The sequence below is a fragment of the Lepus europaeus genome, chromosome 9, assembly GCF_033115175.1.
Source record: "Lepus europaeus isolate LE1 chromosome 9, mLepTim1.pri, whole genome shotgun sequence".
NCBI classification, from domain to species: domain Eukaryota; kingdom Metazoa; phylum Chordata; class Mammalia; order Lagomorpha; family Leporidae; genus Lepus; species Lepus europaeus.
This window is the reverse complement of record NC_084835.1, coordinates 121,348,684-121,420,772: the sequence shown is the minus strand read 5'-3', so window position 1 is coordinate 121,420,772 and position 72,089 is coordinate 121,348,684. Positions and strand designations below refer to the sequence as shown.

At 39.7% G+C, this 72,089-nt stretch overlaps 2 protein-coding genes across 2 annotated transcripts; one reads left to right on the top strand and one right to left on the bottom strand.

The window, feature by feature from the left end:
- The first annotated feature begins 3,582 nt into the window (after positions 1-3,582).
- LOC133766656 (M-phase phosphoprotein 6-like) lies at positions 3,583-4,255 on the top strand. Its single transcript, XM_062200314.1, has one exon. It carries the CDS (start codon positions 3,605-3,607, stop codon positions 4,028-4,030), a length of 426 nt encoding a protein of 141 aa, XP_062056298.1. The 5' UTR covers positions 3,583-3,604; the 3' UTR covers positions 4,031-4,255.
- A 7,864-nt stretch (positions 4,256-12,119) lies between these two features.
- On the bottom strand, positions 12,120-54,385 carry C9H18orf63 (chromosome 9 C18orf63 homolog). The gene is made up of 12 exons (XM_062200313.1): positions 54,252-54,385; positions 51,562-51,640; positions 49,209-49,265; positions 45,894-46,005; positions 45,317-45,358; positions 42,681-42,757; positions 36,364-36,473; positions 28,809-28,905; positions 28,615-28,700; positions 27,266-27,449; positions 12,354-13,337; positions 12,120-12,176 (listed from the first exon to the last, which is right to left on the bottom strand). The coding sequence occupies exons 1-12, from the start codon at positions 54,383-54,385 to the stop codon at positions 12,120-12,122; spliced, it is 2,019 nt and encodes a 672-aa protein (XP_062056297.1).
- Between the last annotated feature and the right edge of the window lie 17,704 nt (positions 54,386-72,089).

The following is a 72,089-nucleotide window of genomic DNA, read 5'->3' as shown; positions in this document are numbered from 1 at the left end:
TTTGATTTTCTGACCGCTTTCACCAGAAGAGAGAAAGAAAGGATAGGAGGAAAGTTAGAAAACCTGTGGGGTGGCTCAACTTGGGTCGGTGGACATGCTGTGCACTGTCCAGCCCTCAAGGACAGACTCTGACTTACTGGGCTCAGGGGGTTAGCCTCCTTTTTTGTTGACTATCAACTTCCAGGAGTTTAGGAGCCATAGACATGTAAAAACTAAAACAACCAAACAAGAAACTAGCAGCCTACAGCCTAGGTTATATAGGCCAAGCATTGCCATTTACTTTTTTTTTTTTTTTTTTTGACAGGCAGAGTGGACAGTGAGAGAGAGAGAGACAGAGAGAAAGGTCTTCCTTTGCCTTTGGTTCACCCTCCAATGGCCACCGCGGCCAGCGTGCTGTGGCCGGCGCACCGCGCTGATCTGAAGCCAGGAGCCAGGTGCCCCCTCCTGGTCTCCCACGTGGGTGCAGGGCCCAAGCACTTGGGCCATCCTCCACTGTCCTCCCGGGCCACAGCAGAGAGCTGGCCTGGAAGAGGGGCAACCGGGACAGAATCCAGGACTAGAACCCGGGGTGCCAGCGCCACAGGCGGAGGATTAGCCTAGTGAGTCGCAGCGCCGGCCATGCCATTTACTTTGTATGATGCAAATTTCATAAACTCTCTGAACATCAGTTTTCTAAACCCAGAAACAAAAATAGCAATGTCATGATATCATGAGGAATAGTAAATGAAAATGGTTGTGGAAGTTCCCCTTAATAATACAATTTTGTAGGTATTTCATGTTTTATTATTATGTGTACTTTTTCAGAATTTGCTATAAATACACAAATTCAGTAAAAAGCTGTTGTTTTGTGAACAACTGTAGAGATTTGAAAACCTTTTAGATAATAAAAATATTCAGGGCCTACAACAGTGCCTGCAAATTGTATGAACTCTAGTTTCTAACCAAAATTCTCATAAAAATAAACCACATAAAGGCAGTGAATTTTGCTATATTTATTTATTTATTTTTAAAGATTTATTTATCTATTTGAAAGGCAGAGTTACAGAGCGGCAGAGGCAGAGAGAGAGAGAGAGGTCTTCTATCTGCTGGTTCACTCTCCAGTTGGCCACAATGGCCAGAGCTGCACAGATTTGAAGCCAGGAGCCAGGAGTTTCTTCCAGGCCTCCCACGCGAGTGCAGGGGCCCAAGGACTTGGGCCATCTTCCACTGCTTTCCCAGGCCATAGCGAGAGCTGGATCGGAAGTAGAGCAGCTGGGTTTTGAACTGGCGCCCATATGGGATGCTGGCACTGCAGGTGGCGGCTTTACCCACTAGGCCATAGTGTTGTTCCCTTGTGTTATTTTCAAAGTAAAAGGAATTGCAACGCACCTCAGTTGCTGACAGTTCACTAATTTGCCAGTATAATAAAACATGATTGGCTGAAGCAGTATCACTATCCCTTTTTGTTTTGTAAATACAGGAATTCACCTATTAAGGTTTTATAATCATTCCTCGACCTCCTCACCCTGTCAGCAGTAACAGATATGTTAGAAGGGTCAGGTGGAGAGAGTCACACACACACACACACACAGGGTGTGCTGCACTGCACTCCTGATGGCCGGCCCTCACGCCTGCGAACTGCTAGGACACCATGGAACCCTGTAGTTGAAAATGTTGACTAAATTTTTGCCAAAGGAGGAGTTGTCAAACTCCACAGCTGCCTAAAAAGAATCAGATAAAATACCACATTGTGGCCTATTCATCTGAAGAACATTTACATGTTTTTTCAAATGTTTCTGAAGCACATGTTGCAATATGGGAGTATAAAAAACAATGGTGACTGAACAAATTCAGGGTGCCAAGCAGGCAGTGTGTTTTCAATGTTGTAAGAATAAATCTAGGCATGTGCACATACGAAGAAGTTTCTGTAAGGAGAAATGCCCTGGGTGGTGGGGTTTGGGCTGATTTTACGTTTTCTTTACATTTTTCTGTATAAACTTTATAATTGGGGTGTGTACTGGTTATTTCTTGAGACACAGGGGCAAAAATAGTCCACCAAAACTGGCTTAAAACCAAAAGAAATTCCTCTGTCCCTGAGCCTGAAGAGCTGGCTTCCACGTGCCTCACTGGGATGTAGAGGCACGGGACCAGACCCTGTCTTTCTGTGTTGGCACCCCTCTCGGGCTGCGGGGTGGAGCCCGAGGCCCAAGCTCGGCAGAGAAGTGCTGCCTGCCTGCTGACAAAGGCCTCCTCGCTTCTCCCTGGCTCCGGAATGAGTTATGACCCCGCCCCCAAGCCTAATCCCTGAACATGATTTAGCTCTCCTTTTACTTTGATCCTTAACGCTCTTAAAGTAATGTTTAGAGTTCTCCTTAAGGGTTTTGGTATTTCTGGTACTATTTTAAGCTAAATTCTTGGGTGAGGTTTCTTGGATCACTTTGGGGATATGAATTTAGGCAGAAACCCACAGAGGGGCCCTTCTCGGGGATGCCCTCCCCCTACTCTATGCCCCCAGGGACCTCTGGAAGGGAAGGAATGCAAGGGTTGCCTCTGGCTTACCTTGACTCTTTGGGCAGCCCATCAGGGGCCCAGCAACCGCATGTGGTGTGTGCAGGCTATTGTGGGCAGCTCAAGGTAAAGCCCCACCTTGAGCAGGCCCTGGACTTCATTCTGGTCCCTTTACCTGTCATGTCATCACAACTACAGCTCAGTTCAGCATCTGGGTTATCGAGTCTCTTAAGAACAAAGGTGATTTTGAATTTTCTGCTTTCAGGTATCATTTTCTCTTAGGCTTTATTTGTTTTTAAATTTATTTTTGAAAAAATTGTTTTGAAAGGTACTGGTTCACTCCGCAAATGCCTCCAACAGCCTGGGTTGGGCCAGGCCAATGCCAGGAGCCCAGGACTCAATTCAGGTCTCCCTGGTGGGAGTAGTTGAGCCACCACCTGCTGTCTTCCAGGAAGTGCATGAACAAGAAGCTGGAACTGGGAGCAGAGCCAGGACTTGAACCCTGGCACTTCGGTATGGGATGCAGGTGACCCAAGAGGCGTCTTAACTGCTGCAGCAAATGTTCATCCCGCTGGGGGGTTTTAGGCTGGTAGCTCCTTACATCACTTGGTTCTCTGATGTTCTGTGAACTTCTGAACGTTGACCCAGCATTATCATTTGCTCTCTGTGAAAAGAAACAACTATTGTGTAGCCTGGCATTGAATGCCCTACCCTTCCAACAGCTCCATCAAGGAGTCTTCAGGTTCTGAACAGACCAATACGAGAGTTTACCGAGTTTAGAAGAGAAGAGGAAAGAAGGAAGTGAGCCTGCCTTTGCTTCATAAACGTTCTGCATTTATTTCAGCATGGCACTATAACTAAGGAGCAGAACTTGGAATGTACTTGGAAAAGAAAATGCATATACAATCCTTATTCTCAGAAATAAAACTATGGAGTCGTTTGTTCTGAAACATTCCCTCATATGATTCATTTAAGCTAAATGATTTTACTGACACATGTTCCCCCTAAGTACAGCCTGAGGTTTTATTTTAAAGCAGCTTGATCCATCTTCTTTAGATTTAAAGATGTATCACGACGTACGATGTCGCAGCACGCGCGGCGCCCCGCTGGAGCCAGCATGGCGGCCGAGCGCAAGACCAAGTTGTCCAAGAACTTGCTGCGCATGAAGTTCATGCAAAGGGGATTGGACTCGGAAACCAAGAAACAGCTCGAAGAGGAAGAGAAGAAAATCATTAGTGAAGAACACTGGTACTTGGATTTGCCAGAGCTGGGAGAGAAAGAGAGTTTGGTAACAGAAGAGCAGAGTTTCCTGTTGTGTGAAGATCTTCTCTGTGGAAGATTGTCATTCAGAGGATTTAATCCTGAGGTTGAGAAGTTAATGCTTCAGAAAGCAGAGGAGGTTGAAGAGGAAACAGTGGCGCTTGATGTGTCAGATGAAGAAATGGCTAGAAGATATGAGACTTTGGTGGGGACAATTGGAAAAAAGTTTGCCAAGAAGAGAGACCGTGCCAATTATGAAGAAGATGAGAATGGAGACATGTAGCCCATCAAAGCAAAGAAGACGTTCCTAAAGCCCCGAGAGTGAAGTGGACACCCCCGGTCACAGCGCAGGGAGCAGCTCGTGTTGGAGCTCATCCTGGTGGCATCTCTGACGTGGTTAATACTGTGGTGCTTATTCACGAAGGGATATGTCCAGGTTTTGAAAACGTGCTGTTTTGAGAACAGATGTGTGGTGGATGTTATACATCCTTTGCTTGGTGGTGGTCTTCAGGAGTGGGTTCCCAGCCCTCAACCTCGCAGTGTCCATAGGTTGCTTCCTAGAGGTTTTTTTTAACCTCCAATTTTTTATCATGGAGCTCTCTAGTCACTGACCTTGAACTGATTTCATAGAAATTACTGGCCATGTTTACATTTTACTTTCTGTTATTAATCAAGTCAAGCCAGTTCATATATACATTTTGGAATCAGCTTATTATCTGTAAATTCATCCAAAACAAACATACTTCTCCGTCCTGAGAAATTTGCATATGCCAGGTCATTAAAAAAAAAAAAAAAAAAAGGTGTATCGCAAAGTTATGTTGGCGGCGAGGTCAGTGGCCATGTAATAAACCGCAGAGGCAACTCTGCTTTGCCAGTTTCTCCTTTACTCTGACTGCAGATCTGTGCTTTTCATGCAGCAGGACAGGGTGCCAACTAAAACTGATTCCCCTGATGCTCTGGAAAGAAGCCAGTGGAACAAAATAAAAATACTATGTGTATTTTTAAACCCCTGAATGTAAATAGCAAACTATTCCCTGAATATTTTTAGATTCAAGAATTTTATAATATAATGAATACATAGTAGGAGAAAGATGATATTTGTGCGGTACAAGATACTAAAGAATTTTATTTTTTGGTGGAAGCTGGCAGAACACAAGAGGGGAAATACACATTTAATATTTAAAAACCAATCATATCACTCATCTTCAAAAAATGTGGTCAGTTCAGATGATTGACTGAATCTTTTTTCCTATTGATATTAAGTAGCAACAGTTTCTAGAAATTTAACAAACCAGAGAGGAAAAGCTTAAAGTGAAAAATCCTGTCCACTTGAAGCCTCACCAGGTGCTTGCTTACTTCCTGGTTTAATTTAAGTGTTCATCCTTTTTTTTTGACAGGCAGAGTGGACAGTGAGAGACAGAGAGACAGAGAGAAAGGTCTTCCTTTGCCGTTGGTTCACCCCCCAATGGCCGCTGTGGCCGGCGCACCGCGCTGATCTGAAGCTCAGAGCCAGGTGCTTCTCCTGGTCTCCCATGGGGTGCAGGGCCCAAGCACTTGGGCCATCCTCCACTGCACTCCCTGGCCACAGCAGAGAGCTGGCCTGGAAGAGGGGCAACCAGGACAGAATCCGGTGCCCCAACCGGGACTAGAACCCGGTGTGCCGGCGCCGCAGGCAGAGGATTAGCCTATTGAGCCGCGGCGCCAGCCATAAGTGTTCATCCTTTTGTGCCACATCACACGTAATCCTTTGATCTTGCGATCCCCTCAAACACTGTCAATCTGTCCTCCCACCAACATGACTCTGAAATTAGATGAATCAAGTCACAACTGCTCGTAGAAGAGCCCCGTGCTTTCTTCTTCCACACTTCCACACTCTCCTACTTCTTGGTGAGTGTTGGAATTGTGGTAGCCATTAGGAACCTTGGACTCCAGTTCTGTCTTTTCTAGGGCTCTTTTCCCTGGGCTAGAAGGACCTGTCCTTGGTAGTACTCACCTCTTTAGACCTCCTCTTCTTGGCTTCAGTGACCTGAACCCTCTGCTCTCCGATCTATCCTGTGGATCTTCTCCATCCATCCTTTCCCCACTCCCTAAATGATGCTATTGTTTCCTCAAGATTGTCATTTGAATTCTGTTAGCCCACACTTCTGGGCAGATGACTGCTGAAACTTACCATTTCCCATGTGAGATTCAATCTATCTCTTGGCTACCTTTACCTGAATCTTCTGCGGATGGTACCAACCCCGTTTATGACACACACACCAGTTACATTTTTCATGACACTCCCTCATTTTCCTGTGTCTTTGAAGGCAACACTCTCTTTGCAGGGGCTCAAGCCTGAAAGTCTAGCTTCATTTATGCTCTCACTTCTGCATGCTCCATGTGCAGTCAGTTTTCAGACCACACCATTTCTAAGTCTGTTAGAACTGTCTGATTTTTCCAGTCTCTGCCTCCAGATGGTTCACCACCCTGGCCCAGGACAACTTCCCAGCTTCATCTGTGGTCATTCTGGTTCCCACATAAGACACACGTTAGGGGGCCGGCACTGTGGTGCAGCGGGTCACCACCTGCAATGCTGGCATCCCATATGGGCACCAGTTCGAGTCCCGGCTGCTCTACTTCCAATCTACTTCTCTGCTATTGGCCCAAGTCCCAAGCACCCATGTGGAAGATCTGGAAGCAGCTCCTGGCTCCTGGCTTTGGATCAGTGCAGCTCTGGCTATTGTGGCCACCTCATGGGAGAAAAGAGTATCAATAAAGGGATAGTCAGAGGGCATTGTTATTTGGGTGAAAATGAAAGTAAGGGTTTTAGAAGAGCCCGCTGATGACTTGTGGTTTCCGATGCCCACCCTTCCCCACCTTGAATCCACTCCAGCTGGGCTTTCACCTCCATCGGTCCACAGAAACTGCGTGTACGGGTCGTCACTGGCCCTGTGCCGCGAAGTCTTTCTCCTACTCCTGCTCTTCTGCATTTCAGTTGATAATAGTTCCATCCTTCTAAGTGGTCATGTCCAAAGCCTTGCGGCCAACATACACACCTCTTTCTCTCAAATTCTTAAGCTGGTGGGCTCCACCCCTCAGAATATATCCAGACTCATCCCCTCTGCTGCCACAAGTGGGCCCAAGTGTTACCATCTTCTGCCTAGATTCTCACCTGGTCTCCCTTTTACTACTCATGTCTCCCAACCCTAACTCCAGTGCTCTTACAGCAGCAGCCAGGAGAATCCTGCTGAAACCTACGTCAGATCATCCCACTCCTTTGACCCCAACTCCACGTCAGTGAGTTCAGAGGAAATGCTCTAAACGTAGCACGGTCCAGACGCCCAGGGTGACTGGATCTTGGCTCCCCTCCTCTCCTCTGGCCCCTTACTCCAGAACTCTGATCTCCCTGACATCTCTGTAACATATAGGGTGTTCCCAAAGCCTGGAAAGCTAGTCCTTCCGCCATCCATGGCTCCCTTACCTGGAGCACATCTCTGCTCCGGCAGCCTACACTAACCACCTCCCTCACTTTGCTCCAGTTTTCCTCTTTTCATTTTACCTGCCACTTTATAATAGACATATAATTTGCTTATTTGTCATATTTATTGTTATGTCTTCCTGCTAGACTGTAAGTCTGGTGTTGACTGAAATATCCCAAGTTATTACACTATCTGTAATAGTTTTTGGCACACAGCATATGCATACAGTCCTAAATATCTGTTGAACGGGAGAACAAAGGACTTTGGGAATAAAAGTTCAGGAAAAGGCCAGGACCTAGGCCAGTTCATGTACATACAGCAGCAAACGCATGTGAGGAAATGGAGCCGCGAGGGAAAGGGATTTGTGATGTATCTAAGTCTTTCGATTCCAACATGAGGGGGCTTCAAAAAGCTCACAGAAGTGCACACTACTTCTAATTCCACTTTCCACAAACTTTCTGAAGTCCCCTTATATACAGGTACTCTGGTATGTGAAAGACGTCTATTTGAAACACTTTTATTGTTCATTTATTTAAAAGAAGACCCTAAGTAGTACACAACAGCATGAACGTTTGACTATGACCTTGTCTAAATAAGATCAGAGTTGGCGAACTCAAAAGGTTTCCATAGCCTTGGCAGCTCATGAAAGAGCCTAGGGTGATTACTGACGCCATAAACAAGAGTGTCAATTTGTTAAGTCAACAACAGGAGTCACTGTGCACTTACTCCCCATGTAGGATCTCTGTCCTTAATGTGTTGTACAATGTGAATTAATGTTATAACTAGTACTCAAACAGTACTTTACACTTTGTGTTTCTGTGTGGGCGCAAACTGTTGAAATCTTTACTTATCATATACTAAATTGATCTTCTGTATATAAAGACAATTGAAAATGAATCTTGATGTGAATGGAATGGGAGAGGGAGCAGGAGATGGGAGGGTTGTGGGTGGGAGGGAAGTTATGGGGGGGGAAAAGCCACTATAATCCAAGAGCTGTACTTTGGAAATTTATATTTATTAAATAAAAGTTTAAAAAAGCATCAATATTGAAAGACCATAATAACATTCGTGAATACTTATAAATACTGACCATTATTAAGTGTCAATAAATAATATATTGGCAGTGATAGAATAACACCAAATCATATGTAATTTGACAATAGATAGTAAAAACTGGTTAGGAAGCTAGTTGGTCAAATGAAAGCTTAAAACTGACAAGCCCAAATATCTTTCATCTTTTTTATATATTAAGCAACAAAGTACACAATTGATTATAACATGAAAATACAAATAAAAATTTACTAGTAAGCCACAAATACTGTGAAACTTAATATATGAGCAGTGCATGAGAAACATTTTTTACATTCTATAAATATAATTCTTAGCATTATTTTGGCACTTTGCCAAAGGCCTTTTAATGCAATGACTGATTTCTTAATAAGAGTGTCTGGATGTATGAAAACAAAATCACTTATTTATGGTTTCAAATCATAATGCTTCTAAAAATAATCTACATCTGGAATGTGAAGAATTTTTTTGAGGGGGGAAATGGATCTGTTCTGCATATAAATCATCAAATCTTAGACAACAAAGTAAAACTTAGCTTTCCTTAATTAGAATTATCTTGGCTTTCAAAATTGCAATTTTAAAATGAACCAATATCTTTACTGATTTATCTGGTAAATGTAAGCAGAGAAACCTGGACAAGAACCTCTTCTGAACATGGAATTTTTTAAGATTTATTTATTCAAAAGACAGAGTTACGTGAGGGAGAGGGATCCTCCATTCACTGGTTCACTCCCCAAATGGCCGCAGAAGTCAGGAGCCAGGAGCTTCATCTGGGTCTCCCACATGGGTGCAGGGGCCCAAGATCTTGGGCCATCTTCCGCTGCTTTCCCAGGTACATTAGTGGGGAGGTGGATCAGAAGTAGAGAAGCCAGGACTCAAATTGGTGCCCACACAGGATATTGGCCCTGCAGGTGGCAACTTAACCCATTATGCTACAACGCCAGCCCCTGAACATGAAATATTAAAATCAACAGTCAAGCTATATACCAATCTATATTAAATCACATAAACATATACACACATATATATACAGGCATACCTTAAAAAACTTTCATTAGGAAAGAAGATAAAGCTACGTAAGAAAATACGATGATATTAACACTTCAGGTTTTGTCATGCAGGTTAACTTTAAGTAAAATATATACTATAAATCCTAAATTTCAAACATTAATGGGTTGGAGGAGAGGCTATCAGGATTATCTAAAGCACTGAAAGAGAACGCACATTAACTTCAGCAGTGGGCTTATCTTTATTCTGCACAGTCCAGGACTAAGGTAAGTCCTCACCATGTAAGGCATACTGCCTGGGGACAGGCAGGCTGGTTTTCACATGCTCTGGGTGACCAGGTTGGCCACATATGCACACGTATTAGCATGGCTTTCACAAATATTTTCAGTATAGCCTCACAATGAAACACCATTCTCTATCAGACCAGCTTCAGGATGAGGACACACTCAACTGGTGAACACTTAAGTGTATGTCCCTGTGAGAATGGTGAAACAACTGTGAAGCTGAGATAATTCTGGAAACCAAAAATGCTTACAGTAAAGGAATACAACAAACTAATCAACAGGCACAAGTTCAGGAGCAAGATTACGTTTACAGTTTTGAAGTGGAGTCTGTTTCTTTTTATGCTTAGCTGCAATGTTTGGTGAAGTGGTAGAGACTGAAACCCAAATTAAAAATCAAAGTTCAGCTTATACTTGGTCCGCTATGGCTCTTTCATTTAATGAAGGATTGTTTCAGTGGAATCTTTAATGAAGATGTTTATTCTCTTTTAAACAGATTAGAAAATTACATCATATTTTATAAACTAAATATTTGAAAAAATAATACTTGTTAGGTAAGAAGCTCTATTTCTGTTTCTCTTTTTGTCAAATGTTCTCTATTTGTAATAAGGACCAGAAGATCACTCTGGACTTTTGCTTCAGTGAAAGAATATCCCTAAACCTGTGCTTGAACCCAGAACAGAAATGAGACCACCAGCCCTCAGGACTCAGGCCTGAGTGGACACGACACAGGCTAATGGCTATCACCAGACAGAGACACTTCCACTCCAGAAACATCGAGTGCTACTGTGAGACAGGTTTTATGTTTACTCAGGGCTTCCGTTAGTTTTCATGTGAAAACAAAAGAGAAATCAAGTAAGCCAACAAAGACAGACGCCTCCAGAACATGATGTGTGCACAGACTCTTTTCTTTACGGTATGGTGTGCCTTATGCTAGGGGATACACTGAAGTGTTATGGGTGAAATTATATGGTGTCTTGGTTTGCCTCAGATATTTCAGTAAAAACACTGTGTATGTGAGGAAGAGATGAAACATGGCAGAACCTGAACAACTGGTTTACCTGGGCAGTTGGTACTTAGAGGTTCTTTCTACTGTTATCTGTACTTTGGTTTGACAATAAACAATAATGAATTAAAGTAAATTTCAATAATAAAAATACTAAGGGAAAAATAAAGATATCTTCACCTGTAACACTACTGTTTAACTGGATATTTTGTAAAGATCTATACAAGACTATCTGACATTGTTAAAATAGTTAATAGTTGGGAACATCTTAATCGTTGATCAAGATGCAAATAGTGAAACACACCACAAGACTCCAGGCAAACATTAAAAAGAAAATTGTTGAGTGAAGGAGGTTCCACAGCAGCACAGAGAGACCCACAGCTGCTGAGAGAACCATTTGAGGGCTTTCATCCAGTGTTCAGATGGCGTCTCTACGAACAGGAAATGCAAGTGGTTTTCTAATTTTTCTTGAAACTAAAGTATTCAAACTTTTTGTAGGAGTAGATATTGATCTTATAACTTCGGAAACTATTTTCTACATCCTATAATTTTTCTCATTTTGTTATTCTTTCAACTGAAATGATTTTCTTTTACAAAAGTCATGCCATGTCTTAAGTAATTCAAAGTGAGAAAGTACTATACCTCTAAAATAATATGAAATCCAGGATATATTTCATTTATTTCTAAAAATGCAAATGATAGTTTTTAAGGCCATACATGATTTTCCTTGACTGCCTACTGAGTACACTAATATGTAAAATGTCAAAAGCTATATAAAACAAAATATTATAACATATACAAGAATAGACTTAAATATCTTTTGGTTAATTGAAATCAGGCTGAAAATTCTATTAGTTATAGAAAGCAATATCATTTGGAAGAGAAAAGAAGAACATGTTTTCTACTTGGTTCTTAAAGAATTTGAATTGAAAGTATCTCAACAGTTCTATGCAAAAATATATTTGTAGATATTTCAGCAGTATGTTTGTTCTTAGCATAGAACAGATAACAGAACAGAATAAAATGTAATTTCTAGATGCATGATTTTGTAAATTCAGTTCCATGAACTAAGCTTTATTCATTAAATTTCAAGTTTAAACTTAGCACAGCAGCACCTTTGGAGTAAATTTTAACTTAATAGTAAACCTTTGAAACATCATTTTAGGTTTATTACCTTGGGTAAGAGTACAAAAAATTAGATACTCTAGTAGCTGTCAGATTTCACACATCCAGGCAGTCTGCAGCTGCTGTGCCTCCCCAGTCATAAAAGCCTCTCCTTAGGACGGAGTGGGAAGAGAACCCAAGGTGGGACTTCTCTCCATGCCGGCCCTCTTGGGGATCTGTATGACACAGAATAGTTGCTGTGTCCACTCCTAAGTTGAGAGATGTACTGTTCCCACCACTTCTTACTTCCTTGCTGATTTTAAGGTTTCAGGGAACTTAAAAAGTTAAAAAGTTAAAAAGTGTGGCAATGTAAGGAAATTTGGAAAATGTAAGGAAAAACTAATCAACAGATACCTGGTAGAAAATTTCTTTCCTTATGTTCATGTTCTAAGCTTTAGGAATGATGAGAGATTTCTTAGGTTTTGATTTATCCAACTCATGCATCTGTAGCAAAATGAAGAGTAATATTTTATTGAAAATTAACTGTATTCATATATACTTATATTTATGCTAGGGTAGACATTCTGTTCTTTGTCATGTTTCTAGATGATCTTGAGCCAATCTCTTAAATTTTCTTATTTAAAATGTTTTAGTGGTTTAGCATATGGTTAAATTTTTTACCTGTTTCCTAGAAGAACTTGACTGCCCATATTGGGTAGCATTAGAGTGATGCTTCTTGGATGGTTTTGAAGATTGCAAACATAATTTCCTTTTAGACCTGTGGACTGGTCTGCTATCAACATCCTCAGGTTGATGTGCTGACTGTTGATGTAGCAGCTGTGAATCATCTGTTTCTGTGTCTGATTCAAAAATATGTGGTTGTCTGTTTATCTTCAGTGACTCATGGCCCTTCCCTAAGATGTGTGCTGTGTGTTTGCTTGTTACATTTTCTTTTCCGTTCAGTGGGAAGTTAATAGCACTTTTTACCACCCCTAAATTACTTGATATTTGAAATGCTGCATGACTAGGTGGCTGCTTACTTTGATTTAAATGAACACTTGATTTTCCATTAGAAAAAGAATACTTGGTCATCTTTAGGGACTTGGTGTCTTTCTCTTGAGGTGTGGAACTCTTCTGATTTACATTTCTTGCATGCATCTGAATGTTACTATTAGATCCTTTTTTAATAGCTGGACCTAAATTTAGTTTATTGTCCTGGATCATGGTAGTTTTAATTGAAAATGATTTATATTCTGTAACAGTGTGCTTTGCTTTCAGTTTGCCAAATGCTGAATTGTTTTTGTTTGTCTGTAACAATTTGGTTTTGAAAATTGGCACAAATTTAGGGGTGATTTTACTTGGGGAACTGAGATTGGTGTGATTAGCTTGAGCATTTTCTCTGCTGGGCTTTGACATTTCCAAATGTTCTTGTGGTACCTGGTTAGACCCAGGTATCCTTCTCCCAGAAACAGCCTCTGGCTGAGAATGTGAAGCTGGGAAAATGCCTGGCTTTGGCTGACTGCTCAAAAGTGCCCCCTTGTGGCCCACTGCTACCGAACATGGTGGAAGACTTGGAGCCAGGGCAGGTGTTCTGGAAGTGGCTTGAGTCATACAAGTCCTGAACAGTCTTTTAGTGGTCAAATTGGGTGGCTTGACTTTGTTTTCCTGAAAGGATAGAGATTAGGAAAATTTTAAAATGTAATAAATGTCCTTAATGGAAAGTAAAACATGAAATATTCATCACATTAAGAATGTAAAGTAATACTACCATCCACAGAACAGGTGAAGAAAAGCAAAACATAAATGGGCCTCCTGGTGGAAATGTGCACATTTTTTGTACACTACCTTCTCTTTGTAGTTTGGCCATCTTTTCAAGATAATGCTTTAAGATGAATGTATCTTCTAAGAGCAGTATCAATCAACAACAAACCTGTACACATAGCTTGCCCACTCGCCTCCAAAGTGTGGTTCTTGTGGCCATTTGGATAAATACTGCACCCTCTGGGGCTAGCACACAGAACTGGTCTCGTTGGAGTTGAGGAGGTTAGTGTGAGACTATGCCAACAGAGCTGATCAAGCTCTTCCCTCTGACAAAAATGAAAGAGAGTTTTCCCACACCCAACTTGGGTGTCACCTTGGAAACCCCTCTCCCTGGTGCACTGAACACAGCTCCCTGGCCACACCCAGCACATGCTTCTGAGTATTCACTGAAAGAGCACACATTCCACCAACCCACTGTGGCACAGTTCAAAGATAAAGTTGTCAGAGGGGGAAAAAACCAACAAGGATCTCCACAAATGACTAAAACTAAACACAGAAATGCAAGTAACAAGAATAAGAAAGACAGCATGGTGTCCCTAATGAACACAACACTTAAATACTTGAATTTGAGGATGAAGAGATTGAAGAAATGCCGGAAATGGAATTAAAAAATTGATTATAGGGGCCGGCGCCGTGGCTCAACAGGCTAATCCTCCGCCTTGCGGCGCCGGCACACCGGGTTCTAGTCCCGGTTGGGGCACCGATCCTGTCCCGGTTGCCCCTCTTCCAGGCCAGCTCTCTGCTGTGGCTAGGGAGTGCAGTGGAGGATGGCCCAAGTCCTTGGGTCCTGCACCCCATGGGAGACCAGGAGAAGCACCTGGCTCCTGCCATCGGAACAGCGCGGTGCGCCGGCCGCAGCGCGCTACCGCGGCGGCCATTGGAGGGTGAACCAACGGCAAAAGGAAGACCTTTCTCTCTGTCTCTCTCTCTTACTGTCCACTCTGCCTGTCAAAAAAAAAATTTGATTATAGGATTAATTAGAAGTAATCATAAACAAATCCACTAATTAAATATTCATACATGACATGAATGAAAATTTTCCCATGAAATTGAAATTTTAAAGCAAAAATCAAAATGAAATATTAGAAATGAAGAATTCAATAGATCAAATAAAAATTGCAGTGGAAGCCTTAACAACAGACTTGATGAGGCAGAAGAAAGAATATCTGAGTTAGAAGACAAATTTCCAGAAATTTTACAATCAGACTAAAAAAAATAAAGAAGAAGAAATTAGAAAACTTAAAAACAGTGTTGGAGATTTATGGATACTATCAAATGATCCAACATATGGGTCCTTAGGAGTTCCTGAAGGCGGGGAAAGAATGAATGGATTAGGTCTTTTTAGTGAAATAATTACAGAAAACTTCCCCAATTTGGAGAAAGAAAGGGAAGTCCAAGTACAGGAAGCACATAAAAATCCTAACAGAATGACCAGAAAAGATTTTCACCACGACACATTGTCAAACTTTCTACAGTAAGACATAAAGAAAAGATTCTAAAATGTGCACAAGAAAAACACCACATTAGTTTCAGAGGATCTCCAATTAGACTCACAACAGACTTCTCATCAGTAGTCCTATAAACTAGAAGAGAATGGCGAGATATATTCCAAGTCTTAAGAGAAAAAAAAATTGTAAACCTAGAATACTGTACCCTGCAAAGCTCTCACTTATGAATGAAGGTGAAATAAAGAGCTTCCATAACAGTAAGAAATTGAAAGAATTTGTCAGCACTTGTACAGCCTTGCAAAAGATGCTTAAGGATGTGCTACACACAGAAAAAAAGAAACATGGTCATCACTATGAAAGAAGGTAAACACAGGAAAACTCTCATTAAAGTACAAAGGAAATGCTAAGTAAACAATAGGGATATTTATGGGAAAATTGTAAGTCCAAGTCATTACTTATCAATAGTCAAATTGAACAGTAAATGGCTTCAGCTCTCCAGTTAAAAGATACAGACTGGATGAATGGATTAAAAAACAAGATCCATCTATTTGCTGCCTACAAGAAACACATCTCACCAAACAAAGATATACGCAGACTAAAACTGAAAGGATGGAAAAACATATTTCATGCTAACAGAAACCAAAAGAGAGCTGCTGTAGCCATTCTAATATCAGACAAATTGGTCTTTAACACAAAAACTGTTGAAAGAGACAAATAAGGGCACTATGTAATAATTGAAGGATCAATTCAACAGGAAGATGTGACTATAATAAATGCACATGCACCCAATTACAGGGCACCTGGCTATTTAAAAGAAACATTAATGGATCTAAAGGGAGACATAGACTCCAATACAATAGTAATGGGGGACTTCAATACCTCACTTTCAGCAATGAACAGATCAACAAGACACAAAATCAGCAAGGAAACAACAGAGTCAATTGACACTATAGAACAAATGGACCAAATGGATATCTACAGAGCTTTGCATCCTAAAGTTGCAGAATACACATTATTCTCACCAGTGCATAAAACTTTCCTTAGGATGACCACAGGGCAGACCATAAAGCAAATCTCAGCAAATTAAAAAAAAATCGAAATCATACCATGTATCTTCTCAGACCACAATGGAATGATGCTGGAAATCAAAAACTCAGGAATCTCTAGAACATATGCAAACCCATGGAAATTGAAAAACATACTCCTGAATGAATAATGGGTCATAGAAAAAAATCAAATGAGATTAAAAAATTTCTGGAAATGAATGAAGATGACAATATAACACATCAAAACTTATGGGATACATATAACAGATACCACAGAAATAAAAATAATAATCAGAAATTACCACAAAGAGCTGTATGCCAACAAACTGGGAAACCTAGAAGAAATGGAAAGATTGCTGGACACATACAGACCACCTAAATTGAGCCACGAAGACACAGAAAATCTAGACAGACCAATAACAAAGGTGAACGTTGAATCAGAATTAAAGACCCTCCCAACAAAGAAAAACCCATAACTGGATGGCTTTAGTGCTGAACTCTACCAGACATTTAAAGAAGAACTAACTCCAATTCTTCTCAAGCTATTCAAACAATCGAAAGGGAAGGAATTCTCCTAAACTCCTTCTATGAAGCCAGTATCACCTTAATTCCTAAACCTGAAAAAGATACAACAGAGAAAGAGAACTACAGACCAATTTCCCTGATGAAAATAGACACAAAAATCCTCAAACAAAATACTAGCCAATAGAATCCAACAAAACATCAGAAAGATCATTCACCTGGACCAAGTGAAATTTATCCTTGATATTCAAGGATGGTTCAACATTCACAAATCAATCAATGAGATACATCACATTCACAAACTGAAGAACAAAAACCACATGATTATCTCTACTTTGATAAAATACAACATCCTTTCATGATGAAAACTTTAAGCAAATTGGGCATAGAAGAAACATTCAAGTGCTTGGGCCCTGCAACCCATGGGAGACCAGAATAAGCACCTGGCTCCTGCCTTTGGATTGGCGCGGTGCGCTGGCCACAGCGCACCGGCTGCAGCAGCCATTGGAGGGTGAACCAAAGGCAAAGGAAGACCTTTCTCTCTGTCTCTCTCTCTGTCCACTCTGCCTGTCAAAAATAAATAAATAAAAATAAAAAAAAATCAATAGCCTTTGTATACACAATGCCATGACTGAGAAAGAACTTCTAAGAGCAATCCCATTCACTATAGCTATCAAAAATTAAATAACTCGGAATAAATTTAAGCAAGGACACCAAAGAGCTCTATGATGAGAATTACAAAATGTGAAAGAAAGAAAGAAAGAAAGAAAGAAAGAAAGAAAGAAAGAAAGAAAGAAAGAAAGAAAGAAAAGTAGACACAAAAAAAAATGGAAAAATCTTCCATGTTCATGGATTGGAAAAATCAATACCATCAAAATGTTCATACTACCAAAAGCAGTTTAAAGATTCAATGTGATACCAATCAACTACCAAGGACATTCTTCTCAGATATAGAAAAAAATGATGCTGAAATTCATATGAAAACACAGAAGACCTTGAATAGCCAAAGCAATCTTATACAATAAACAAAGCCAAAGGCATCACAATACCCAATATTAAGACCTATATAGGGCAGTTATATTCAAAACAGGCTGGTACTGGCACAAAAACAGATGGATACACCAATGTAACAGAATAGAAACTCTAGAAATCAACCCATGCATCTATAACCAATGCATCTTTGACAACAGAGCTAGAATCAATCCCTGGAGCAAGGACAGTCTCTTCAACAAATGGTGCTGGTAAAGCTAGATCTCTGCATGCAGAAGTATGAAGCAAGACCCCTACCTTACACCTTACTCAAAAATCCACTCAAAATTGTTCAAAGACCTAAATCTACAACCTGATACCATCAAATTATTAGAGAAAATTGGGGAAACCCTGCGAGACATTGGCATAGGCAAAGAGTTCTTGGAAAAGGCACCAGAAGCACATGCAATCAAAGCCAAAATTGACAATGGGATTACAATAATTAAGAAGCATCTGCACTGCAAAAGAAACACTCGGCAAAATGAAGAAGCAACTAACAAAATTGGAGAAATTATTTGCAAACTATGCAACTGATAAAGGATTAATATTCAGAACATATAAAAGAACTCAAGAAACTTAACAATTACAAAACAAACAACTAAGTTAAGAAATGGGCATTTTTCAAAAGAGGAAATCCAAATGGCCAACAAACACATGAAAAAGTGTTCAGGATCACTAGCCATCAGGGAAATGCAACTCAAAAACCACAATGAAGTTTCACCTCATCTCCATTAGAATGGCTTTCACACAGAAATCAACAAACAACAAATGCTGGTGAGGATGTGGGAAAAAGGTACCCTAATCCACTGTTGGTGGGAATGCAAACTGGTACAGCCACTGTGGAAGACAGTATGGAGCTATCTCAGAAATCTGAATATAGACCCAGGCATCCCACTCCTGGGAATGTACCCAAGGGAAATGAAATCAGCATATGAAAGAGTTATCTGTACCTCCATGTTATTGCAGCTCAATTCACAATAGCTAAGATATGGAATCAACCCAAATGTCCATCAACTGAAGACTGGATAATGAAATTATGGGGTATTTATACTGTGGAATACTACACAATAGTAAAATAAATGAAATCCTGTTGTTTACAACAAAATGGATGCAACTGAAAACATTATACTTAGTGAAATAAGCCAGTTCCCAAAGGACAAATACCATATGTTCTCCCTCATCTGTAGTAACTAATAGAGCACCTAAAAGGTAATGTATAGAAGCAAAATTGACACTTTTGAGATGTGATCACTTTGAACAGCCCTTGTCTCGACTGTTGAGGAAGAGTTTTATATATATATATATACATGTATATATATATATATATATATATACACACACACACACACATACATACATACATACATATACTATTTGTCGAACTCTTTACTAGGTATAAGGTTAATCTTATGTGTATAAAGTTAATTAAAATGGATTTTAATAAAAATAAGAATGGGACTAGGAGAGGGAGGAGGAAGAGTGTGGAAGAGCAGGTAGGGTGGGAAGAATCGCTGTGTTCCTAAATTTGTATTTATGAAATGCTTGATGTTTGTATTCCTTAAATAAAAGGTTTCTGGGTTACAAAAAAGTCAATGGGGGGCCGGCGCCATGGCTCACTTGTTTAATTCTCTGCCTGCGGTGCCGGCATTACATATGGGCACTGGGTTCTAGTCCCGGTTGCTCCTCTTCCAGTCCACTCTCTGCTGTGGCCCAGGAAGGCAGGGGAGGATGATCCAAGTGCTTGGGCCCCTGCACCCGCATGGGAGACCAGGAAGAAGCACCTGATTCCTGGCTTTGGACTGGCACGGTGCACCGGCCATAGCAGCCATTTGGGGAGTGAACCAATGGAAGGTAGACCTTTCTCTCTGTCTCTCTCTCTCACTATCTATAACTCTACCTGTCAAATAAATTTTTAAAAAGTCAATAGGACCTCAAAATATGAATTGGGGAGGGCATAATTCACATACCTCTAGAGACAGTAACAATGTGTTTGTGTGTTGTGTGTTGTAGCTATTTGTCTTAAGATTCTACAAGGGGCCTAGGATAAAACTAAAAGTTATCTTGTACAGTATCTGTCAAGATACAATGTGAGCAGAGACCACCAACCCCAGAACAACCCATGTTAGGAAGTGAAGGTTTTCCCTCCTTTCTCTTATCCTTCTGTGACTGGGGGTGATTGGTGTTCAACTTCCATTCCACTTTTCTGCTGTTTCTTTCTGGACTAGAACCTGGAAATATAAATTGTAATTTTCCCCTTTGCAGCCAGAGTCTGGATATGATTTAGGACCAGCTAATCAGACACAAATACAGTTTTTCAAATAAACAAGTAAGGAAAATTCATACTTCAGTTGGTTTTGAAAAAAAAAACAAGAAAAAATAAAAAAGCAAGAAAAAATAAGTAAACAAACCAAAGTTTAATTATCAATGCCTCTGATTTTCAGCTTCAGGGTTAGCAGAAGCTCAAGCCTCCGTTCATTAGCTTTGCAGTGTAGAGCATGGAACTTAGGGCATCTGCTTCTTTGCTGTAGACCATATTAGGCAAATGTTTCTATGTACTTCACCTTACTCTATAGCAGAAGCATAAGCACTTAAGGATACTGCTAGAAGAAGGATTTTGAAATTTGATTGAAATTCCACCTGAAAGATGTTTTGTCCAAAGTGTTGGAGTTATCCTAAAGTGCCAACACTGAATTTTTCCCATCTGATTAAAAAAGGATTTAAGAACTATGTTGAGATAGAATCTATAAAAGCAAAGAATACGGCTGGCGCCATGGCTCACTAGGCTAGTCCTCCACCTGTAGCGCTGGCACCCCGGGTTCTAGTCCCAGTTGGGGTGTCGGGTACTAGTCCTGGTTGCTCCTCTTCCAGTCCAGCTCTTTGCTGTGGCCCAGGAAGGCAGTGGAGGATGGCCCAAGTGCTTAGGTCCCTGCACCCAGCTCCTTGCTTCGAATTGGCTTAGTGCCGGCCGTGGTGCCCATTTGGGGAGTGAACCAACGGATGGAAGACCTTGCCTCTGTCTCTCTCTCATTGTCTATAACTCTCTCTGTCTCTCTCTAACTCTTCCTGTCAAAAATTTAAAAAATGAAAATAAATAAATAAATAACAAAGAATACACTTTTTTTGATCCTTGGGTTTCATAAACTTTAGTAATTTTTAAACAATGTACCTACTTCTTGAGATACTAGAAGAAAAACTTGCTCTAGGCAGATTCACATAAGAAAATTACTTTAATTCAGACATAGAAATTGTCTAGAATATATGTCTGAGTCTGAATTGCATTTATATTCGCACTTTGTTTCTTCTTCATCTGTCTCTCAAATATATACATCTGGTGGAAATAATTTCCAGGAGCTTTCTTTTTGCCCCCAGCCTCTCAATATATTATTTACTCAATTCTTTCAATTTTTAAAACAGCATAAATAACTCAAAGGGGTAAACCTCTAGGCTTATATTCAAAATTTATAAAAACACTACAAAAAGGAACTATGTAAACAGCAGATGAGATCATAAATAATTCATAGTACTTATATATACTTAAATGATCAACAAACTAAAGCTTTATGACATCACAAGCAGACAAAAATATGCTTTACTGCACATTATTATGATTACACTAGGTGTCATTAGCAAATGTAGCTTGGTTGACTTTTTTTTTCCAGATTTTTAAAATGTATTTGAAAGACAGAAAGACAGAGAGAGATCTTCTATTTGCTGGTTCATTCCTCAAATGGCTGCAATAGCTGAGGCTGGGCCAGGCTGAAGTCAGGAGCCTGGAGCTCCATCTGGGTCTCCCATGAGAGTGGCAGAAACCCAAGAGCTTGAGCCATCTTCGGCTGCCTTCCCAGAAACATTAGTGAGGAGCTAGATGAAAGTGGAGCAGCCAAGATTTGAACCAGTGCTCCAATATGAGATGTTGGTATTGCAAGTGGTGGCTTAACTCATTGCACCACAACGTTGGCCACATTGGTTGACTTTTAAGTTTTGAATTTACTTATAATTTATGTAACTTTATACATTAACATAAAACAAAAAAACTTTAACCTATATTTAGACATGGATGGTACTGAACAGAAATCTAGTACTATGGTAATGATGGAATGAAACTTGGGAAATTACCAAAATGACTTATCAAATGCACTTTATATAATCTGGTTCTGTATGTTACACCACTTTAGTGTGTTCTTTGCCTAAAACTGAACCAAAATTCAGTTGAGCTAAGCTCTAACCATAGGCTTATAGGAAATATGGGGTTTAGGAGACTGTGTTTGCTTTAAAAAGACATGACATAACAAGGAAGCAATCAATCAAATCCAGATTATGGGACATCCTCAAGGGGAAATGATCCAATTTCCTAACAATAACTGGCATAAATAAAAGGAAAAGGGAAAGGGGTTTGGGATGTTATAGAATAAAACAGACTTAAGAGACATAAAAACAAATGAAATTATGCAGTCTTTTTTTAGATTTTGATTTAAATAAAAATTTTAAATCTTTGAGATGAACTGGTGTGAACTGGTATTTTATTATATTCAGGGACCATTGTTAATTCTGTTAGGTATAATGACAGGTTAGGTAAACATTTTTTAAAAAATGTTCTTAAGAGATAGAAAGATGTATGATTGTCTTTACAGGTGAAATACCATCAAAGCTGGGATTTGTTTGAAAACACTGAAGTTTATTCTACTACCCAAAAATATGTCAAGAGGGAAGATAGATGACAGATGCATAGGATTTCCTTATATGTATCTTTGAAAATTCCATAATTTATTAAAAAAAAACTACTTCGGTAAGCACTCCTGCTAATATAATTCTTTAAAAAGTCTGCTGAGTTTTAAGCGCTCAAGAGAGGTTATAAAGGCCTGGCTGGTGGCCATTTTAGCCATAGCACTCCTTAGGTCAGCCAAGGCCATCTGGTGCCTGCTTTGCTTTTGTCTTCCTGCTTTACCCAATCTTGCTACCTTCCCAGCTTCTGCAGGTGTTACTTACTTAGAAGGGCAGCCACTAGCAATTATGTGCTTTCAACTGCATCTCAGAGTTCTTTCCAGACCACCTAATTTGTGACAAGTGCCATCATTGCCACCACTACTCCCTCAGCCTGTTTTTTTTTTTTTTTTTTTTTTTTGGACAGGAAGAGTGGACAGTGAGAGAGAGAGACAGAGAGAAAGGTCTTCCTTTTCCGTTGGTTCACCCCACAATGGCCACTGCGGCCGGCGTGCTGTGGCCGGCGCATCGTGCTGATCAGAAGCCAGGAGCCAGATGCTTATCCTGGTCTCCCATGGGGTGCAGGGCCCAAGGACCTGGGCCATCCTCCACTGCCTTTCAGGGCCACAGAAGAGAGCTGGACTAGAAGAGGAGCAACCAGGATAGAATCTGGCACCCGACTGGGACTAGAACCCGGTGTGCCAGCGCCGCTAGTGGAGGATTACCCTATTGAGCCGCGGCGCCAGCCCAGCCCGTTTTTAATCTGAGGAAACTAAGGCATATGAAATGAAATTACCTGCCTCAAATTATATTAGTATAGATTCAAATCCAAGCAGCCTGTTCTTGGAGCCTGTGCTCCTAACCACAAACCTATAACTTAGTTACAGAACTAAGAATCTAACAATATGGGATTCAATTCTAATTCTGCAATGAATTTAACGGTGTGGCTTTGGTTAAATTACTTAAATGCTTCAATTTCCTCTTCCACACACTTGAGAAAACAATTCTTTATCTCAGGGGTCAATTCTGATGATGATATGAAATAATGCACATAAAAGCAGTTGGCACACAGAAGGCACTCAATAGACTCAAGTAGGCTTACTTCTACTATCATGTTCAATCTGTCAGGAGGAAAACAAAGATCAGATTTTCCAATCTGAGTATTTTTTGTTATTTTGCCCATACAAGGCAAAATCTAACAACTATTTTGTCCTGATTCAGTATTTCTGAAACAGATTTGAGCTGGAAATATGTGATGACATATCTTCCAAATCCCTCAGATTCAGACTTGACTAGCAACTAAACTTCAAAAAATGTTATGTCTGGGCAAAATGATAAACTCCACTATCATAAAGATGTCAGCTGATATTTGTCCCCCTACACGCTCTTCTAAGGAAGTGGCCTTGTCTGTAGTCCTGATACCCATTTTGTCATAGTTCTGTACTATGACAACTAAATCCACTGCTGGCTAGTGACCGATAATATGGCCTGGCTTGAAAGACGCCTGGAATGTTGCAGATACTGGCTCCAGGGAACCTTAATCCAGATGAAACAAACAGCATGGCAGCAAACCCTGAAAGCATGCCCTGAGGCACACTGTGTGGCCCACAGAAAGCCAACTCCACAGACAGCTGAAATCACTGGAGTGGTGGAAACCACGAGAAGCAGGACCCTTGTGAGTATCCAAGCAGCAGAGCGGACTCAGCAATGCAGAAAAACCCCGTCTCGCCCATGTGATTGATTTCCAGTGTGTTCTTGTGTCTGAGGAATTTGGAAATACTGTTCCAGTATATGTGAATCCTTACGAAACAAAACACTTCCTATTCCTGAAATAATGGACAGGTTCTCTTTTCCATGAATAAAAGACATTTTTATGTATATATTGGTTGGATAGTACCACACAAAAGGTTTTATTAGCACAATCTGTATAACCTTAATGGAGCACTGACACTTTCCCAAGAAGCAGTCGTGGGAGATCATGACAAGTCATTAGTCTCCTACTGTCCGTTTCCACTGCACTCACTGAAGGGCTCTTTCTCTGCCTTTGGATAAAAATCCAGGCAGTCCCACAATTATTCCTATTACTTTTAGGTAACAAAAAGTCCAGCTATGCACAATATCGGAAAGTTCAATTCATCAGGATAAACAATTCTAAATCCTAAATATACATGTACCTAGTACTGAACTTAGAATACATAAGGAAAATGCTAAAAGCAGGAGAAACTGACAAACCTACAATCTTGGAAATTAGAACACACTTCTCCGCAACTAACAGATCATCAGGCAGTTAAGCTAGAAACATACAAAAAAAGATAACCAGAAAATTCCTATGTTAGGAAATTAAATACATACACTTATAAATAACTTATGGGTCACAAGAGAAACATAGTGAAAATATTTTGAAATAAATGATAAACATTTAAAAATTCATGATTTATAACATTCTAAAATGTTAGGTACATAAATAACCTAATAAAAGTGCTTAAGATTGACATACATAAACTATAAACTATTATTGAAAGGAACTAAACAAGACATTTAATATGGGGAGAAATATGAAATACTCATGGATTTTAAGCCTCAATGAGATTACAATCAACACTGCAACTCTGTTGTGTGTGTATATACAACTTGACAAACTGAAACTGTGTATGGAAATGCATAGACGAAGAATACCTAAATCGATTTTATTAGATTCCAAACAATATAAAATTTAATGTTATTACAACATTATTTACAATAAAAATAAAATTTAAGATTAATTATAATAACTCAAAAAGTAGTATTGCTGCAAGGATAAACGAAGACTACAGAAAGAGATTAGTAGTTCAGAAACAATATCATGCATATAAAAGCACTTATGAGAAAGGTTGTAATGCATAGCATTGAGGCAAAAGGGATTTTTCAATAACTATTGCTTGGATAAATAAATACACATATTAAATAAATTAAATACACATATTTCAATAACTATTGCTTGGATAAATAATGCACATATTATCCAAAAATATGTGATTGTCTACATCAAATAGTATTACAAACCAATAGATTCTAGACCTAAATGTGAATGGAAAATAATGAGCTTTATTAAATAATATTATAGTAAAACATCTTCATTTGGGGTGCAGAAATATTTAACAGGACACAAAAAGTATCAGTAAAGAAAAGAGCCTGATTTTCTGAGTATTAAGATTACAAATTAAGAGACCATTAAGAGAGAAAAGAAGTACGTCATGCAAAGGAGGAAATCATTGTGATAGTACTGATAGAGAGGACCTGGCATGTGCAAAGAACACATTTAACTCAGCTTTAAAAGCCGTAGAAAAATGACAGAGGGACACAACAAGATATTCAAATGGCTAATATACACCTGAAAAGATATTCAGCCTCATTAATAATCAAGACAAATACAAATGAGAAATTCTGGTAGATCAGCTGAAATAAAAGGCTGGCAATACTTCCAGTGGGCAAGGATGTAGAGCAACATAAACTTTCCCACACTGCTTGGGGGAGAGTGGAAGTACAAACTGATCCAACCACTTTGAAAAGTTTGGCACAGATATGATATGTGGAAATCTGTGTACTTTTCCAGTCCTGGAGTGCACTAGGAGGCATACAGATGAATGTCGGCTGCAGCAGTACTAATAACAGACCTCAAACAGAACCAATTCAAATATCTACCAATAGTATTCTGGATAAACTGTAGCATAATCATGTAATAAATTATTATACACAGAAATGAAAATGAGCTGACCATAGTTAAGGAGAACAACATAGATGAATGTCACAAACATGACACTGAGCAAAATAAGCCAGCAGTTTCCTTTGCATAAAGTTCAAAAGTGAGCAAAATTCAAATAGGTATTCAAGGGTGCAGTCTTGATTGATCAAAAGAAAGCCAGGAGTAATGTCACAGAAATCAGAACAGTGGTTACCTTTGTTGGGGAGGGGCAGTTAGGATTAGGAAGATAAAAGCAGGAGGACCCTAAAGCCTTGGCAGTGCTCTGTTTTTTACCTGGTGATGGTTACATGGGCATTTGAGTATATTTATTAAGTTGTACATGATGTAACTTTCTGTGTGCTGCATAAGCAAGGATTTAAAAAATGCAGAGGGGACAAAATCAGAAGAAAATTTTCCCCAAAGTTTCCAGCATCAGTAAAAATCAAAACTCTGAATCTATTTCAAGTTAAATCTTCAACCCTTTGTTCTGACGAACCCTAGGGTGTGGGCCAATCCCATCAGCAGACAGCCAGTTACATTAATTTCTTAATAAAGGGCCGGTGCCGTGGCTCACTTGGTTAATCCTCCGCCTGTGGCGCCGGCATCCCATATGGGTGCCAGTTCTAATCTCAGCTGCTCCTCTTCCAGTCCAGCTCTCTGCTATGGCCCGGGAAGGCAGTGGAGGATGGCCCAAGTGCTTGGGCCCTGCACCTGCATGGGAAACTGGGAGGAAGCACCTGGCTCCTGGCTTCGGATTGGCGCAGTACGCCGACCATAGCAGCCATTTGGGGAGTGAACCAATGGAAGGAAGACCTTTCTCTCTCTCTCACTGTCTATAATTCTACCCATCAAATAAATAAATAAATAAATAAATAAATAAATAAAATTTCTTAATAAAGGAGCCAGACAGTGGCCCACTGCCCCCATGCATACCTCAGATTCCAAAGAAGTCCCTACTTACATACCTTGGTGAGGGGCATGCACCCTACTTTCTGCTTAAGTGAGCTCATGCTTACAGCTCAGTCTTTCCAAATACTCTTCATCAAGTTTTCTCCCTTTGGTCTCCAACAACCCAACTCATTTATGTCCTTGATGTGGGTGTAACATTTTAGTAAACAACTACTCTAATACTACAGTAATGAAAATGTCAGTGACAAATGTAAGGTATAAAAATAATAAGTAGTAACAGTTAATGGAGAAAAAAGTTATTGCACAGTGCAGTACTCCATCACAGAAGGCAAGAGATCTAAGACAGACAGGTGCACAGTACGTCTTGGAGAACCAGATATACAAAAAGTCTCTTACCTGTAAATGAGGTTTAACTAGTTCCTGTGTGTAGTAGCATGGTTTATTGGTCATCTTTATGGGAAACCCACATATATGAGGCAGTTTAGATTTCAAATCTGAAAGAAAACTTTTCAACACAGTTTCCAGGTCTACCCTTGGAAAGAACTGTATGGGCTGGCTTCTGATGCAACTGAGAGGGTATCTAAACATTGGTTAAAGAACAATGTAAATTTTTTTTCGTACTTAAGAGATAGTAATTTTGATGGAATTAGAAAATTAAAATAGGCACATGTAAGGAAAGTCTAATTATTTTTGTTGTTTTTCCCATACTGTCCAAAGTTAAAGTATTCCTTATAGTACCTCACAGTGACCTTTACTTCTTCTATTTTTAAATTTTATTTTTAGTTGATAAACAATAATTTTAATGTTGGTGTAGTATAATGTGATATTTAACATTCACAATCAAGGCAATTCATTGTGTCCTTAATATATAGCTTTCTAAATGCACTGGCAAATTAATACATTCAAAAAATATCTATAAGGAAGACACTATGGCCCTAAGAGATAATAAAAATAAATGTTCTAGAAAATAATGACAGGTTGTATCTCCATAAGCAGTGAAAACCTCAGTATAGAGAACTCCAAAAGTAGTTTTTTGAGAGGTTTTCTACTGAAAAATATTCTGAAGACTTGGAATGACATCTGCATCTAATGAAAGGGAATGACTGCTTAAGGTCAACCTCAGTTTTGCTGTGAAGACTTGGGTTAGAAATGCACCTATGGAAAGGGAGCACTATGGCTCTTCCTTCTGCTTTCAAATTCTGGCTGGTCAGAAGACAAGAATGAGAGAGAGAAATGGAAAAATCAGGGCTAAGATTTGTGCTCTTTTTGTGTGTAGATTTTTAAAAATCCTGCTGAGAAAAATATATTTTTAAAATCAGTGTGGTGCATTAAGAGCACATCAATCCTCTAAACTTTGTAAAATAAAACATACTTCCAAAATGAAAATCTCTATCAATTCTTTTCAATGATATTGAAAATGCCACTGGAGGGAGCTCTTGGCTCATAATTGTTTCCTTTATATTAGGAAATTTTATTTTATTTTTTGACTATTCCAGATGTTGTCAAAATTGCTGAAATAGTGTTTAAGGAAAAAATATGCTTATTAACTTCATCTTTAAATAAAAGCTGGGGAAAACTCTGAGCAAAACAAAAAACATGCACATGGATAAGAAATAAAGGGAAAAGTAGTTTGACCTGGACATTTATGTAGAGAACATCGAAATGTTGATGACTTGAGGATGGAAGCAGCAGCAGACACTCAGGTGGGCAGAGAGCATCTGCTGCAAGAGGTGTGTAAAGGATACGTAAAAGTCTTTTCTCCAATCATCTTGAAGTAGATGCTGCAGTATGTCTTAACATTTCCACAATCTTCTGGAAGTTTGTAGCCATACTGAAATTAAGCACAAAATTTAAGTCATCTTCAAAAAAACTAAACAGGTGAAATTATGAAAAACACAATCAAATAACTTCTAACATAATATATATTTCTATTCCTCACCAGGTTATCCCAGTGCATCCGTAAATCTTCATATGAGTGCAAAGGACAGTCAATGGGGATGGTATGAACAATATTTGTTATTTGTCCCATTTTCATACTATGAGAAATCAGAGTTGGTAAAATATTATAAGCCAATGCTTAAATATAGTTTGATAAACTATGTGATTTATAAAGTGTTCAAAAAATCCAGCAACTATCTCACTCTACATATAAAATAAATGGTTTCTTCCTACTTCCAAATACATGTTAAATCTTCTAGTTGACAAACAAAAATTGCATGGATTTATCATATATGAAATGAGTTACTAAATATGTATACATTGGGAATGGCTAAAATCAAACTAATTCACAGGTATTACTTCACATAATCATTTTTTGGGGGTGAGACCACTTAAACCTACTCTTGGTGAACTGAAATAATATAATACATTGTTATTAAGTTCCATGTTGTACAAAATAATACATTGTTATTAAGTCTCCATATTGTACTATAGACTTCAATTTATTCCTTCTAAGATTTTTTATCCTTTGACTAATATCTCCCCAGTCCATCCCCCACCCTAACCCTAGCCCTTGGTGACCACAATTCTATTCTTTGCTTCTGTGAGTTCAACTTTTTAGATTCCACGTATGAGATTGTGGTGTTTGCCTAGATTATTTCACTCATCATAATGTTTTCCATGTTCATCCACTTTGTCACAAATGACAATTTTTCAAGGCTGAATAGTATTTCATTATGTATACTTACCATATTTTCTCTACCCATTCATCATGGATGGAGAATTTAGATTGATTTCCTATCTGGCTATGGTGAATAATGCTTTAATGAACATAGGAGTGTAATCTCTCTGACATACAAATTTATGTTCCTTTGGATATACACCCAGAAGTGGTATTGCTGAATAATATACTAATTCCATTTCAAAGTTTTGGAGAAACCTCCATTCTCTTGTCTATAACGGCTGTCCTAATTTATACTCCAACCAATAGTATGCAAGGGTTTCCATTTTCACCACACTTTCTCCAACACTTGTTGTCTTTCATCTTTTTGCTAATAGATATTCTAATAGATGTGAGCTGCTATCTCATTGAAGTTTCAATTTCCATTTACCTGATGATTAGTGATGTTAAGCACCTTTTGATATATTTATTGGCCATGTATATATCTTCTTTGGAGAAATGTGTATTTAGGTCTTTTGCCCATTTTAAAAATCATGGTTTTTTTCTTGCTTTTTAGTTGTTTGAGTTCCTTATATATTTTGGATAGTAGTAACCCTGCTATCACTTCAATGTTTTCTTCCCAAACTCATGTTGAAATTAATTGGCTGTTCCATAGTGTAATGGTGAGCACTATGGACACTGAAATTAGTTGTCATTATAACAGTATTGGGAGGTGGAACCTTTAAGAGGTGATTAGGCCATGAGGCACTACTCTCACAAATGGATTAAAACTTCTATCTCTGGAGTTGGCTCCTTCTAAGGAGCTCCTTGTCTCTTTTGCCTTTTGTCTCCCTCTCTCATCCTTTCTTTGCCCATTCACCATGGGATGACACATTAAATCTACTGGCATCTTGACTTTGCATTTCCAAGCTTCCAGATATGTATGAAATAAATTCCTGTTGTTTACAAATTACCCAGTCTCTGATATTCTGTTATAGCAGCATTAAATGGACTAAGACAAATCCCTTACCAGACCAGATGTTTGGTTTGCATGTATTTTTCCAGGTTTCTAAGTTTTTTTCTTCATTCTGTTGACTGTTTTCTTGGCTATTCAGAAGTTTTGGAATTTGATATAGTCCCATTTATCCATTTTGCTTTGTTACCTATGCTTTTGGGGACATGGTCAAAAAAACCACAACCACCTCAACAACACTGCCCAGGCCAATGCCATGAAGCTTCTGCTCTATTTTCTGCTGATAGTTTTTAGTTTCAGGTCTTTAATTCATCCTGAATTGATTTTTGTATATGGCGTGAGATAAGGATATAATTTCACTCTTCTGTACATGGATATCCAGTTTTACCCACATCATATATTGAAGAGTACATCCTTTCCCCATTGCATGTTATTGGCACCTTTGTTGAAAACCAATTAATTGATCATAAATGCATGGATTTTTCTCTGGACTTTTTATACTGTTCCACTGGTGTCTTTTTTATGTCAGTGCCATACTGTTATGATTATGAAAGTTTTGTAGCATACACTTTGAAATCAGGAGTGTGATGCCTCCAGCTTTCTTCTTTTTGCTCAAGATTCTTTTGGCTGTTGGGGACTATTTTTCTATTAAGAATGTCATTGATCTTTTTGGCAGGAGTCACACTAAATCTGTAGACTGCTTTGGGAAATGTGCACATTTTAAGAATATTAATTCTTCCAATCCACAAGTGGGATAGAGTTCCATTAATTTTTATCTACTTCAATTTCTTTCATCAGTGTTTTGTGGTATTCAGTGTGTATGTTTTTCACCTCCTTAGTTACATTTATTAAAAGCCATTGTGGGGGCTGGTGTTGTGTATAGTAGGCTAAGCTTTTGCCTGCAGCACTGGCATCCAATATGGGCATCAGTTAAAATCCTGGCTGCTCCTCTTCTGATCAAGTTCTCTGTTATGGCCTGGGAAAGCAGTGGAGGGTGGCCCAAATGCTTGGGCCCTTATACTTGTCTGGGAGACCCGGAAGAACTTTTGGCTATTGGCTTCAAATTGGCCCAGCTCTGGCTGTTGCAACCCTTTGGGGAGTGAACCGGTGGATGGAAGACCTCTCTTTGTCTCTCCCTCTCTCTGTCTGTGGCTCTAGCTCTCAAATAAATAAATAAATAAAATCTTTTTTAAAAGAAGCCATTGTGAAAGGGAATGTTTTACTGATTTTTCAAATAGTTCATTGTTATTGTATAGAAATGATGATTTTTGTATCCTACAACTTTATTGAATTTATTAATTCTAACAGTTTTCTGGTGAAGTCTTCAGGGTTTCTTACATATAAGATCAAGTCACCTGTAACCAGGGAAATTTTTTTTTGTTTTTCTTTTAAATTAATTTTTTAAGGAATACAAATTTCATATGTACGACTTTAGGAATATAGTTATTCTTCCCACCATACACACCCTCCCACCCACACTCCCACCCTCATCCTCCTCCCTCTCCTCTTCCCAGTCCCATTCTCCATTAAGATTCATTTTCAATTAACTTTGTCCACAGATGACCAACTCTATACTAAGTAAAGATTTCAACAATTTGAGCACACACACACACACAAAAAAAAAACTGAGAACTAGTACCACATTAAACTCTCATAATACAACTCACTGAGGACAGAACTCCTGCATGGGGAGTTAGTGCACAATGACTCCTTTTGTTAACTTAACAATTAACACGCTTATGTATGTCAGTGACCACCTGAGGCTCTTGACATGTGCTGCCTAGGCTATGGAAGCGTTTTGAATCCATCAATTCCATCAGTATTTAGAAAAGGCCACTAGCAAAGTGGAAGTTCTCTCCTCCCTTTAGAGAAAAGTACATTTTTCTTTGATGGCCACTTCTTTCCACTGGGATCTCACTCACAGAGATTCTTCATATAGAATATTTTTTTTTTTGCTGCAGTGTCTTGGCTTTCCATGCCTGAAATGCTTTCACGGGATTTTCAGCCAGACCAGGAAGCTTTAAGGGCTGATTCTGAGGCCAGAGTGTTTCTTAAAGCAATTGTCATTCTATGAGTCTGCTCTGTGAACTGCTTCCCTTGTTGGAACATTCTCTCCTTTTTAATTCTATCTACTATAACTACCCCACACTTGATCCTATTTATATGGTCATTTTAACACTTAATCCTATCTATATATTCACTTTAACACTTAAGGTGACATTTTAATCATCCAGCTTAATGGGATTTGGGGGTCCTGTGACAAGTTTTTAAACTGAACCCTTAGAAGTTAGTCCTTAAGAATGTATGCAGAAATATACAGCTTTCCAGTTACAAACTTCCTCTTCCCTCTCTTACTCCCACTCTTATTTCCTTTTTTAACTTTTATTTAATAAATATAAATTTCCAAAGTACAGCTTTTGGATTACAGTGACCCCCCCATAACTTCCCTCCCACCCACAACCCTCCCATCTCCTGCTCCCTCTCCCATTCCATTCACATCAAGATTCATTTTCAATTCTCTTTAAATACAGAAGATCGATTAAGTATATATTAAGCAAAAATTTCATCAGTTTGCACCCACACAGAACATAAAGTGTAAAATACTGTTTCCATACTAGTTATAGCATTAATTCACATTGAACAACACATTAAGGACAGAGATCCTACAGGGGAGTAAGTGCACAGTGACTCCTATTGTTGACTTAACAAACTGACACTCTTATTTATGGCATCAGTAATCACCCTTGGCTCTTGTCATGAGTTGCCAAGGCTATGGAAGCCTTTTGAGTTTGCCAACTCCAATCATATTTAGACAAGGTCATAGTCAAAGTGGAAGTTCTCTCCTCCCTTCAGAGAAAGGTACCTCCTTCTTTGATGGCCCGTTCTTTCCACTGGGATCTCACTCACAGAGATCTTTCATTTAGGTCATTTTTTTTTTGACAGAGTGTCTTGGCTTTCCATGCCTGAAATACTCTCATGGGCTTTTCAGCCAGATCCGAATGCCTTAAGGGCTGATTCTGAGGCCAGAGTGCTGTTTAGTATATTTGTCATTCTATGAGTCTGCTATACATCCTGCTTCCCATGAAAAGTGATCCCTGTCAAATATAAGAGTGGGAATAAGAGAGGGAGGAGATATACAGTTTGGCACATGCTCAATCAGACTTGCCCCAAATGGAAGAGTTAGAAACGTGCCAGGGGATTACAATTCAGTCCCATCAAGGTGGCATGTACCAATGCCATCTCACTAGTCAAAGTGATCAGTTTCGGTTCATAATTGATCACAATGATAGGATTAAGAGTAAAGGGATCACATAAACAAGACTAGTGTCTGATAATACTAACATTTCTTACTAAGATCCATCCTCAATTGACTTTATACATATGATTAACTCTATGTTAAGAGTTCAACATATAGTATGAAGAGAAAAAACAAACAAAAATAAAACTGTTCCTTGACATTTGAGACAAGGGCAGCTCAAGTCATCCCTTCTTGAAGTGTCAATTTCACTTCCACAGATTTTGTTTTAGGTGCTCTATGCATGCTCGCAGTTCAGGGAGAACATATGTATTTGTCCCTTTGGGACTGGCTTATTTAAGTATGATGTTTTCTATATTCATCCATTTTGTTGCAAATGACCAGATTTCATTTTTTTTTACTTCTGTGTAGTATTCCATAGTGTACATATCTCATAATTTCTTTATGCAGTCTTTGGTTGATGGGCATTTAGGTTGGTTCCATGTTTTAGCTATTATGAATTGAACTGCAACAAACATGAAGATGCAGATAACTCTTCCATTTACTGATTTAATTTCCCTTGAGTAAATTCCCAGGAGTGGGATGGCTGGGTGATATGGCAGGTCTATATTCAGGTTTCTGAGGTATCTCCATCCTGGCTTCACCAGTCTACAATCCCACCAACAGTAGATTAGGGTACCATTTTCCCCACATCCTCACCAGCATCTGTTGTTTGTTGATTTCTGTATGAAAGCTATTCTAACTGGGGTGAGGTGAGACCTCATTGTGGTTTTGATTTGCATTTCCCTGACAGCTAGTGATCCTAAACATTTTTTCATGTGTCTGTTGGCCATTTGGAATTTCTCCTTTGAAAAATATATGTTTAAGTCCTTTGCCCATCTCTTAATTGTGTTGTTTTATTGTTGTGGAGTTCCTTGATATCTTTGTATATTCTGGTTATTAATCCTTTAGTTTGCAAATAATTTCTCCCATCAGTTGCCTGTTCATTTTCCTGAGTGCTTCTTTTGCAGTACAGAAACTTCTCAATTTGATGCAATTCCATTTGTTAATTTTGGCTTTGACTGTCTGTGCCTCTGGGGTCTTTTCCAAGAACTCTTTGCCTATGCCAATGTCTGGCAGGGTTTCCCCAATGTTCTCTAATAATTTGATGGTGTTATGTCATAGTTTTAGATCTTTAATCCATTTTGAATGGATTATTGTGTAAGGTGTAAGGTAGGGGTCTTGCTTCATACTTCTGCATGTAGAAATCCAGTTTTCCCAGCACCATTTGTTGAAAAGACTGCCCCTGCTCCAGGGCTTGGTTTTAGCTCCTTTGTCAAATATAAGTTGGTTGTTGATGCTTGGATTGATTTCTGGTAATTCTATTCTGTTCCATTGGTCTGTCCATTTGTTTTTCTATCAGTACCAGGCTGTTTTGTTTATAACTGCCTTGTGGTATGTCTTGAAATCTGGTATTGTGATGACTCCGGCTTTGTTTTTTGTTGTATAAGATTGCTTTAGCTACTGGAGGTCAAAAGGGACAATTTCATTTCTTCCTTTCTGATCTGGATGCCTTTTATTTTCTTGCTAATTGTTTTGACTAGGACTTCCAGCACTATATTGAATAGAAGTAGTGAGAGTGGGCATTCTTGTCTTTTTTCTGATCTTATAAGGAAAGCTTTCAACTTTTTACCACTGAGTATGATGATAGCATTGTGTATGTCACATATCATCTTTATTTGTATTAAATCTTAACTGGAATTGTTACAAAAATTGAGCTGAATGGGTGCAAGCAACTGTCAGTTATAAGCACAAAACAATGGTAATAAAATGTTGCCAAACAAAGGTATGCATAGTAATTGGTAGATTTTAGGGAAAAGTCAATTGAGAGTTAAATAAATCAGTCAAACCTACAAGTATCTTCCTTATCTACCTCTTCCTTACTAAATTCTTATGTGAATGCTATTAAAGTTCTATTTCTTAGGAAAGTTACAATTTCATCTCAATAGTGCTGTTTATTAACAAATCATTTTTCCCCTGAAGATAATACAAACTTAAAACCTAGCTCAGGGGCCAGTGTTGTGGTGTAGTGGGTTGGGCCACTGCCTGTGATTACAGTATCCCATATGGGCCCAGGTTGCTCCTCTTCTGATCCAGCTCTCTGATAATGTGCCTGGGAAAGTAGCAGAAGATGGCCCTAGTCTTTGTGCCTCTGTTATCCACATAGGAGACCTGGATGGAGTTCCAGACTTCTGTTCATTGTGGCTATTTGGGGAGTGAACCAGTGGATGGAGGATCTTTCTGTCTCTCCCTCTCTAACTCTGCCTTTCAAAGAAAGTAATTTTTAAAAACTCAGCTCACATCAAATTATAATGAATCATTAGTTATACATTTACAAGGTTTTATTAATATTATTGTGATGGTTATCATTTTGGAATGATAAGTCTAGAAATTTTACTGGTTTTTGAAACTAGATCTAAAAAGAAATGTAAGTATATAATTATTTTAGTGACTTGATAAATTGATGCCTTGTGTAAGATTGACAATATTGTTGCAATGTATTTTTAAAATTATAATTCAGTTTTTAAAATTCACTAAATGGTTTATACTTCTCATAACAATGCTCAGGAGAAAAATAAGAGGGAACATTTTGAGCCCACCCTAGATACTATAAATTTAAATCTCACCTTGGCAAAATGTAGCACCAGCTGCTTAAGATGGAATGACTTGCAATGACAGCATTCTTGTTAGTAAGAAAGTCTTTTATAATACTCTGAGAAATATTAAACTCTTCTAGCTTTTAACAGAAATAAGATTTTAATGTATTATTCCTCAAAGAATTTGGCAAGGAAGAAAAAATATTTTTAAAAATACATATCTGTTACACAAATACAACACAGTTGATTACAAGGTAGTTTTAAAGACTAAGTTACACTGAACCATGCACAATCACATCTCATAAAGTAATCAGTGTTTCAGTGCCCCCCATTTCTCTACTGTACAGTATCAGAAGTATTCTACACTCTCCCTTTTATCCTCCTGATGAAAACTCCTATTTTATACTTATTTCAACTGGTTTTCAGTTTTTATTGCTTGTTAATTTACAGTAAGTAGAATCCTTCCCAAAGGAAGGGATCTACATTTTATAAGAATAACTTCTTAACTCAATTTGTTTACTTTTTTTTTCTAAAGAGAAGGATGGTCTTTGGAGGGGAGAGAACAGAATTGATGCTCCATTCTCCTTTTACATTCCCTTCCTACTTCCTAGAATTCTTTCCTTGTACCTTGGGTCCCCTACTTATAGGGCCTTTAAGCTTCTAGGTAGCCAGTAAAAGTTCTCCACTTCTGATTTCCTGGGAGGCATTTTGTTATAGTTAGTCAAAGACAGAGAGACATCAAGCAAGGTGAAAAAAAAAAAGTATTAATGTTAAAGAATCCATATAAAGATTAGAGAGAATGGTTCACAATTCTTCACTTTTTTAACCTATCATTGTAACATCTTTTGAGAAATAATGTTCTACCTTCACTGCCTACTACTTTTCAAGGAATTCCAGCTAACCTGGCCAACTCTTAGTTGCCTGGACAAGTCAGTAACATTTTAGTAACACACTTAACATTGTCCCCATTGACCTGACTGCTCCTTACAGGCCTGGATCTAGACCTTTCCTTTCCACATCCAGTGATTAATCTTTCTTTATATTCTGGTAGTATTTTTTATGACTAATGTAAATAGGGGAACAAGAGAAGAAAAACATGAATATAGGAAGAGGAAGACAAAATATGCTGGTTATATCGTGAGTTAAGAGGGCAAGAATACTCAGATAGAATAAAGATGCACAATGTCCTGTGCACAAAAGGTACATCTTTCACTATGATATACTACACTGAAGAGCTCAGCTGGCCTTAACTGTGTGAGGGAAATGTGGCTGGGGCAGGGTTGGCTATGAATATCAGAAAAGAATAGAAGCAAGTGGATGATCAGACTGAGGGAAAGAGAACCTACAACAGAACTCAAAGGAGGTAGGTATCAGGTTCAAATGTAGTTTATGGATTTTCACATATATTTACATCACTTGAATTTCTATCCTTTGGGGTGTCTTCTGTAGTACTCATAAACTCAAGACAATTGAAGCAAAGATGTGGTACCAGTGCCTATAGCCTATACTGGTCTTTCTCAGCACAGATTGTTTTACAGACTGGCAAGTTATCCAACTGTTCACCATACACCCTGGTATTTATTTACTTAATAAATATTTATAAATGTCCTGATATGACCAAAATCATACTGTTTAGCAGTTGCTTAATAAATATTACTTCTTCCTTATAACGCTAAAGAATTTGGACTTAGTTCTCCATAGACCATACTGAGATAGTAGGGATATTTAGGTCAAGAACCTTTGTTTTATGAACAGAACTCTTTTGAAACTGTGAGGAAGATTGAATAATAAACTAGAAAGGGAAAGGCTAGAAAAAAGAAGGCCTGTATGGAGACAAGTTGAACAGTCTAGGCAAAAGAGATCTAAATTAGAACAAAGGAAATTGAGGCAGAGAGGAGCTAATTTCAGAGACCAGTGTAGGCTCCTAGAGACTAACTGGATAGAGGAGGTGAAGTGAAAAGGTCAAAGATGACTGAAATCTGTTTGTAGGCAAAGTATTGCCTGTTGATGCCAATGACCAGGTGAGTAAATACAAACGATGACTAGAACTGGAACTGAGGAGGGTGACAACTACGTTCAGTTTTAGACCTAACTGAGTCTGAGTGCCACTAGTAGATTTGCACCTTCATGTGAAAGCTTCTGAGAGGAGATATAAGTTACAAATATGTAAGACTATTTGGGAGGTATTGATGTAGAGGCTGAAATTACTGGAATGGGAGCTTGCTAAGAAAAAGAAAAGGGGGTTGAAAATGGAACCATAGGAAATAGCAACTTCTAAACTGATAAGAGAAAAAGAAACCTGAATGAACATTAGGAGAATTTGGCAAATGAGAAATCAAGAAGGAGGATGATTTCAAGAATGAAAAGGTGGGGCTGGAGCTGTGGTGCAGTAGGCTAAGCCTCTGCCTGCGGTGCCAGCACCCCATATAGGTGTGGGTTCATGTCCTCACTGCTGTTTTTCTGTTCCAGCACTCTGCTATGTCCTTGGAAAGCAGTGGACTTGGAAGAAGCTCCTGACTCCTGGCTTCAGATTGGCCATCTGGGAAGTGAAACAATGCATAGAAGGCTTTTTTCTCTGTCTCTCCCTCTCTCTGTATCTCTACCTCTCAAATAAATAAATTTGTTTTTTTTTAAAAGGATGAAAAGGTAAAAAGTAGCGTTGCAAAGATTTCAAATTTGAATTCCCTCAGATATCTCTGTCTCTGAATTCCTAAAGCACTATAGTTCCTACATAACACTTATTTTGACACTGTACTGACAAGCACTGTTGTATTTTCATTCGTGGTGTCTAGGTATCTACTTCTGTAAGGCTCTATGGGAAACAAAAATTTGAACAAATGTAGGGCTAGGTGAAAGCATGCTGTAGTAGAAAGAACAGAGTTGAAGGACAAACTCTAAATCCTGAAACTTTTACTTAGATCAGCAACTTTTAACCTCTTTCTGTTTCAATTTATTTACTTATAGCAGCAATATCTATAATTTTGAACCTCTACTATGTGCTAGATGCCATACTAAACATTTAATGTATTTTATCCCATTAATGTATTTATAGTCCCATGAGGTAGTTATCATTATCTTGAATTTATAAGAAACAAGAGTCAGTAATATTAAATAACACAGCCAAAGAAATTAAATAACACGCTAATAAGTGCAGAACTGAGGGGTGGTGCTGTGGTGTAGCAGGTAAAGCCACTGCCTGCAGTGCCTACATCCCATATGGGTGCTGGTTCAAGTCTCAGCTGCTCCACTTCCTATCCAGCTTTCTGCTAATGCCCCTGGGAAAACAGTAGAAGATGGCCCAAGTGTTTGGGCCCCTGCACCCACAAGGGAGACCCAGAAGAGATCCTGGCTCCTGGCTTTGGATTAGCTCAGCTCTGGCCATAGCGGACATTTGGGGAGTGAACCAACAGATGGAAGACCTACTCCTCCCTCCCTCCCTAACTCGGCCTTTCAAATAAATAAATAAATCTTTAAAAAAAATAGGTGCAGAACTGAAGAAATTAATGTGATTCTGCACTTACACTGAAATTTTTGGGTATGTGAATATTAACCAATGCTCAATACATGTTCTGGTCTTCTGGTAAGTTTGTCATGCATGCCTTTTATTTTGACCCAGATTTAAAACTTCCAGAATGAAAAGATTGTCTTCCATCCACACCTTTCATGTATATACATATATGTAAAATCCAACATCAAGTAGTTATCTATGAAAAAATACAACTGTTTCCAGATACTCATTTCTCAAGTTTTCATTCCACAAAACATTACTGGAGTGAGTGACAGGAATTAGGGTAGGCTCTTACAATAGAAATATTAATAAGGCACAGATGGTTACCTCTAAGAGCATTAAGTTTAATGAGACATTTGTACAGATACCAATATGTGATGAACATGGGTAGGGGACCACAAAAGCTAGGGAAGTCTTCCCAGGGGGATGACATCTGAGGCAAACCTTGAAAAGTGAGCCAGACAAGGGGCATTGCAAGCTCAGAGAATAGTATAAGCAAAGACGTGGAAAGATGAAATAACAGCTATATTTAAGAAAGAAATAGTAATTTGGCTTCTCCAGGGAGGAGTGATGGGCCCTTGGGGAGGGCCTTGTAAGTCATGCTAAGTAGCTGAGAGTTCATCTCATAGTCCATGGAGGCTATGGCAGACTTTTAAGAAGGGGAATGAAATAGTAGAAAATAAACTAGAGGGAAGGGATTCCCCATCTGACCTAATAATCAATACCAGATTTTTATAAAAGAAAAATTAAATGTACAAAATGCCATATCATAAAAGTAAGAAAAAATGGGATTTAGAGGAGCTGATGATCACTAATAACCAAGGGAATCAATATAACAGCCATCCATGTATTGAGTATATAATGTTAGAGAAGAGGAATGTGTCCCCATTACCGGTGTTCTCTTCCATGTTGAGAAAGCTAAATAACACATATCCTGGGGGTTGGTCTGCCCCACCATTCATTCTTCCTTCCCTAGGGCAGATCAGATAACTTAGCCAACTGGTAAAACTGGGATGAATAACAAGTCAGAGTTGGCTCAACTCCTTTCTCTCCCTCTTGGGAACAGGCCTACTGGCACAACAAGAGTCTGTATTTCTTATGATCGTCCCTACACCTGAATTCCCAAGAGAGGTCTGGAATTTTCTACTTCTGCCTTAAGAAAGTGTGGGTAAATCTGCCTAATTCTAGGATCCAGATAAGGCACTTTTTCTAAAATCTGTTTTTCCTTCCTGGTGATAAACACTGTGACCATATATCTCAGTTCATGTGTGTTAGGCCAGTACTTCAACAGGTTAATGTCTCTTTCACTCTCAGAATGTCTCATTTTGTACAATAAATCACATTAGTATTATTTTCCTCTTTGTCAGACTCTAAATTGGTTCAAATTCAGGCTAGAACACAGAAGTATTGTGTAGAAAATTCAAATGTAAGGTGCAATATTTGTCCTCATGATGCTTACTCTAAAGAAATTTGTGTTGTAAAAATAATTCTAAAAAGATAAGTAAGTATGAGTATGTAAAGGTTAACATAAGGGTTTAAATGAGAGTAGGTGATCACACAGGATTTGCAGGTTCCTCTCCAGTCCAAGAAATACACATCATGTTACCCATGTAGTTACTTAGTTGCATGTAGTTACTTAGTTCTCTATATATCCATGCAGGCAGGAAAGTAGATCCTATTCATCTTTGACATATTCATTGCCTCAGCATAATAATAATAAAAAAGAGAGAGAAACAAATGAATGGAGGACAAGCAAGACCTGTACAGCCAATCAGAGGAGGCATAAACAAAGGGAGGGATAATTTGGGCTGGTAATTCTCTGTTGGAGTAGGGGTGGAGTTGCTGTCCAGGGCACGGAAATATATTTAGCAGCATCCCTGGCCTCTACCTTCTAGACACCAGTAGCAACTTCATTCCCTCCCCAACTATAACAATCAAAATCATCTCTCGACATTGCCAAATTTCTCATGGGGAACAAAATCTTCCATTTCTCCCTCTGCTGCCCCCCTGTTGAGAACCACTGGCCCGCAAGATAGAAAATAGCATTTATTGAATGACCACTAATGTGTAAGACTTGATGCTAGGTGCTTTGGAAATCTGCAAAATAAAAGACATCTACTAAGAAGATAGAGTGTTAATGATGAAAAATATATACAAAAAATGCTATGACCATGACAAGGGAAGGGAGTATTACATTTAGTATAAACTGAAACAGTGCTTTTAATAAAGGAGAAAGCAGCAGCCAGAAGCGAGTGCTGAAATAGGCTAAGGTTGGGGAGAATCTTAGATGCCACCTAAAAAGATGTCTGAACAAGGGGATAATATGATAACACCTGTTAAACAGAAAGACTGCGGGGCAGGTGTTTGGCCTAACAGTTAAGACAACAGTTAGAATGACCACATCCTACAGCCAAGTACCTGGGATTGAGCCCCAGCTCTGCTCCTGATTCTATCTTCCTGCTAATGCACTCTGAATGGCAGGAAGTGATGGCTCAAATGGCAGGAGACCTGGACTGGTTCCTAGCTTTTGGCTTCAGTCTGGCCCAGACCCAGCCATTGCAGACATCTGGAGAATGAGGCTCTCTTTGTCTCTCTTTCTCCCTTCCTCCTTCCCTCTCCTCCCGCCTCCTCCCAAATAAATAAATAGAATGATATTTCCTTTGGGGAGAAATATGTAGAACAATATAATATGTAAAATAGTAAACAAAATAGTATGGATTTTTGATAATAAAACTTTCCTTGCTATTAAAAGTTAAAACCTAATACATGTTAGTAATCATAATAAACATATTCAGTATAATGAAATATAATAAATCATGAAAAACAAAATATTTGGTACCTCAGGTGGTGGCAGTCTAACTGTATAAGCTTCTATACTTAGACAAACTTGAGTTTCTGTTACATTGATGTCTAACACTGAAAATAAAATACTTAACTGTTAACTGTCTTGAATTATTAATCTATTCTATCAACTTAAGTTTTTTAGTAAAAAATCAACTTAATTCTTAAGTAAAAAACTAAGAATATATTTTAACACACATATTAAAATTCAATTAATTACAATATTTGACAGTCTACACATAAAACATTAAGAGACAGGTATGAAACAACATGGATATGCATGGGTAGGAGGGCTAAAGGTTACTATAAGAAAAATGAGACATCCCATAGCTAAGAGGGAAACCCAACAAACTCTGTATACAAGCTTGACATCTATTACGTGGAAAAATAAAGAGGTCACCCTCTTCCAAAGTCTGGAAGATAGTACACCATGCTTCTTCTTCTTTTTTTTTTTTTTAAAGATTTATTTATGGGGCTGGCGCTGTGGCGCAGTGGGTTAAAGCCCTGGCCCTAAAGTGCCAGCATCCCATATGGGCACCAGCACTAGTCCCAGCTGCTCCTCTTCCTATCCAGCTCTCTTCTATGGCCTGGGAAAGCAGTAGACAATGGCCCAAGTCCTTGGGCCCTTGCACCCACGTGGGGGACCTGGAAGAAGCTCCTGGCTTCGAATTTGAATTTGTGCAGCTCCGGCCATTGTGGCCATTTGGAGAGTGAACCAGCGGATGGAAGACATCTCTCTCTGTCTCTACCTCTCTCTGTAACTCTGTATTTCAAATAAATAAAATAAATATTTAAAAAAAATTATGCATAGTTTTTTCATAATATGTATTTTCCATGGACTTTTTGAAGAACCCTTGAATGTAGTGGTTGATAGATTCCAGATTCTCAAGAGCCTGGAGATCTATGCCTTCCTTTTCACAGGTTAAAATACCTGTGACAAGTTAGGCTAGAGTGACCTTGGGAAAGGGTGAGACCTGAAGAGAGCGTGAGGAGCTTCTGAGTACTAGTAATGTTGTTTCTTGACCTGAGAACTGGTTACAAAGATTTGTTTAATTTGTGAAAATTCAATGAGTTGGGGGCCCACACTGTGGCACATCGGGTTAAAGCCCTGGCCTGCAGCACCAGCAACCTATATGGGTGCTAATTTGAGTCCCAGCTGCTCCACTTCTGATCCAGCTCCCGGCTAATATGCCTGGGAAAGCAACTGAGGATGGCTCAAGTCCTTTGTTTCCTACACCCACATGGGAGACCCAGAAGAAGCTCCTGGCTTCAGACTGGCTCAGCTCTGGCCATTGCAGCTATTTGGGGAGCAAACTAGTGGATGGAAACCCCCCACCCATTTCTATCTCTCTCTGTAACTCTTTCAAATAAATAAAGTAAATCTTTATTTAAAAAAAAGAAAATTCAATGAGTTATACACACAACTTGTGTTTTGCTGTAATGTATTATTTTTCAATAAAAGTGTAAAGAACAGAAGCACAGGAGTGAGGAATTTTGCTCTCCTATTATGGTTAGTCTCTGTACCTGTAGTCTCACGGCAGTGTTTGGGGCTGAAACTAAATTTAGATAATGAACCCACTCACTCAGAGCTGGAGTGCAGTGACTGCCAGTGCACAGATAAAACACAAAACCAGGGTCAGGAGGGCACTCAGGCTTTAGCTGGCAGGTCTGTCAGATCCAACCATGTGGGCCACAGGCCAGGCTTGTAAGGCTATGCCCAAATGGCAGTGAAAGCTATCCTGACTGATGGATAATATTCACTGTGTGCTCAGGATCCCCTCCTAGGTGCTCTCTAGCTACTATTTAGAAACCTGTCTACTGGCAATACGACCATGCAAGACAGTGAAAAAATTATATTTGACCATAGAGTAACTCTATTTTAAATTATCTGTATCCCTTTATATGATCTTTCTATGGAGATGGGGGAGGGAAAAAAGAACCAAATTATTCACATAGGAAATGGAGGTTTGACTTACATTAGTGTTAAGGCCACTTTTTATGACATGATTCTGGAAAGTATACACTATAAAGGCCTACAGAGTTAAACCCGCTAGAAGTGAGGATTTGGAATAGCAGTTAAGATGCTGCTTGCTTGGCGTGCCCGCATTCCCTATTGAAGTGTGTGGTTCAACTCCAGGATCTTTCACTTCTGATCCAGCTTCCTGCTAATGCACACCCTGGAAGGCAGCAGATGATGTTTCAAGCACCTGGGTCTCTGCCACCTATGTGAAATTAGACTGAGTTCTGGGCTCTTGGCTTTGGCCTGGTCCAGTCCTGGCCTTTGTAGGTATTTGGAACATCAATCAATCAATCAACCTCTCTCTCTCTGTCTTTCAAATAAAATTAAAACACCTAAATTAATCTTAAAAAGAATTAAATTTCTCCAGTCATAATTTTCTTTAAGTAGATAAAATAAAGCTTTTTTCCCAGTTAAGATGAGTGACATTTCCTCATATAGGTATATATGTTTTTTGAACCACAAGTGATTTCCCAGGTAAAATTCCAATTACTCAGTATTTGGTTAAATTCTGATATAACCTATCACTAAGATAAATGATCTGTTAACACTGTTTAAAATAATTGTTAACTGTATTAATGTTTAAAGGTTTTATTTACTTACGTATTTTTACTTACCAACAGCACTTTGCTTTCCTATCTGAGAAAGAAAATCTCTTCCTTAAAAAATTCATAGAGAATGTCATTTTATTATACCTCATAAATAATCATGATTGACAAACATAACCTTTTAGTGTGGAATTATCAAAGCCAAAGAAAATACTTTAAACTGCAATTGCTATAAAGGAATATCTGATGACAGCTCAGAGGGAAAATATAATAATCCAGAAAGTATCTCAATTAAAAGGACAGAAATAATCAATTCTTCCCTCAAATACGTCTTGTTATAAAATACTTAGAAAACAGCCAGACTTCAATGAAAATTCAGGATATCCTTTAAGCCTCAACAACATTAACAATTTATTTTCACTTATAATGCTTCATAACATATTTCTTTGTATTACATAGTAAAAAATTTTAAAGAAATATTAGCAGCCCTCTGGATGTAATTCCAAAAAAGGAGATGATATTTATGTTGTGAGCTTCCTGAAGAATGCAATCATTTTAAAAACGATTCCCTAAAAATAACACACCTTAAAATTAAAAACAGATGTATATAATGGAAGTAATATAGTTCAGAAAGAAAGAAAATCACCTTGTACCAAGAGATGTCCAGCTCTATTCCAGGCTGGAGCAAGTCTGGCAGTCAATGAATACGAAAGGCAGTTTTGAAGAATTACAGGAATTACTCTTTGTGGAGCCTCTACCTAAAAACATTAAATGGAAAAATACAAGCAAATTTGGGGCAATTGCTGCATCACTGTAAACTTATAGGTAATAATAGTTGTACATAGATCACCGATCAGCAAAGTGGACCTTCTAGACAAAAATTTATAACCACTTCTATAGCAAATGCTATCTGGTTCTAAAATTAAAGAAATGATATTGACTCCAAAACCAGTACTACTGCCATGCTATTGTGGCCAAATTCTACATGCTAACCCTGGCCCAGAAACTTAAGCTTTGAGAGCTCCTATACTAAGAGTCTTCAACTTTACTTGATATTCTGCTCCACAGAGAGGTACCTGGACCAAAATGATATCTTTTTATTTTCTATTATTGTTAACTCTGGCTCATCATCAGAAAATTATTATAGGCACACATGCAGTGAATGGAGTGTCTGTCTCTATTTGTACAAATTAATTTTAAAAATCAGGACTTTCACTTCTGATTATAAATAACTGGAACTAGATTTATTTTCTCACTTGAAATGTCTAAAACACTGGGTAATTTATATTAAGCAATAGCTCATAAGATATTACACTCGGCAACAAAAGAGTGATACAGAAAAGACTGGCAACCAACAAGATGAGTCCAGTGATTTCTCCAGCTTACTGATTAGAATTTCCAGGCTACAGCACAGGGTGGGGAATCCAGGAAGACTCTGGCAATCTCCCCAATCAAAGAGACAGAGTTAGTGGTTCAGGGATGCCAAGGAAGCCAGATGAGAGCCACACAGAGAGCAAACCCTGCCAATCAGCAGTCAGTCCCTCAGAATATTCACCCGAGTGTGGATTAGCACATGTACATGTGGAAACTACCCAAGGCTGAGGAAGCAACCAAGGCTCCTTGCTATATAAACATCACTGAAAATAGAGTCCAGAAGACAGCCTGTGCAAAAAAAAGATATCTGATAAAGTAAGAAACCCAAGGAAAACTGTCTCTATTACCTATTCCCCATTTTTGTACCATTTTGGCTTCTGGTAAATGTTGCCAGGATACCCCATGAATATTATATTATCAGGGGAAGGAATCAAAACTCTCCATTTGTTTCACAGAGAATTTAACTTAAGTTACCATCAGTAGGACTCCTAGCAGAACAATGAGGTTAACCTGCAATGAACATATCCCATAAGCCATCAAGGTCTACCTTAGGGGGCCAGGTGGCTTTCTCTTTAATTTCTGTATTACTTTATTCCTTGGCCTAAGGAATTACACAGATTCAGCAGGATTTATCACAATAGACTCAGGGAGAAGTCTGGAGTAATTCTATCATTTATAACCATCCCAGCTGGTGGCCAGAATGCCTTCTAGAGTGCAGATGGTTCCATTTATCATTTCAGCTAAAATTAGAGACAGAGTTTGTATCACCTTTTCGGGTTGTGTAACCCTTACCATAGGAAAAACTATGTTAGGGTGTGTATGAGCTATCAATCAGTTATACCTCTGGAAGCTCCCCCTAGTAACCAAGAGGAGCTTTACTGATGAGATCTCTGCAGGCCACAGACAAAACTTCCAGGAGAAAGAGACAAATTCACAACGATGGATAGAGATTTCAATAATTGATGTAAGTAGGCAGAAAATATTTTTTAAAAATTCAAATCATTCCAAACATGTTCACTAACAACAAAGTTAGCAATTAATAGCAAGAAGTTCACTAGAAAATCCCCCAATATTTGGAAACTACATAATTCTAAGTAACTCACAGAAAATTTGGGAGTCATAATTTCTAACAAAAACAAAACATATGCTTAGGAGGAAATGGTTAGCACTGAATACTTCAACATTAGAAAAGAATTTCTCAAATTAATTCCACCTTAAGAAACTACAAAAGTAACAGAAAAGTAATCTCAAAGAAAGGGGAAGAACTGAAATAGTAAGGACCAAAACAATAATCAACAAAAATATAAAGTAGTAAAACAGGAGAGAGGATCAGTAAAACCAAAAGCTTGTCCCTTGAGAAGATCAGTAACATCGCCAAACCTCTAGCTAACCTGATGAGGGGAAAAAGAATGCATGACACACATGATCAAAATGAGGAACTTGAGAGGTACCATCACCACAGATTCTACAGCAAAGGAAAATGAGGAGATATTACAAGCAACTTTATGCCACAAGTTTGAACATCTTAATGATTTGGATATATTCCTTGAAATAGGTAACTTGCATAGCTCTAGTTCTATTAGAGAAAGAGATGAAAAGGAAACAGGAAGAGGGAGAATCATTTGCTGGTTCATTCCAAGTGCCTGCAATGGCTATCCCTGGGCTTGGCCTGGGGCCAAAACTGGCAACTGGAGATGTAATGTAGGTCTCCCATATAGGAAGTAGTTATCTAATTACATGACTCATTATTGTTGCCTCCCAGGATCTCCCACACAGGAGGCAGGAAGCTGAAAAGCCAAAGCTGGGAATTGAGCCCAGATACTCCAAAGTGGAAAGTGAGGAGTTAACCAAGAACCAGTCTAATCTCCTTTTGCAACATTTGTCAGAGTCTGTCCAAAAACACCATGATGTTTACATATCTATCAATCTAGACAGGTAGATGAGAAGATTAAATTTTTCAAGAGTATGCCAGCAAGACAGCAAAGGTGCTGCTACCAAACCAAGTTGTCTTCCATAAAGGATACAATTTTGTAGGGAGTGCTGAAACACTTAGGGTCCTGGTTCTAGACGAAGCACATATTTTAAATTTGGTTCTCATAGTTCATAAATTGTCTTTCCAAGACAACCAGAATGCTTAGATGGACAACTCTTCAGCTCTGGTTCTTGACTCTAACCTCCTACCAAGGTAGACCCTGGGAGGCAGGCAGTAGTGATGGCTCAAATAGCTGGGTTCTTACCACCCACACAGAGAAGACCCACATGAATTTGGTTTCTGGATCTGGGCTCCAACCCTGGCCCATCACTAAGCATTTGGACATTTGTGGAGGGAACCAGTGCATGGTAGCTCTCTCATGTGCTCTCTTTCTTTGTCCCTCTATCAAATAAATTGTTAAAACTAAAAAAAAAAAAAAATCTTTCGCCCATCTTTTGATGCTAAATGTGCACAAAATTGCTTGTAAAAAATTGTTTTTTTAATATGAATAACAATAACTTATGAGAAAGACACTCCAATTTTTCTTGACAAAAGAAGTTGAGTACACAATCAATACAAGCAACATCTGGAATTATTCTCCTTTTAAAAACTTACCTTAGCTCCATATTTTTCAGTATAAGCATTAAGTTTTCCAGCTTTATAAAATGATATCTATAACAAAAATTCACATTTATAAAAGGACTTAACATATATACACAACTAAATTATGTAATGCACTAAGATTTTAGGCATTATACATTGCAGCATACAACTCAGGTCATCATCTTGGCAGCTTCTATGCTATGGAGAAGAATCGATCATTCTCTCCTTGGCCCAGGAGCCATGGGCACATTCTCAGACTAGGAAGAGCCTTTCTGGGAATGATGTGACTCCAGAAGCCATATAAAAGAAAAAGCCAATACATTTCATATATAAGTATTTAACACCTTTCTTAATATACAGTATTCTTAGACATGAATAAGAAAATGGTCATAAATGGAAGATCAAGTCTTGAACTTACTAATGAAAAAATATAAATTGAAGGAATATATTATTTTTAAACAGATTGGCAAATATTTAAAATCTGCTAATACTTAATGTTCATGAGGATGTGGAAAAACAGATTCTCTGAGACTGCTGAAACATAATCCAGTACAAACTTTTCTGAGAGCAACTTAGCAGTATTTTCATTACACGTTAAAATATGTTGTAAGAGTGGGTGTTGTGTTGCAGCAGGTGAAGCCTCTGTTGGGAGATTCTCATCACATATTGAAGAACTGGGGTCAAGTCCTGTCTGCTTCCATTTCAGTTTCTTAACAATCTGTACCCTTGGAGACAGCAGATGATGGCCCACGGACTTGGCCTCCTGATACCTGCAAGGAATTCCTAGCTCCTGGGTTTGGTTTGGTTCAACCCTGGCTGTTGTGGGCATTTGGGGAGTGAAACAGTGAATGGAAAATCTCTCACTCTGTTACTCTCCCTTTCAAACAAACAAATAAAACCTTTAAAAATGTGCTTCTATACCACTTAATAAAAATGTAACCCCTCAAAACTACCAAATAAAAAGGATATAATTTCAATGATGTTTTCTTTCAGCAGTTTGTAACAGCACAAAACTAGAAACTCTGATGTGCATTAGAAAGTATTAAATAAATTACTAAATATCTATAGGACAAAATATTTCACAGCATTAGGAATATGTTTTAAGAAAGATATTCAGGAGAGGCTACTTAAGGGGAAATAAAAGACAAGCTTCAAAACAGGATATTTAATAATCCTATTTTGTACATATAAAAAATAACTACTTTTCTCTTATTATTTTTCCTAAGTCTAGGATATTTGAACTAGAACTCTAAAAGAGTATCTTCTTTGTTCCATGAAGTTTTTCAGGTAGAAGAGAATAAAATTAAGAGACATTAGTCTACTTGCTCATCAACAGCTTTCTCTCTTAAAAACAATATTAAGGACAAGAAAAGAAAATACGGTCATAAAACCAAGATGTAGGAGAAATATAAAGGAACTGAAAGTTTTGGATGATTTATCAGCATTGCCAATAATGTTCATTTCTCTTAATTCTGGGGAATTAAAATCACACAAAAACAGGATTTTCAGAAACACTTTTGACAAAACTTCCAGGATATGATTTTAAAATTATTGTATTTAAGATTGTTAATTTTTATTTGAAAAGAAGAGTTATAGAGAGGGAGGGAGGGAGGGGGAGAGAGAGAGAGAGATATCTTCCATCTACTGGTTCACTCCCACTGGCTGTAATGGCCAGGGCTGGACCAGGCTGAAGCCAGGAGTGAGGAGCTTCATCCAGGTCTCCCACATGGGTGCAGGGGCCTAAGTCCTTGGGCCATCATCCACTGCTTTCCCAGGAGCATTAGCAGTGAGCTGGATCTGAAGTGGAGCACCTGGGACTCAAATCCGCTCCCAATGGGATGCCAGCACTGCAGGCGATGCCTTAACCCACTGTATTACGGTGCCAGCCCCTTAATGAAAACTTCATTACCATTCCCAACAAATTATCTACGGCCTGGGAAATATGTTTCTAGTTCTGATTTTGCTAGGGATAAAAATATTTTTATACATGAAATTTCCAAATAAGAAGAAACATTAAGTTACTTAAAAGAGTTGGAAATTTATCAAATGTAAAACTTCTTCCTTAAGTGTAACTCCACATAACAAGATATAATAAAAGTATTAAGCCCATGTTATTTAAAACTATGCAGTAACATTTTATCAATAGTTTTCATCTTAGTATTTATGGGAGACAAAATGAAATATTAAATTGTAACCACAAAAATGGATTTTAAACATCAGGCATTTCATAATCTGTTAATGGTACAAAGTACAACATGAGTCACACTAATGAACCATCATCAATTTTATACATGCTACCTAAATTATGTTTATCAATATTGCTTCCAACAATTGGTAATATTTCTTCAAATATTAAAATACTAACCGCCATCACCACCCAAATTTGGTTTAACAGTCCTGGCACAGGTGATGTAAGAATCTCCTGATGCAAAAACAGCAACTGCCTGTGGAGATGAAATGTATTAATTCTGAAGTAGTCTACTGCACCCTCTGTGTTTTCACTTTACTGAAGCATTTATAAAATTTGCTTAAATTTTTAATTTTTTCTAGACAAGGATCTCTCCCCATACTTAGCATTTTGGCATGGTGCCATGGTACCTTGAATGCTGTAGGAACTTGGCCAACATTTGAATTAAGAAAATCATGAAATTTCACATAATGTTATTAATATGAGATCTGTCACAGTATCTGAGTTTCCCAGTCTCTTTCATCCAGGAAAATTACTCTTTTAAAACTCAATTTCTGCCCTGAAGATAGACTTGACAATGTCCAAACACAGTGACGATCTGATCCCTTTTAACTCATTTCTTCCCTTTCTCCCTCCTTCCCTCCCACCATCCCTCCCTTCCTTCCATCCACCCATCCATCCAGTGGCAGATAAAGGCTCATGAAAGCAAGAGTCTAATGATTTCTATTTCATCAATGACCAAAATTAGAACCATTGACTAGGATCTTTTCCTTCAAAAAGGAAATTCTTCACAAACTACAAAGCTGGTAGTGGTTTTAGCTTAATTTTTAATAGCCAAATAAACTTTTAATAAAAATCACCATAGCTCAAATTACCATCATTTTGTTTCCAAGGTCAAGGAAGATAGGAAAATACAGTTGGAAACTTGAAAATTTTCAACATTAACCATCAAAGAAAAATGAGCATGAGTATGCAAGGGATCGCTCCAAAAAGCCAAGACAGGCCAGTCTCTGCCTGGTGGCTTCATACCATACTCAGTTACAGCAGGCACCATGGTGTTACAAGGCCTTTGTCTGCCACAGCTGGTCTCCACCCTCTCTGTCCCAGCCTGTCAGATTAAGAAAGGCCCAATCCATGGGCATAGCCACTTTCAATGTGAGGCAAAAGCAGAAAATCTCACTTAAGATTTTCTACCTATTTTAGGGTCACAGGCATCATCAAATTACCCCTCTGTAGGAAGGACACAGGCTTCTTGTTGCATTTGGGTAGTAAAATACACAATGGGGAGCAGTTTTAAAATAACAGGGAACTGGAAGATAAACAACAGTATGTTTCTTATTTCTTGTCATTAGCAATTTCATAGGAGTTTGTTTTCCTCAAAGAAATTAAGGATTTAATCTTCTCATGTATTCTATAAGTCCTTCTTTAAATGCCTCAAACAATTTAAGAACTAGTACATGGTGGGCACTTGTAATCATAGAATTATACTTTAGGTTTCAACCAAGATATTTTACAAACATTATCTTCAGTCAGATTATCTTGAGATAGTTCTTGAAGAAATAGCCTTCAACATCTTATATCAAGCTGAAAATGAAGAAACTATACTAGTAAAAATGTGTACAGTATATAGAAGTACCCCATAAACAGTACTCAGTAAATATTTATTAATGAGTAGTGTGGGTGTTTGGGCCTAGTAGTTAAGATGTCCAGGTTGTGGCACAGCAGGGGAAGCTGCCACTTGAGATGATGGCATCCTATGAGTGCTGATTCGAGTCCAGTCCTGCTCCTTGCCAGTGTGTCTGGGAAAGCAGTGGAAGATAGCCAAGCACTTGGTCCCTGACACCGCGTGGGAGATCCAGATGGAGTTCCAGGCTCCTTGATTTGGCCTGGCCCAGCCCCAGCCACTGGAACCATTTGGGGAGTGAACCAGTAGATGGAAGATCTCTCTTTCTCTCTCTCTGTAACTCTGCCTTTCAAATAAATAAATACATCTTAAGGAAAAAAATGAAAGATGTCCACATTTCGCACTAGAGTACCTGGGTTCAATTCCTGGCTCTGGCTACCAACTCCAGCTTCATGCTAATGCAGGCCCTAGGAAGTAGCAGTGATGGCTCAAATAACAGGGTTCACACCAGCCACATGACTGAGTATTTTGATTTAAAGGAAATATTTCTAAAAAGGCTTCCATAGCCTTGGCAACTCATGACTAGAGCCTAGGGAGATTACTGACGCCATGAACAGGAGTGTCAAATTGTTAAGTCAGCAACAGGAGTCACTGTGTACTTACATCCCATGTGGGATCTGTCCTTAATGTGTTGTCTAATGTGCAGTGATGCTATAACTAGTACTGAAACAGTATTTTTACACTTTGTGTTTCTGTGTGGGTACAAACTGATGAGATCTTTACTAATTATATACTGAATCGATCTTCTGTATATAAAGATAATTGGAAATGAAAAAAAAACCTGGTGTTAAATTGGAAATGGCATAGAAAATTAATTAATTTAAAAAATATATTATGTAGGATCTCTGTCTTTAATGTGCTGTACATTGCTATTTAATGCTATAACTAGTACTCCAACAGTATTTTTTTTCACTTTGTGTTGCTATATGGGGGCAAACTGTTGAAATCGTTACCTAATATATACTAAACTGATCTTCTGTATATAAAGAGAATTGAAAATGAATCATGATGTGATTGGAAGGGGAGAGGGAGCGGGAAAGGGGAGGGTTGTGAGTGGGAGGGAAGTTTTGGGAGGGGGAAGCCATTGTAACCCATAAGCTGTACTTTGGAAATTTATATTCATTAAATAAAAGTTTAATAAAAAAAAGTTTTAAAAGCCTAAGTTACAAGGTGTAGTTTTTACCTGCACATCTTCATTTGTGTACTCCTCATCTCAGTATCTGTTACACCATTACTCAGTATGAATCTGACAGCACAGAGCTTTTGTAAATCTGGAAGTGTGACGAAGAACAGTAGCTGCTGCTTAGAATCACTCATATTTTCCTACTATGTGTCCCAGCAATCAGGCCTTTAAAAACAAAACAGCAATGAAAAGGTAGTAAACTATCTCATCCATAGGGTTTCAATACCAATTCAGTACCAATTCAATATAATATTTGATATTATATGATACGATAATAGAGGGGACTGTGCTGTGGCACAGTGGGTTAAACTGCCCCCTGCAGTGCCAGCATCCCATATAGGCGCCAGTTCAAGACCCGGCTGCTCTACTTTCAATCCAGCTCTCTGCTATGGCCTGGAAAAGCAGTGAAAGATGGCGCAACTCCTTGGGCCCCTGCATCCACGTGGGAGACCCGGAGAGGCTCCTGGCTCCTGGCTTCAGATCAGCCAACTGGGGAGTGAACCAGTGGATGGAAGACTCTCTCTCTCTCTCTTTCTCTTTCTCTCTCTCTGCCTCTCTGTACAACTCTGACTTTCAAATAAATAAATAAATCTTTTAAAAAAAGATAATAGAAAAACTGTTGGTAAATTTCAGCAACATCACTGACATTTTTCTTTAAGTTTTTCTATGATTTTTTGTACAGCTTTTAAGATAAACTTCATATAACATGCAATTTATCCATTTAAAGCTTACAAGTCAATGTTTTTTACTGTAGTCACAGAATCACACAACCATCAATGCAATAAGTATTTTCAGCATGCCAGAAGATATTGTTTCAAACCTATAGTTCTGTAATACAAATAGGATAATTTGAGAACAAATGATACAAAACACCAGATACTTTTTATCAAATGCCTACTACAGCCTAGGTATTACATATGTTTCTTTTTTCTTTCTTTCTTTTTTTTTTTTTTTTTTTTTGACAGGCAGAGTGGACAGTGAGAGAGAGAGACAGAGAGAAAGGTCTTCCTTTTGCCGTTGGTTCACCCTCCAATGGCCGCTGCGGCCAGCACGCTGCGGCCGGCGCATCGCGCTGATCCGAAGCCAGGAGCCAGGTGCTTCTCCTGGTCTCCCATGCGGGTGCAGGGCCCAAGCACTTGGGCCATCCTCCACTGCACTCCCGGGCCACAGCAGAGGGCTGGCCTGGAAGAGGGGCAACCGGGACAGAATTCGGCACCCCGAATGGGACTAGAACCCAATGTGCCGGCACCACAGGCAGAGGATTAGCCAATTGAGCCGCGGTGCCGGCCACATATGTTTCTACTATATTGTGCTTAACAAATTCCTTTTATAATTCCTGATGGTTCTTAAGTTTTATTCTGTTTTCAGAAAAAAAAATTCCTATGGCAATAAAGTTTCAAAATACAAATAAACACCAAAGTCTTCTGCTCTTTAAAATCATCTCTATAATGCTCTTCAAAGCTGAGGCATATATTAGTCTTCATACATAAAATAAAATGTTTGCTGTGATCACTAAATTATTACCCAGTTTTCTTTCCCAATAGGCTATCTGGTTCTAAAACTTCTATTTGGGGGTACATTTTGCACAGTTGCTAGTTTACACAAAAGTATTTATATTACAAAAATCTGGAATATACAAATAAATCAACCTACTGGTGATGAAATAAGCTAGCACACACAAATACATTCGAGGAAGGTAACCTGAACCCTAGTACTTCAAATGTTTTAACATTAACATATTTTTTTCTCTTTAAATAAAACATAATCACATAGTAGTAGCCCCGGAATCTCAACCAAGACCAGCCTTCATTCTGATCACAAGAACACGGCCTTTATTATTAGAGGAAAAACTGGCAATGCCCTTTTGGCTCCAACACTTCTCCCTCACTCAAGAACCACAGTGTTTGAAATGCTCTTAATTATGGACCACTTAGTTCTTTTAAAAGTTGAAGTACTCTTAGAATGATTACCACAAATTCATACAGGTGTTAACGTTAATCAAAATGATTTTTGGTATCACTCAAAATAAAAAAAAAATTTCTTCCCTTACTCTGCTTTTATGCTGTTTTATATAAATTCTTATCAGGAAAAGCAACTTAAAAAGTTTTCTGTTAAATTATACTTAGAAATAATTTGCCAAGTGCTCAGCAGAAGAAACAAAATCCAAGATGGACCTCAATATATCTCATTTTTTATGTTACTGAAATAACTGAGGGGCCAGCGCTGTGGTGCAGTGCGTTAAAGCCTCAGCATGCAGTGCTGGCAACCCATATGGGCACTGGTTCAAATCCCAGCAGCTCCTCTTTTTTTTTTTTTTTTTTTTTGACAGGCAGAGTTAGAGAGTGAGACAGAGAGAAAGGTCTTCCTTCCGTTGATTCACCCCCCAAATGGCCGCCACGACTGGCACACAACACAGATCCGAAGCCAGGAGCCAGGTGCTTCCTCCTGGTCTCCCATGGGGTGCAGGGCCCAAGCACTTGGGCCATCCTCCACTGCCTCCCCAGGCCACAGCAGAGAGCTGGACTGGAAGAGAAGCAACTGGGACAGAATCCAGCGCCCCAACCAGGACTAGAACTCGGGGTGCCAGCACCACAGGCAGAGGATTAGCCTAGTGAGCCGTGGCACTGGCCGGCAGCTCCTCTTCTGATCCAACTCTCTGCTACGGCCTGGGAAAGCAGTGGAAGATGGCCCAATTCCTTGGGCCCCTGCACCCATGTGGGAGACCTGGAAGAAGCTGCTGGCTCCTGGCTTCAGATCAGTTCAGCTCTGGCCATTGTGGTCATTTGGGGAGTGAACCAGCAGAATGGCAGACACCTCTCTCTCTCTCTCTCTTAACACTTTCAAATAAATAAAACAATTCTTAAAAAAAAAAAAAAAAAAAAAAAGGCCCGGCGCCACAGCTCACTAGGCTAATCCTCCACCTGCGGCGCCGGTACTCCGGGTTCTAGTCCTGGTTGGGGCGCTGGATTCTGTCCCGGTTGCTCCTCTTCCAGTCCAGCTCTCTGCTGTGGCCCGGGGAGGCAGTGGAGGATGGCCCAAGTGCTTGGGCCCTGCACCCGCATGGGAGACCAGGATAAGCACCTGGCTCCTGGCTTCGGATCAGCGTGGTGCGCTGGCCGTAGAGGCCATTTGGGGGTGAGCCAATGGAAGGAAGACCTTTCTCTCTGTCTCTCTCTCTAACTCTGCCTGTAAGAAAGAAAAGTAAGGAAGGGAGGAAGGGAGGGAGGAAGGAAGGAAGAATTGAGTTGTGGAAGTGATAAAGAAACACGACCCCTTTTATTACTCAAAAATTTGTTAAAATAGTACAAAGTTCTAAGACAAACACAACCTAATCCACAATTTTAATTCACTTCATCTGAAGAGTTTTAGTAGAGGGTATCAACAATAAAAAGATAACATATAGCTTGAGTTAGGACAACCATGTTCTAAAGAAAACAGCTCAGTGACATGGATCAAAATTAGTGAATTTTTACTTTTACCTTTAAAACACATTGCTCATTAAAATTAATTTCTATTTATTCAAGTATCTTACAACCAGGAGACCTAAATGCCAAGTCACCAACCAATTCCTGTGAGCACTTCTCGCCTTTTGTCAGTCTTCAAAGACTGATCAGAAGACGGTATGCAACAACACTGATCTGTTCCTCGAAAAGGCAATAATTTGTAATTTGTATTAAACGTGATAATTAATAATTTGTAATCACCTGTAAATTTAAAAAATCATAATTGGCAAAACTCACAGATTCAAAAAGAAGTTTATTTTTTGCTAGATTTTATAAGACCTATACGGTAAAGCTCAAAACCTGGGCCAACCATACTGATACATACGGGTGAATTATTAGCATATTGTTCAGAGACTAGCGCCACACGCCAAATTCTGGAAATTCACCTTGCTCCCAATTACCAGCAGGACACGCAACAGACGTTCCCACCGAGCAGCAGGTAGAGTCGGACTTCCACACTGGAAGCCTTAAGGACTTCGGAGAGAACCCGAAGTCTCCCTGGCCAGGAAGTCCGTGGGCTCGCGGTCCGCCGGGACCTTCACCCTGCGTGTCTCCCCGCGGCGCCCAGGGCAGGACGAAGCCTGAGCCCAGAGCCACGCCGCCTGGCCCCACGCGCGCCCGGCTCCACTGGGGCCGCCCCACGCCCGCCCGGCCCCACGGGGCTGCCCTCAGGCCCGCCCGGCCCCACGCCCGCCCTCAGGCCTGGCACCTGCCGCCCGGCTCCCCTTCCCGCCTACAGGAAGGAGCTGTGTGGAACACAACTGCGGGACGGTACAGTTCGGAGAGGAAAGCCGGGAGGATGCTTCCAAAAACTGTGACACCGGCGCCTCCAAGGCCCGGCCTCCCAGCTACATCCAGGGAGGCGACGCGCAGGGCCCCAGCGCCTCCGGCTCCGCCGCGGTGCCTCGCGCACGTGCCTGCTTCTCCTCAGCGTCCGGAACCTGCGCCTCGGCCTCGCGCGCCCGAACGCCTCCCGCGTCACCTGTCGAGCCGCTCCCAGCAGGCCTCGGTGCTCCCAGCAGGCCTCTGTGCTCCCAGCAGGCCCCTGGCGCCCAGAGTGAGCCTGAGCTCCCCGCGGGCCCCCGGCCCCCGGCCCCCGCACGCCCCCGGCCCCGGCCCCAGCACCCGCATCCGCATGCTCCTCGCGCTGGCTGTCCTCAGCACGCCTCGTTGCCCTCGGCCATCCTCGGGCGCCGCTCCCGCGTTCCTGGTGCGGCCCAACCGCTCCGGAGGTGCTGGCTCCGGCCCGGATTCCGGAAGGAACAGCCGGGGTCGGTGTTGCTGGGAGAGGAAAGCTGCACCCGGCGGTGGCCACAGGCGGCCTCCCTGGGCGGCCTTGCCGGTCTGCTCTGGGCGACTTGCGAAGTGGCCCTGACGCCCCGGCGCTGACCGCCGGACGCGCGGCGCGGAGAGCTGCGGGCTGTGATGGGCGCCTCTCCTCATTGGTTCCGTGTTTGTTGGGCACGGTAGCCCCGTTTGATTTTTACCTGGCAGTGTGAAGGTTGGTACCAAGTTGGAATCCTTTTTGCTCCATCCGAAACTGGAGCCGGGGTCCAAGTGAGTTTATTTTCAAGGACTTTCCAAAAAGCGATTTCTTGTTCCACACGTGCGCCATGCTTTGCCTACTTCACCAGTATGTACAGTTTTCTGAAACAAAGTTTGACATGCTTCAAGACTGTAACACGGGCCTATGTGTGGCTTAATGGGTTAAGCCACTGCTTGCAATGCTGGCATACCATATGGGCACCAGTTCGAGTCCTGGCTGCTCCGCCTCTGATTCAGCTCCCTAACCTGCCTGGAAAAGATGGCCCAGGGACTTAGGTCCCTGCCCCCACGTGGGAGACCCAGATGAAGCTTCTGGCTCCTGGCCGTGGGAGCCATTTGGAGACTGAACCAGAGGATGGAAGAGCTCTCTTTGTCTGTCTCTCTCTCAATAACTCTTTCAAATAAATAAATATTAAAAAAAAAAAAAACTAACAATTCAGACAAAATGTTCTGGACAGAGAACTTCCCCAGCCCCCATATCTCCACCAACCAGCCAGTGCCACACCTGTCTCAGGTCCCCCAAGTGACACTTTGTATCCAGGTAGCTTATGTAATTTCCCTTTTTGCCTTTAAAAACTCCCCCTTGCCTCAAAGCTCCTTGAATATGCTCATAGTTTACTATGGCATGTGTATTCCTATTGTAATGCTTCATCATTACCAAATATTATTCTTTGGAGAATATCTGATTATTTACATTGGCAGGGGTTGGGAGAAAACAGCTGGTAATCAAGAAAAATGAGCAAAACCTTAGTATGATAGATAGTGTTAGGTGCCTTGGGGAAAAATAAAGGAAGTTAGAGTGATAGGGAGTGTTGGGGAGAGAACTTTATGTTTAATGGATGATGTCTGAGTAAAATGTGAGGGCAGTGAGAATGGATGAACTTGTGGATGGGGGAGGGGAGTTGGGTGACAAGAGATGGACTCAGCCTACAAAGTCCTGAGGAAGGAAGGTAACTGGGGCTGCACCAGGGCAGGGAAGAAATTGTAACCCAAGGCTGGAGGACCCAGAAGCAGACAGTGTTAGGCCTGATGAGCCACATAAGTTTTAGCAGGTGCACCTAGGCTGCTGTGCACAGAATGGAGTGAAGGGGACAGGGAGCAGTTAGAAGGCAATGGCAGTAAAGCAGGACAGAGGCAGTGTGGCTTGGATCCCAGTCGTGGCAAGGGAATTGGTGAGATGGGATTGGATTCTGGATATACTTTAAAGTTAGATAATGAGATTTAGATACAGGTTGGTGTGGAATCTGAGAGAGCCCCGCCTTTCAAATAAAGTAAATTAAAAAGAAGAAGAAGAGATGGCTAACATAAAAGCATTAAAATCTGTTTTCCCCAAAGGTTGAGCAGTTCGGGAATCATGGTATTCAATTAGTCTGTGTAGCCTCAGTATTTTATCTAAATTAGTGGATTTCATTCATTATTCACTATAAAGCAGCCTTAACTGTTAGTGGGTTAACTAAATACAAACACTTGAATATTATGATGAGGTCTTGAAAATTTCATGGAAAATGCATATTATGAAAAAATGGATTTCAATTTTTCCACACCAATAAACATCTTTAATTTATTATTTGTATTTTTCTATGAAGTTTTGAAGTACCCTTGTACTTAGCAGGTGCTTACTAGATATTGTGTTTTCCAATATGGTACCTGAAGGGGTGGGACTTTAGAAATGGCTGCTTTTTTCCATTCTAATAAATAATGTCAGCATCTTAAGTGGGTAGGGATCCTTCCATGGTAGCTCTGGGGTCCATCCCAGAGGTCACTCCTTCCTTCTGGGTCCTCCAGTCTTGTGATACAATTTCTTCCTTGCCCTGGTGCAGCCCCAGTTACCTTCCTTCCTCAGGACTTTGTAGGCTGAGTCCATCTCTTGTCACCCAACTCCCCTCCCCCCATCCACAAGTTCATCCATTCTCACTGCCCTCACATTTTACTCAGACATCATCCGTTAAACATAAAGTTCTCTTTGTATTTAGTTAACCTACTCTTTCCTTTGGAACTTTTCTCCTTCCTTTTTAAAAAGATTGACTTTACTTACTTTAATGGCAGAATGACAGACAGGGAGAGACAGAGATCTTCTATCTGGCAGTTCACTGATAGATGGCCACAACTGCTGGGACTAGGCCAGCCCAAAACCAGGAACCAGGAACTCCATCTGGGTTTCCTATGTGGGTGGCAAGGACCCAAGTACTTGGGTCATCTGCTGCTGCTTTCCCCAGGTACATTAGCAGGGAGCTGGATTGGAAGTGGAGAAGCTGGAACTGGAATGGTGCCCACATGGGATGCTGGTGTTGCAGGTAGTGGTTTACCAGCTATGCAACAACGCTGGCCCCTCTCTCCCAATTCAACTCCTCCCCAGCCCCACCTCTTTCCTTGTCTCTCAACATGAACTTCTTTCAAGCTCCCTTCTGGAGGAATCTGGGGGATGGTTTAGTTTGTGCAGCAGAACATCTACAAGATAAGCTAGCTGCTAGATAATTCTCATAACAAGTCTACCAAGTATAATTTTCTAAAAAGAGCCTAGATCTTTCTAATCAATTTGATTTACTTTTCTGATTGGTCAATATACATTTATTTTGCATTTATTAGAGTATTGGAGGGTCACTGATATTCTAGAGTTTAAATTTTAACATAGGAAGAGTAGATAATTAACAAATAAAAATAGTTCACTAGGGACTAAATAAAGAAGGGTAAGGAAAGGGATGGTGATAGGGGTCAAGGGGCCATGCTAAACAAAGAGGCAAGGGAAGTCCATTCTAATCAGACGAATTTTGAGGAGAGAAGCAAATATGAGATTAAGCACATTCTTGGTAGATTTATGAAAATATACAAGGGCTTCAATAGGAAGAGTGTTGACATGCTTGAAGAATTCCAGTGGGGCAGGGTGGAAGAAGCAAGATAGTGTTTTAGGACGTGAGATTGGAGAGGTAGCAAGGGGGTAGTCATGTGTGACCTTGTAAGTATGGTTTTATAAGAGAAAAATTATGAGATGTACTAAATTTAATGACGAGATTGGAGGATGGGAGGGAGGAGAGATAAGATAATCATCTAACAGTTTTGGGCCAAACCAACCAAAAAAACTGCTCCACATTCCTAAATGTGTGTTGAAACCTTCACTCAAAACCCCAGTCAGTCACCAAGACCAGATATTGCTAAGTGGCCATTGCATTCTGCTTGCAACACCACCAGTCAAGATACAACAGCTCTTCTCCCAATAGACTATCTTCCTATCTGAAAGTTTACCTACTTTGTGTTGTTCTGCCCTCTTATCTCTACCTACTGTGAATTTAAGGTAGACATCTTGTGCTTTCTTTCACCAATTTCACTATAAAATATTCTTCCTTCTTAGATTTGGAAGACATTTTTTTCCAACAGCTACGCGCCCTTTCTGTTGGTGGCTGTGGAAACTTGTCCCAGGACTGTCCTTTCTTCTGGCTAGAATCTGTAATGGTGCAATAAGTCCATTTATTTCAAAGATCTTTTGGTCTCAACTGTTTTGGTTTTATAGGTTTAAAAATTAAGTGCCATAGGAAGCCAGTGGAGGGTTCTGTGCCTGGAAGATCATGATTTGACTTATGTTTGCTGAGTCTGACTCCAGTTTTACACAGAAACCCAGAGGCTTGAGAGTGGATCCGGGGTACCTGTGAGGAGACTGCCACATGTGTCCAGGTAAGGGGATGGCTTTAGGTTTTGTGGAACCTCAACATGATTATGGATGCCCTCTTTAGGAAAAAGAATAGGAAATTGCAAGTATGGAATTAGTCAGAGGGCCTCCAGACCTGTGCAAATGAGGAGTCCTGAAGCTTGAGCTATGTGGGTGTCCAGTCTGCTGCCTGAAGGTTGAGAGGTGCCAATCCTAAGAACAGAGTAGGAACAGCAGGGGTAGAAATTGAATTCTAGACACATTCAGAGGAAGGGATTGGGGTCTGTGCTGTGGTGCAGTGGGTTAAAGCCATGGCCTGCAGTGCTGGCATCCCATATGGGCACTGGTTGGAGTCCAAAGGCTGTTCCACTTAGGATCCAACTCCCTGCTAATGTGCCTGAGATAGCAGTGGAGGATGGCCCAAGTCCTTGGGCCCCCGCACCCAAGTGGGAGACTTGGAAAAAATTCCTGGCTCCTGGCTCCTGCCTAGCTCAGCCAACCCAATGGGGGCACTTTGGGGGTGAACCAGCAGTTGGAAGATTCTCTCTCTGTCTCTCCTTTTCTCTCTGTAACTCTTTCAAATAAACACATAAATCTTTTAGAGGGGGGGACCTCTCACAAACAAAAACAAAAACATAAAAACAAAAGGAAGAGGGATTGATGTATCTCCTGACAAACTGGACATGGAGTGTCAGACAAAGATAACACCATGCTGTGAGTATCTACAGGATACACAAGTTAGTTTCTTCAACAGTAAATTTTAAAGGAGAAAGAGGGTAATGACTGAGTTGAAAGAAGACTTAGGAGATATTATCAGTCAATTAAAAAGGCCTCATTTGATCATGATTTCAATAAATAAACTATAAAATTAATGTATGACACACTCAGAAATTTGGATACTGACCTTTTATTTGATTATAGAAGGAATTAATTTTCTAGCTGGGAATATTACTTTCCTACCACTTATAAAATCCTTATCTCAAAGACACATGCTAAAGTGATATATAATGGATTTGTTCTAGAATGATCCATGGAAAGTGAGGTAATGATAAAGGTAAGATAGAATTGATCATATGTTGACAACTGTTGAAGGTGAGTAGAAATTCATATAATTACCTGTACTTTTGTGCATAAAATACACTCTCCTCTCTACTTTTGTGTAGGTTTAAAATTTTCTATAGGGAAAAGTTCTTTTTAAAAACTCTTTTTGGGAAACTTCTCTTTTCCGAAAGTAAAGAAAGTAAAGATGCAGTCCACAAATATGAAGAACATATTTACTTTTAGATACATGTAATCTATAAGGCATGAGTTTCTAGATTATACAAAACTCACAAATTGGTTACAGTAAGACAAAGCATCACATAGAAAAATGTGCAGAAGTTGTGGACAGGCATTTTGCAGAAAATGTATGGCCTTGAAAGTTATCTGAAAATATGCCAAACTTTATTAGCTATCAAATAAATCTAAACTAAGACCTTCATGAGAAAACAGTATTTGCCAAATACCTAGGGTATATAAGGAAGCTGAATAGGACCTCTCCATTGTAATGCAAATTTAAAATAATGTTATTATCTTCTAAAGTTCAATATTCACATTCCTTCAGACTCAGCACTTCCTTATTCCCCTAAAGAATCTCTTGCATGTGTGCACCAAGAAATGTGTTTCAAACAGCACTGTCTGTCAAAATATACAACTGCAACAAACAAAACTTTCAAATGTTTAGTGATATAACACATAAGTAAATTGAATTATATTTACATAATTGGATACTGGGAAGCACAGTAATGAACTACAGCTTTAGGCAACAATATGGATGAATCTTTTTAGATCAAAAATGTAGACAAATTGTAGTTTGATGGTTTTTCAAAAATAACCATTCTTGCACACCTAGATTTATAAACAGAACATTGCCTTCCTCCCAGAAGTCTGCTTAATGCTCTCTTCCAACCACTTACCTTCTTTCTCAAAGATAACCACCATCACAACTTATAACACCAAAGATGAATTTTATTTGTTTAGAAAATGCAATACCAATAGTTAATTTTGGCTTTGACTGCCTGCACCTCCAGGGTCTTTTCCAGGAAGTCTTTGCCGGTGCCAATATCTTGCAGGGTTTCTCCAATGTTCTCTAATAATTTGATGGTGTCGGGTCATAGATTTAGGTCTTTAATCCATGTTGAGTGGATTTTTGTGTAAGGTGTAAGGTAGGGGTCTTGCTTCATGCTTCTGCATGTAGAAATCCAGTTTTCCCGGTACCATTTATTGAATAGACTGTCCTTGCTCCAGGAATTGGTTTTAGATCCTTGATCAAATATAAGTTGGCTGTAGATGTTTTGCTTGATTTCTGGTGTTTCTATTCTATTGGGATTGCATCAAATTGAGAAGTTTCTGTACTGCAAAAGAAACAGTCAGGAGACTGAAGAGGCAACCGACAGAATGGGAAAAAATATTTGCAAACTATGCTACAGATAAAGGATTAATAACCAGAATTTACAAAGAGATCAAGAAACTCCACAACAACAAAACAAACAACCCACTTAAGAGATGGGCCAAGGACTTCAATAGACATTTTTCAAAAGAGGAAATCCAAATGGCTAACAGACACATGAAAAAATGTTCAAGATCACTAGCAATCAGGGAAATGCAAATCAAAACCACAATGAAGTTTACCTCACCCCGGTGAGAATGGCTCACATTCAGAAATCTACCAACAACAGATGCTGGCGAGGATGTGGGGAAAAAGGGACACTAACCCACTGTTGGTGGGAATGCAAACTGGTTAAGCCACTATGGAAGTCAGTCTGGAGATTCCTCAGAAACCTGAATATAGACCTACCATACAACCCAGCCATCCCACTCCTTGGAATTTACCCAAAGGAAATTAAATTGGCAAACGAAAAAGAAGTCTGCACCTTAACGTTTATTGCAGCTCAATTCACAATAGCTAAGACCTGGAATCAACCTAAATGCCCATCAACAGTAGACTGGATAAAGAAATTATGGGATATGTACTCTATAGAATACTATACAGCAGTAAAAAACAATGAAATCCGGTCATTTGCAACAAATTGGAAGAATCTGGAAAACATTATGCTGAGTGAAATAAGCCAGTCCCAAAGGGACAAATATCATATGTTCTCCCTGATCAGTGACAACTAACTGAGCACCAGAAAGGAAACCTTTTGAAGTGAAATGAACGCTATGAGAAACAGTGACTTGATCAGCCCTTGCCCTGACTGTTGATGAACAACTTAATACGTTATCCCTCTTAGTATTTTTTTTGTTTGTTCTACTTAATACTATTGGTTGAATTCTGTAATTAATACACAGCTATTCTTAAGTGTTGAAACTTAACTGAAAAGTGATCCCTGGTAAATATAAGAATGGGAATAAGAGAGGGAAGAGATGAGCAATTTGGGACATGCTCAAGCTGACTTTCCCCAATTGGTAGAGTTAGAAACATACCAGGGGATTCCAATTCAATCCCATCAAGGTGGCATGTACCAATGTCATCTCACTAGTCCAAGTGATCAATTTCTGTTCACAATTGATCATAATGATAGGACTAAGAGCCAAAGGGATCACATAAAAAAGACTAGTGGCTGCAAATACTAACAGATAGAATAAAAAAGGAGAGAACGATCCAACATGGGAAGTGAGATACACAGCAGACTCATAGAATGGCAGATGTCCTAAACAGCACTCTGGCCTCAGAATCAGCCCTTAAGGCATTCGGATCCATCTGAAAAGCCCATGAGAGTATTTCAGGCATGGAAAGCCAAGACACTCTGTCAAAAAAAAAATGACCTAAATGAAAGATCTCTGTGAGTGAGATTCCAGTGGAAAGAACGGACCATCAAAGAAGGAGGTACCTTTCTCTGAAGGGAGGAGAGAACTTCCACTTTGACTATGACCTTGTCTAAATAAGATCAGAGTTGGCGAACTCAAAAGGCTCCCATAGCCTTGGCAACTCATGACAAGGACCTAGGGTGATTACTGACACCATAAACAAGAGTGTCTATTTGTTAAATCAACAACAGGAGTCACTGTGCACTTACTCCTCATGTAGGAACTCTGTCCTTAATGTGCTGTACATTGTGATTTACTGCTATAACTAGTACTCAAACAGTATTTTTCACTTTGTGTTTCTATGTGGGTGCAAACTGATGCAATTTTTACTTAATTTATACTAAATTGATCTTCTGTATATAAAGAGAATTGAAAATGAATCTTGATGTGAATGGAAGTGGAGAGGGAGCAGGAAAGGGGAGGGTTGCGGGTGGGAGGGAAGTTATGGGGGAGAAAGCCATTGTAATCCATAAGCTGTATTTGGGAAATTTATATTCATTAAATAAAAGTTAAGAAAAAGAAGTAAAGAAAAATGTACATTAATAGATTCATATAACATGGAACTACAATGGGTTCAGCCTGCACCCTGACCTTGAATTTGAAGAATTTTATGTCAAAGATGGTACTTATGAGTGAGTGTATTGTAAACAGCTGGTCTCACTCTGACCTCAGAATCAACCCTTAAGGCTTCCTGGTCTGGCTAAAAGGCCTGCGAGAGTGTTTCAGGCATGGAAAGCCAAGACTCTGTGGCAAAAAGTATCCTATACGAAGGATCTCTGTGAGACCTCAGTGGAAAGAAGAGTCCATCAAAGAAGGATGTACTCTTCTCTGAAGGGAGGAGAGAATGTCCACTTTGCTTACGGCTGTGTCCAGATACTTACAGAGTCTGTGGTCACAAAAGGCTTCCATATTCTTGGCAGCCCATGGCAAGGGCCTCAAATGATCACTGATGTCATAAATAATAAGAGTGTTAATTGTTAAAAGAACAACAGAAGTCACTGTGCACTTACTCCCCATGTAGGACCTCCGTCCTTAAAGAGTTGTACTATGAGAATTAACTGAAAATTTTGTTCTCAAACTATACTCCATATCTTGTGTGTGTGTGTGTGTGTGTAGACGGTACAAACTGTTGATATCTGTGCTTAACATGGAGTTGGTCCTCTGTATATAAAATCAAACTAAAAATGAACCATAATGAAGAAGGGGATGGGAGAGGGAGAGGGAAGTGGGATGGGTGTTGGGGTGGAAGGGTAGGTATGGGGGGGAAAGAACCACTATATTCCTAAAGTTGTACCTATGAAAATGCAATCATTAAATAAAAACTTAAAAAAAAACAGCTGATCTCAAGCTTTGAGAGGGAGGCTGGGGCTTGGAAGGGCAGGACTGCAAAGTGGGTCCTTATCTGGGTACCCTGATAACCACTTAAGGAGATTCGAGAATCAGGCAGGCCTATTGTATCCGATTTCATTTATTAAAGGTTCATAAGCTATGTCAGGCTCTTGGGTCATTGGACTGTGTGCATGATTCTTTCTTGCTATTCTTCAGTGAAGTTTGAATACTCAGCCATGCTCTCAGGAAGGCTGTGGATAAGGGCTGTGGATCCACACTGTGCCGTGGTATGAATGAGAGGAGTGCCGCATGGCAAGGAGTGATACTAGCAATCTGGAGGGAATCAAGGGAGAGAAGAATGTAGGGAAAGTGGATGCGCTGGACACCTGGAGACTAATATCATTAGTTCTATCTACCATCTACTTACAAGTCCTGGACTATATGTTTCCCAAGTTGGTAGCTGTGTTTCTGACAGATGATTCTCAGTGGCACACAATGTGAGAACTCCATTGCCTTCTTCATCATTTGTGCTTCTCACATATGAGGGGAGTTCAAAAAGTTCATGGAAGACTGAATTAAAGATAAGTTTATTTTGGAGGGACCAGTGCTGTGGTGCAGCAGGTTAACGCCCTGGCCTGAAGCACCAGCATCCCATATGGGTGCTGGTTCTAGTCCCAGCTGCTCCACTTGCGATCTAGCTCTCTGCTGTGGCCCAAGTCCTTCGGCCCCTGGGCCCATGTGGGAGATCCAAAAGAAGCTCCTGGCTCCTGGCTTCGGATCGGCACAGCTCAGGCCATTGTAGCCAATTGGGAAGTGAACCATCAAATGAAAGACCTCTCTCTACCTCTCCTCTCTCTGTGTAACTCTGGCAAAGGATGGACAGAGCCCAGATTTTAACCAATCTTGTGGCTGTGGACTTTGCTTATCAGGAGGTATTGGAGGGTCCTGGGTAAGCAGCGCTGTGATCAGGTTTTGATTTGGGGTGAGCTTTCTTTGGAGGATGATCTGAGGAGTTCGAGTCTCGAGATGGGAGGAACTACTAAGAAGTTATTGAAAGCAGGATAGGCAGGTAATCACAGAAGCGAATCTGGAGCCACAGTGTTAAGAATAAAGAGAACACTGATGAGAGATGTTCGGGTGAAATCTCCCTGGCTTGGTGATGGGCTGAATTTTGAGGATGACCCAGATGATTCCCAAGCTTCAACCTGGGTGAGCTGATAATGGTGATACCATGAACTTTACAGACCCTGAACACTTTATAGTTAAACAGGATATTTGGAGTTTTCTTTACCAATACCACTTTATACTTGTTTTGTTTTCTTCATTGGAGATGAAAAAAAAAAGATCTTAAAAATATCTTTAATCTTTAAACACTGTCCTACAGTTGAACATTTCCTGTTCTTATTGGCCTGCTCCTGTTCAACAGGGACCTACTAGGAAAATCTGCCTGAAATGTGTTTACACTAAGATGTCCTACACACGAGCACCTTGTCATTGTCTGCAGTTACTGAGGAGAACTGCACGCCTCAGCAGCAAACTGAAGACTTCGGGGTTCCCTTCGTGCTCAGACAGCACCTGTCCAGTGTTCTCTGCTGATGCTCAGACTCTGCAAGCCCAAGGATCAGAGCCCTCCCCAACTGGCGTCTTCTAAATATGCATGGGGGCAAAAGCACCTTCAAGTCACAGGTGCTCTAAGATGAATAAAAATGTTTGAAATTTAGAAAATTATTGCTAATAAATGGGGAATTTGAAATCAAATAAACAGAGATCTTTTGGAATAAATATTTAAAGGATATGAATACTGGGATTTTGGATACTTTCATTATGAAATGTTAAATGTTCAGGTGCTGGTGTTATGACACAGCAAGTTAAGCTGCTGCCTGCAATGCTGGCTTCTCATATGAGTGTTGGTTTGAGTCTTGGCTGCTCCACTTCTGATCCAGCTATCTGATAATGTGGCTGGGAAAGCAGTTGAAGATGGCCCAAGGGCTTGGGTCCCAGCCACCCACCTGGGAGACCAGGATGGAATTCCAGGTTTCTGCCTTCAGCCTGGCCCAGCCCTGGCCACTGCAGCCATTTGGAGAGTAAAACAATGGATGGCAGATCTCTTTCCTTCTGTCTCTTCCTCTCTCTATGTAACTCTGCCTTTCAAGTAAATAAAATAAATCTTAATAATTAAAAAATATTAAATGCTTGAAGAGATAACATATTTACCCTGATTGAACATTACACAATGTATACATGTAACAATATCACATGGTACCCCATAAAGTACACACTTTTTATAAAAAAGACAAATACAATACAAATTGTGCAGATAGTTGCACTGGAGCCCATTTGGCCAGGGAACCAGCCTCTTTTGTTGGAGTAACTGTCCCTAGCAGGAAGGACTTGCTTAGGAGAGTCTTGTGAATGATTGGAAGAAGGAATCAGAAAAGGAATGGAAAGGCTAACCATGCTTATTTTTGTCCTAGACTGGAAGAAAGATTGAGAACTTTTTTTTTTAGAACTTCTTACAGTATATTTTTATATGAAGAACTTTAGTAGAATTGACTTTCTAAATGTTTATAAAAATTCTTTTTGTGTAAAGGAGGTCAGGAGGAGTTTGTAAATATTTGTGTTCCTCTGACTTCTCAAGTTTGCTTGTCTCTAGATTCTCCTAGGTTTACTTTGCCTTCGGGTACCTGCTGACGCAGATATTTCCTTACACCTGTGTTTTAGAAGAAGGAAGTCATGTTGGGTAATAGTAATACGAGGGTACTTCAAAAAGCTGGTGGAAAAATGAAATGAAAAGACAAATTCATTTTGTGCAAAAACACTAAAATCCATGCATGGTTACTTCATATTATCCATTTTCCATGGATGTTTGAAGACCTCTTATGATTCTGGCTATAGTTACTGACTTCTGTCTGCCTCAGGCAGTTGCTAAGCAAGCAGTTTAGAACAGTTAATTGGGCTGGCGCCGTGGCTCAATTGGCTAATCCTCCACCTGCGGCGCCGGCACACCGGGTTCTAGTTGCAGTTGGGGCACTGGATTCTGTCCCAGTTGCCCCTCTTCCAGTCCAGATCTCTGCTGTGGGCCGGGAAGGCAGTGGAGGATGGCCCAAGTCCTTGGGTCCTGCACCCGCATGGGAGACCAGGAGGAAGCACCTGGCTCCTGGCTTCGGATTGGTGCACTGCGCCGGCCGTGGAGGCCATTGGAGGGTGAACCAACGGAAAAGGAAGACCTTTCTCTCTGTCTCTCTCTCACTGTCCACTCTACCTGTCAAAAAAAAAAAAAAAAAAAGAACAATTAATTGACTGGCTCACAGTCATGCATTTGCTGAGTCATAAGACCAGAGTGAGGGTCAACTCCTGGAGGTATTTGAGACTGGGACTAAAATCTGAAGCAGTTTTTTTCATAGATTATAGGGGTAACCTTGTCCTCAAGTAACTGGTTTCTCTACAAGCATTCATGGGGGAGATTCAGCTTCCCTGAAAATTGGTGGAGGAAAAATGTATAATCTGGTTCACTATTTTAAAACAAGGTGTATGAAATGCATAACACTAAATACATATATTTTAATAAAAGGAAGCTTCAAATGAATAAGCTAAACTCCCACCTCAGAAACTAGAAGAGAGAGAAATAGAGTAAGAGGGGAGAAGGGAGAGGGGAGAGGAAGAAGGAAAGGAAACCAAACAAAAGGAAGAAAAAGAGCAGGTATCAATGGAATTGACAAAAGGATACAGAAAATCACTGAAACAAAAAGCTGGTCCTTTCAAAAGATCAATAAAATAGATAAATCTCTACCAAGACTAACAAAGGAGAAAAAAAAAAGGAGTCACCAATTACTAATATATATCAGGAATTAAACAGGACATCACTACAGACCCTACAGAGGTCAAAAAGATAATATGGGACCACTACTAATGCAAACGACTCCACAAATACACAGGTTTGAAACCTCACATGAAAGGACCTAAATATACCAC

What these genes read in the sequence shown, in the direction of transcription:
- LOC133766656 (XM_062200314.1), top strand. Translation starts at nt 3,605, where the DNA reads ATGGCGGCCGAGCGCAAGACCAAGTTGTCCAAGAACTTGCTGCGCATG.
- C9H18orf63 (XM_062200313.1), bottom strand. Translation starts at nt 54,385, where the DNA reads ATGAGTGATTCTAAGCAGCAGCTACTGTTCTTCGTCACACTTCCAGAT. An exon ending in TGGACATCTCTTGGTACAAG is followed by an intron (nt 45,359 to 45,893) that starts GTGATTTTCTTT and finishes GAATTTTTTAAG; the next exon opens with GAAGAGATTTTCTTTCTCAG. An exon ending in TGGTGCTACATTTTGCCAAG is followed by an intron (nt 28,906 to 36,363) that starts GTGAGATTTAAA and finishes GATTTCTCATAG; the next exon opens with TATGAAAATGGGACAAATAA.